At 36.1% G+C, this 72,089-nt stretch overlaps 4 protein-coding genes and 1 pseudogene across 4 annotated transcripts; 3 read left to right on the top strand and 2 right to left on the bottom strand.

Moving 5' to 3' along the window:
* The first annotated feature begins 12,399 nt into the window (after positions 1–12,399).
* Positions 12,400–14,077, top strand: LOC103558910 (olfactory receptor 10T2-like). Its single transcript, XM_070608241.1, is given in 3 exon segments — positions 12,400–12,404; positions 13,139–13,227; positions 13,230–14,077. Coding segments are annotated over 3 exon segments (942 nt in total).
* A 4,440-nt stretch (positions 14,078–18,517) lies between these two features.
* On the bottom strand, positions 18,518–19,461 carry LOC103558903 (olfactory receptor 10K1). Its single transcript, XM_008532129.2, is given in 2 exon segments — positions 18,518–19,333; positions 19,336–19,461. Coding segments are annotated over 2 exon segments (942 nt in total).
* A 12,409-nt stretch (positions 19,462–31,870) lies between these two features.
* On the top strand, positions 31,871–32,815 carry LOC103558911 (olfactory receptor 10R2-like). Its single transcript, XM_008532142.2, has one exon. It carries the CDS (start codon positions 31,874–31,876, stop codon positions 32,813–32,815), a length of 942 nt encoding a protein of 313 aa, XP_008530364.2. The 5' UTR covers positions 31,871–31,873.
* A 7,216-nt stretch (positions 32,816–40,031) lies between these two features.
* Positions 40,032–53,669, top strand: LOC103558912 (olfactory receptor 10R2-like; annotated as a pseudogene).
* Positions 53,670–59,686: 6,017 nt separating this feature from the next.
* On the bottom strand, positions 59,687–66,786 carry LOC103558913 (olfactory receptor 6Y1). The gene is made up of 2 exons (XM_070608239.1): positions 66,736–66,786; positions 59,687–60,670 (listed from the first exon to the last, which is right to left on the bottom strand). The coding sequence occupies exons 1-2, from the start codon at positions 66,784–66,786 to the stop codon at positions 59,687–59,689; spliced, it is 1,035 nt and encodes a 344-aa protein (XP_070464340.1).
* Positions 66,787–72,089: the final 5,303 nt, after the last annotated feature.

The following is a 72,089-nucleotide window of genomic DNA, read 5'->3' as shown; positions in this document are numbered from 1 at the left end:
TGTTCTCCTACTACATAGTTTAACTTTTCATTTTATTAATCATACATTTTTATAACAGTTTTAATGAAATATAATGTACATTCCATAAAATTTGCACTTTTAAAGTGTACAGTTCAGTGGTTTTTAGTATATTCACAAAGTCGTGCAACCATCAACATTATCTAATTTTAGAATAGCAGAAGTTTTTAATTTAGATGTAGTTCAATTTATCACTTTTTATTTTTATAACTCAAGCTCTCTCCTGTCTAGTAAACATTTATCTACTCCAAGTTGCAAATTTTCTATGTTTTCTTCTGAAATTTGTGTAGTTCTGACATTTTTTAGTTAAATGTGTATGAAATGAGGTAAGGGTCAAGGTGTATACTTTTAGTTCCTTTTTTTTTTTTCCTTAGGGAGATTGGCCCTGAGCTAACATCTGCGCCCATCTGCTTCTATTTTACATGTGGGAAACCTGCCACAGCACGGTTTGATAAGCGGTGTGTAGATCTGAACTCAGGATCCAAACCTGAAAACCCCAGGCAGCTGAAGCAGAGTGCACAAACTTAACTGCTATGCCACCAGGCTGGCCCCCCAAAGTGTACTTTTTAATGTATATATCCAATATTTTCATCACAGTATGTTGAAAAGACTATCCTTTTCTCACTGAAATACCTTGGCAACTTTGTTGAAAATCATTTGGCCATATATGCATGGTACTATTTCCATATTGTACATTTTGTTGCATTGATTCGTGTGTCTATTCTTATGCCAATATTACTTGGTCAGTGTTACTGTATAGTCGGTCTTGAAATCTGGTTCATCTATTTCTAAATTATGACCATTTACTTTAAATCTTTTCATCTATTTCTAAAATGTTTTGCTAATCTGTGTCCTTTCCATTTCTATATAAATTTTAGAATCAACCTAACAATTTCCAGAGAAAACACACTGGGATTTGTATTTTGTGCTTAGCTATAGATCAGATTGTGGGTAATTGCCAAGTTAACAATTTTGAGGCTTTCAATCCGTGAATATCTCTACATTTATTTAGATCTTCATTGGTTTTTCTCAATACTTTTTTAGTTTTAGTGTACTTTAATAATGCACGGTTTTTATAGCTTTTTATATTAACTTTTGTAATTTCATTTTTCACCTTCTCACTGATATTGTAAAGAAATACAGTTCAGTTTTTTAATCAACTTATGACCTTTTATTCTTTGTATATCTTATGCCCTTGTTAAAGTCATTGGCCAGCTTGTTTTTTACTGAAAATATCTTATCAGATTTTTCTTGATTACTTAGGATTTTTCATATAAACAACCACATTTTCTGTGAAAAACACAGTTTAACTTCTTTTTCAATATGATTGTCTTTAAATATTTATTTTCCTTGCTGTATTGCATGGGTTAGGACTCTCAGCACAATACTGAATTGAAGTGGTGAAAATAGACATTCTTAATTTGTTCTGGGTCCAAAAATTACTTAACATATGCATTTAATGACCCAGGAAGTGGTTTACCTTTGCAAAGATCCTATGCACACTTGATAAAAAATGGTTTTCTGCTATTGTTGTATGTAGTGTTTTATAATTATCAGTTATGTCAAGTTTTTTGATATTATGTCATATAATTCTTACTAATTTTTTCTATTTATTTTATAAATTATAGAAAGAGAACTGTTGAAATCTGCATCTATAATTTTGAAATTGCCTGCTTCTTTTTTCTGCCTGTCACTTTTTTCTCCATGGATTTTGAATCTTTCTTATGAAATGCATATTTGTTTTTGTCCATTAGAAATTTGTATTGAATTTTATTTTTTATCATTAAAAATGTTTGCCTTTACTTCTGTTAACGTTCCGTATGCTGAAGTCCATTTTGTCTGATGTTGACATAGTCACTCTGAGTTTCTAACAAATAGAGATTTTGTGCTTTTATTCTATGCTCTTACTGTTTCCTGAAACTTTGTAGTTAAAATAGATCTCGTACAGAAAACACATAATTGGATTTTACTTTTTCTATCCCAGTCTGATAATCTCCACCCTTTAGTTGATGGGTTTACACAATTTATGGTTGAGCTATTTTAAGTCTTCCATCGTTCTGTCTGACATCTCTGTTCCATCTGTTCTTTGTTCCTGTTCTCCCTTTTCTTGACTTTCATTGGGTTAATTGAGTATTTTTTATTATTCTGTTTTATCTCTTCTGTTGTTTTATCATCAGTGCCTTTGTTTAATTTTTATGTTTTTTTCTGTGTTTAAAATATGCGTCTTTAACTTATCACAGTCAATCTTCAAAAAATATCGTAACACTTTATTTCTAAAATGACTTTTACAACAGTATACTTTCATTTCCCCTATTGAGTTTTATGCTATTTTTCAAATATTCTACTTCTAAATGCTATAAATCCATATTACATTGTTATTTTGTGTTTGCTTTTATTCTTTATATATCTGGCTACCTTTAAAAACATTATAATTGAAAAAACTATTTTATTTTTACTGAAACATTCACCATTCCCACAATTCTACATTACTTCAAGGAGATCCAAATTTTTGCATGAAATCATTTCATTTGAATTTAAAGAACTTCCTTCAAGATTTCTTTTGGAGAATTCTGATGACTAAAACTTCTTTAAGCTTTTGTTTTTCTGACAAAGTCTTTGTTGTATCTTTATGTTTTGTCCCTCTTTTTTTTTTTTATTAAGATTATGATAGATTACAACCTTTTGAGATTTCAGTTGTACATTATTGTTAGTCATATTCTGGGTACACCACTTCACCCTTTGTGCCCTCCCCCGACCCCACCTTTATCCTGGTAACCACCAATCAGTTCTCCTTGTCTATATGTTAACTTCCATCTATAAGTGGAGTCATATAGAGTACATCTTTCTCTGTCTGGCTTATTTCGCTTAACATAATACCCTCAAGGTCCATCCATGTTGATGCGAATGGAACAATTTTGTCCTTTTTTATCGCTGAGTAGTATTCCATTGTGTATATATACCGTATCTTCTTTATCCAATCATCAGTTTCTGAGCATTTAGGTTGGTTCCACGTCTTGGCTATTGTAAATAATGATGCGATGAACATAGGGGTGCATGGGACTCTTGGGATTGCTGATTTCAGGTTCTTAGGATAGATAGCCAGTAGTGGGATGGCTGGGTCATAAGGTATTTCTATTTTTAACTTTTTGGGAAATCTCTATACTGTTTTCCATAGTGGCTGCACTGTTTGCATTCCCACCAACAGTGTATGAGGGTCCCGTTTTCTCCACAACCTCTCCAACATTTGTCACTCTTGGTTTTGGATATTTTTGCCAATCTAACGAGTGTAAGGTGATATCTTCGTGTAGTTTTGATTTGCATTTCCCTGATGACTAGCGATGATGAACATCTTTTCATGTGTCTATTGGCTATACTTATATCTTCTTTGGAGAAATGTCTGTTCATGTCCTCTGCACATTTTTTGATTGGGTTGTTTGTTTTTTTGTTGTTAAGCTGTGTGAGTTCTTTGTATATTATGGAGATTAACCCTTTGTCAGATAAGTAGCTTGTAAATATTTTTTCCCAATTAGTGGGCTGTTTTTTTGTTTCAATCTTGTTTTCTCTTGCCTTGAAGAAGCTCTTTAGTCTGATGAAGTCCCATTTGTTTATTCTTTCTATTGTTTCCCTCCTCTGAGGAGTTATAGTGTCCAAAAAGATTCTTTTGAAACTGATTTCAAAGAGTGTACTGCCTATATTCTCTTCTAGAAGACTTATTGTTTCAGGCCTAATCTTTAGGTCTTTGATCCATTTTGAGTTTATTTTTGTGAATGGTGAAAAAGAATGGTCAATTTTCATTCTTTTACATGTGGCTGTCCAGTTTTCCCAGCACCATTTGTTGAAGAGACTTTCTTTTCTCCATTGTAGGCCCTCAGCTCTGTTGTCAAAGATTAGCTGTCCATAGATATGTGGTTTTATCTCTGGGCTTTCAATTCTGTTCCATTGATCTGTGGACCTGTTTTGTACCAGTACCATGCTGTTTTGATCACTGTAGCTTTGTAGTATGTTTTGAAATCGGGGATTGTGATTCCACCGGCTTTGGTTTTCTTGCTCAGGATTGCTTTATCAATTCGCAGTCTTTTGTTGCCCCATATGAATTTTAGGATTCTTTGTTCAATTTCTGTAAAGAATGTCCTTGGGATTCTGATTGGGATAGCATTGAATCTGTATATTGCTTTAGGTAGTATGGACATTTTAACTATGTTTATTCTTCCAATCCATGTGCATGTAATGTCTTTACATCTCTTTATGTCATCGTCAATTTCTTTCAAAAAAGTCTTGTAGTTCTCATTCTATAAATCTTTCACTTCCTTGGTTAAATTTATCCCAAGGTATTTTATTCTTATCCTTGCGATTGTGAATGGGATTGAGTTCTTTAGTTCATTTTCTGTTAGTTCATTGTTAGTGTAAAGAAATGCTACTGATTTATGTATGTTGATTTTATACCCTGCAACTTTGCTGTAGCTGTTGATTGTTTCTAATAGTTTTCCTATGGATTCTTTGGGGTTTTCTATATACAGGATCATGTCGTCTGCAAACAGCGAGAGTTTTACTTCTTCATTGCCTATTTGGATTCCTTTTATTTCTTTTTCCTGCCGAATTGCTCTGGCCAACACCTTCAGTACAATGTTGAATAGGAGTGGTGAAAGTGGGCACCCTTGTCTTGTTCCTGTCCTCAGAGGGATGGCTTTCAGTTTTTGTCCATTGAGTATGATGTTGGATGTGGGTTTGTCATATATGGCCTTTATTATGTTGAGGTACTTTCCTTCTATACCCATTTTATTGAGGGTTTTTATCATAAATGGATGCTGGATCTTGTCGAATGCTTTCTCTGCATCTATTGAGATGATCATGTGGTTTTTGTTTCTCATTTTGTTAATGTAGTTTATCACGTTGATTGACTTATGGATGTTGAACCATCCCTGTGTCCCTGGTATAAATCCCACTTGATCATGGTGTATAATCGTTTTGATGTATTGCTGTATTCGGTTTGCCAGAATTTTGTTGAGGATTTTTGCATCTATGTTCATCAGTGATATCGGCCTGTAGTTCTCCTTCTTTGTGTTGTCCTTGTCAGGTTTGGGGATGAGAATGATGTTGGCTTCATAGAATGTGTTAGGGAGTACTCCATCTTCCTCAATTTTCTGGAATAGTTTGAGAAGGATAGGTATTAAATCTTCTTTGAATGTTTGGTAGACTTCTCCAGAGAAGCCATCTGGTCCTGGACTCTAATTTTTGGGGAGGTTTTTTATTACTGTTTCTATTTCTTCACTTGTGATTGGCCTGTTCAGATTCTCCATTTCTTCCTGATTCAGTTTGGGGAGGTTCTAAGAGTCTAGGAATTTGTCCATTTCTTCTACGTTGTTCAATTTGTTGGCATATAGTTTTTCATAGTATTCTCTTATGATCCCTTGTATTTCTTTGGTATCTGTTGTGATTTCTCCTCTCTCATTCCTAATTTTATTTATTTGAGATTTCTCTCTTCTTTTCTTGGTGAATCTGGCTAAGAGTTTGTCGATTTTGTTAATTTTTTCGAAGAACCAACCCTTTGTTTCATTTCTACTGTCTTTTTTGTTTCAATATCATTTATTTCTGCTCTTATTTTTATTATTTCCCTCCTTCTACTGACTCTGGGCTTTGTTTGTTCTTCTTTTTCTAATTCTGTTAGGTGTCGTTTGAGGTTGCTTATGTGAGCTTTTCCTTGTTTAGTGAGGTAAGCCTGTATTGCAATGAATTTCTCCCTTAGGACTGCTTTTGCTGCATCCCAGATGATTTGGTATGATGTGTTCTCATTTTCATTTGTCTCCAGATAATATTTGATTTCTTATTTAATTTCTTCAATAATCTGTTGTTTGTTCAGTAGTGTGTTGTTTAGTCTCCACATTTTTGCACCCTTCTCTGCTTTATTCTTGTAGTTGATTTCTAGTTTCATAGCATTATGATCGGAAAAGAGGCATGATATTTTTCAACTCTCTTGCATTTATTGATGCTTGCTTTGTTTCCCAAAATATGGTCTATCCTTGAGAATGTTCCATGCGCACTTGAGAAGAATGTGTAACCTGCTGTTTTTGGATGAAGTGTTCTATATATATCCATTAAGTCCATGTGGTCTAATTTTTCATTTAATTCTATAATTTCCTTGTTGATTTTCTGCCTGGATGTTCTATCCATTGGTGTTAATGGGGTGTTGAGGTCCCCTACTATTATTGTATTGTTGTTGATGTCTTTTAGTTCTGTTAAGAGTTGCTTTACAAATTTTGGTGCTCCTGTGTTGGGTGTGTATATATTTATAAATGTTATGTCTTCTTGGTGGAGAGTCCCTTTTATCATTATATACTGTCCCTCTTTGTCTTTCTTTATCTGTTTTGCTTTGAAGTCTACTTTGTCTGATAGTAGTATAGTGACACCTGCTTTCTTTTGTTAATTATTAGCTTGGAGTATTGTCTTCCATCCCTTCGCTCTGACTCTGTGTTTGTCTTTGGGGCTGAGGTGTGTTTCCTGGAGGCAGCATATTGTTGGGTCTTGTTCTTTGATCCATCCTGCCACTCTGTGTCTTTTGATTGGAGAGTTCAATCCATTTACATTTAGAGTGATTATTGAAATGTGGGGGCCTACCGCTGCCATTTTATGTCTTGTTTTCCAGTTCTCTTCCATTTCCTTTGTTTCTTGTCCCATGGTTTAATCTGTTCTGATGGAGAGCTGCTACTCTCTGTTGTTGTCCTTCTACTTATCGCCTTTGCTCTTGGTTTTGTAGCCCCTTTCCTTTTTTTGATTTTTCAGGAATGAGGGTTTTCCTGAGCATTTCTTGAAGAGGAGGTTTTGTGGCAATGAACTCCCTTAATTTTTGTTTATCTGGGAAAGTTTTTATTTCTCTAGGGTATTTGAAGGATATTTTCACTGGGTAGAGAATTCTTGGCTACAAGTTTTTGTCCTTCAGATTTTTGAATATATCATTCCACTCTCTTCTAGCCTGTAAAGTTTCTGCTGAGAAATCTGCTGATAGCCTTATGGGAGTTCCTTTGTAGGTTAATTTCTTCTGCCTGGCTGCCCTTAGTATTTTCTCCTTGTTGTTGATTTTTGCTAGCTTCACTACTATATGCCTTGGGGTTGGTCTTCTCGCATTGATAAAGTTTGGAGATCTATTGGCTTCTGTCACACGAAGTTCCATCTCTCTCCCCAGGTTTGGGAAGTTCTCAGCCATTATTTCTTTGAATAGGCTTTCAGCCCCCTTCTCCCTCTCTTCTCGTCAGATAAGCTCAGTTTCTTCATTTCTTTTTAGTCTTAGTTCTCTCTCCTCCTCTGCCTGCAGCATTTCTATATTCCTATCTTCCAAATTGCTAATTCTTTCCTCCATATTATTGGCCCTTCTGTTTAGTGCATCTAGATTTTTCTTAATCTCTTATATTGTGTTCTTTATTTCCAGTATTTCTGTTTGGTTCTTCTTTATAGTGTCGAACTCTTTTGTGACATAGCTCCTGAACTCATTAGGTTGTCTATCTGAATTCTCTTTTAACTCATTGAGGTTTTTAATGATGGCTGTTTTGAAGTCATCATCATTTAGGTTATATATTTCATTGTCTTTGGGATTGTTTTCTGTGTATTTGTCATTTTCCTTCTGTTCTGGAGATTTAATACATTTTTTCATATGGCTTGATGGTGTAAATTTGTGCCTCCGCATAGAGATAGAATTTAGTTACTGCTTCCACTTGTTTCTACTGGTGTGGTGGGGGAACAGCTGTTTATACTACACCAACCAGGAACCCTATCAGCTGTTGCTAACTGGGCCTGGACCCCTCCTCATAGTCACAGTGGTCCTGTGGCCTCCCTCTTCAGCTGTGGGGGTCATCACAAGGGGGCTTCAGGCTGCTGGTGCCTACTGTTGCAGACCACCTAGATGTTCTCCCTCCTTGGGGTCTGCAGCGGTGTTATGGGCTTTCCCAGCGGCCAGGGGCAGGATCACTTATATTTGCAGCTCTGTCACTGTCAGCGCCCACAAAATCTCACTTGTCCACTATGGGTCACAGCAGAGCTATGGGCATCTTCTGCAATCTGTGGTTAGCTTACTTAGCTATGCTACTTTTGTCCCAGGGTCTTCCCACCTTGTGGTTGCCGGGTGGGTGCTCTCTACTAGTGCTGTGCAGAGTCTTTCTCTGAGGCTACTGTGGGACTGTAGAGTTTCCCCCTGGGCCATGGAGCCGGGTCGCTGGAACTCCACCCAGCCCCAGTCCTGTCCCCCAGGATCTCGGGGAGCCCCTTGCCCTGTCTGGGGGATAGCCGGAGACCTTGATTTCAGTGGCAGCTGGCCGGCTGCTGCCCTGCCTGGGATTCTCCTCTTTGGGACCCTCCTGGTGTTGTGGATGCTGGGCAGGGCCTCTCTGCTATTTGCAGGTAGAGGCTGTGCCTGCTGCCAGGACGGAAGCCCAGAATTTCCCCCTGGGCCACGGCACCAGCTGCCAGAACTCCACCCAGCCCCAGGCCTCTCCAAGGAGATCTCCAGTAGCCCTGTGCCCCGACCGGGCGATAAGTGCAGTCAGTGGGGCCGGCGGCAGTGGCTGGCGGGCTGCCACCCCATTTGGGATTCTCTCCGGGAGCCTCCCAGCATTGTGGATGCTGGGCGGCGCCTCTCCGCTAATGGCAGGTAGAGACTTTGCCTGCTGCCCGGATGGAACTCTGGAGTTTCCTCCCTGGGCCGTGGAACCAGCTGCTGGAGCTCCACCCAGCCCCAGTCCTCTCCCAGGAGATCTCTGGTAGCCCCAAGCCCAGATCGGGTGAGAGCTGCAGTCCGTGAGACAGGTGGTGGCAGCTGGCGGGCTGCTGCCCCATTGGGATTCTCTCTGGGAGCCTCCCGGCATTGTGGATGCTGGGAAGGGCCTCTCTGCTAATGGCAGGTAGGGGATTACACCGCCTCCTCTGGTGTGTAACTCTGGAGCTTCCCTCTGGGCTTAGGTGTAATTGCTGGGGGCTTAGGTAGGGCACTGGTCACCTGTTTCCACCGTCGCTCCTCTGATGTACGCTCCCTCCTGCCCTTGGTGTGTGGCGATGTTCTGGGGGCGTCCGCTGGAAGAAAGCTGCTTTCAGGTACTAGGCTGTTTGGGGGTCAGGGTTGGAGAGTTTTCACCTATCTCCACCTCCTTGTGGAGGGAAGTCCGTCCGCTTTCCCATGTATAGCAGTGTGGGTCTCTCAGGCGTCCTGAGATGCTCTATGGATATCCTTTGTTAAGCGATGAATGTCCAATTAGTTGTAGATTTGAAGGGGGAGAGACAAAGGACTACTCACGCCGCCATCTTGGATCTCCTCCTGTCTATCCCTCTATTTTTGAGTGATAGTTTCATTGAATATCAAATGCTAGAGTTTTAAAAAGAATTATATATAGCTTTCACTTTTCTAAAATCTCTGTAGTGTTTGGTAGCTTTTTTCCCCCCACTGTCTATAAGATATATTTTATTCTCTGGATGCTTAAAAAATTTTCTCTTTATCACTTATTGTAGCAGTTAGATCATGACAATCTTTGGTATGGTTCTCGTATGTATACTGTTTTGGATTCTTTGAACTTCCTAACTTATGGGTTTACACTTTCATCAAATTTGGAAAGTTTCAGCAGTTATTTCTTTCAATAATTTTTCTGCCTCCTTTACTGACACTCCATATATATATGTTTTTAAATGTTTTCTTTTGTTCTACCAGTTACTTAGACCCTCTTTACTTTTTTAAGAATTTTTTCTCTTTGTGCTTCATTTTGGATATTTTCTATTGCTATATCTTCAAGTGCACTGAACCTTTTTTACAATGTCTAATCAATATATAATCAGACCTAGTGTTTTTTTTTTAATTTTTGATATTATTTATTTTATTTCTAAAAGTTCCATTTCGTTCTCTCGTATGTTTTTGTTATATACTTCTAACATTACAGTTTTATTATGGCAAGCAGTTATCTTACTTTGTAGGTAAGTTACTTCTTTCAGGGATTTATTTCTTAATTACTTTAATAGGATGTATTTTACCTAATAGGATGTGTTTTACCTACATTATATTGAACGTATTTAAAATGTCCAACTTGATGAGTTGTGATACATGTGGTATGTGTGAAACTATCACCACAATCAAAATAGTAAAGATATCTTTTCACATCATTGAACTTTTGCAAATCATCCCTCCCTCTATCTGCTCTCTGTCACTATAGTTTAGTTGGAAATTTTCTGGAATTCTATATAGATGAGATAATAAAAAATATTCATTTTGGTCTAACTTATTTCACTCATCATAATGATTTTGAATTTTACTCATGGTTTATTGTGCATGAGTACTTGTGTTCTTTTTTATTGCTCAATGAATCACATTGCCTAGGCACACCATATTTCGTTTCTCTTTTTTTTCACTGTTTATGAAATTTGGGCCACTACATGCAAAACTACTATAAATATTTGTGTATAAGTATTTGTGTGAACATGTGTTCCACTTGTCGTGGGTAGATAAATAGGCATAGAAAGGGCGGGTCACTTGGTAGGTGAATGTTTTGCTTTTTAAGAAACTACCAAAGTGTTCTGCAAAGTGGTTGAAATTTTATATTCCTACTAACAGTGTAAGAAGATTCCAGTTGCTCCACATTTTTTTTTAGTACTTAGTATTGTCTGTATTTTGAGTGACAGTCATTCTAAGAGGGATATAATGATATCTCATCATTGTTTTTATTTGTGTGTTACTGTATTGAGCTTGTCTATTCTGTGCTTATTGGCTGTGTGTGTGTGTATGTGTATATGAGAAAGAGAGAAAATCTGATTCAATATATTGTCCTTTTTTCTTTTGTTGGGCCATTGATCCTCTTATTATTGACCTGTAGAATTCTTTATATAATCTGGATACAAGAAGTCTTCTGTCTGATGTAAGTGTTGCAATATTCTCCCAATATGTGGTTTGCCTTTTCATTTTCTTAATGATGTCTTTCTAAAAGCAGAAGCTTTGAATTTTGATAAAATCTAATCTCTCTTATTTTCTGTTTTGGTTTGTGCTTCTCATTTTCTTTCTAGGAAACCATTGTCTACATTAACGTCACAGATATTTTCTCCTAGAGTTTCATTAATTTTATTTTTATATTTAAGTGTAAAATCCATCTTGAGTTAATTTATTATGTATTGTTTTATGGAAAGTTGGACATTTATTTATTTACAAGTATATCTAATTCTTCTCGCATTATTCATTGAAAAGACTTTTCTTTCCTCATTGAATTGCCTTACATCTTTGTTGAAAATCAATAGATCACATATAAGTAGATTGAGACTTACTTTTCACTTTTGTTAAAGCAGTTAGAGAGTAGCCTTTACTGATGTCTGGTTTATCCTTGTTACTAAGGTGTGAGTTTTTGAGTTATTTATTCCCTCTCTCAGATATTCTATGACATTTTTCCACTCTAGCTAGCTGGAACTCAAATGTCTCTCAAGGCCATTTGACTTCTAGGAATTGTATAACTTAGAGCCTTCCAGCAGGTCTTTGCTCAGTCTTGTAGAGTTTCATCTTATGCTTAAGCATCTTAGTATTCAGCTCATATGCAAAGATATCCATATGGATATTTCTGGAACACTTTCCATAAATTGACCCATCTCTTTAATATTTTGCTCCACACAGTATAGTTTCTTTAGACTCATCCAACTCAAATTGCACTCTTCTCAGTTCAGCAGGATTACTGTGCTCTCCTTAGGTTCCTTATGTAAAATGGGAATAATATTTTCAGACCTGATGAGGTTATCATGGAATTATGTGAGTTAGTGAATGGATAATGATGACTTCCTAACATATGTTCAAGAAGCTGCTATTAATATTAAAGTTGCAGTATGAAAAATGGATAGAAAGGAAGGCTTCCTGCTATAGTCTTTCAGCCCTTTTCTATCTAAAAGAACCTGTCAATTAAAATAATTTTTACTGCTAAATGTCTGTGTTTTCTCCTCTGAAGTCAGATTTCACTGGAATGCCAAATCTCTGGATTGTTATTAGTCGATATCACACATATAGTAATTTAAAATCTTTCAATTCTCAAAATTAAAAATTAAAACGCAAGAAATCTATGATTTCTTCCCTCTTAAAATAGCAGAAAGAGAAATATTGTTGGAAGGGAGAGATATTTAAGGAGAATTTGAGGATTTTGAAACCCACTGTTCTTGATACTGAATGTGAGAACTGCTCTCCCTTGTAGCAATGCTGCAGAACCCTATGCTATGCAGAATTGAGCGCTGATCAAGAAGATTCCTGAGCTTTGTTCTAATATAAAGATTGTCTGATTGTCTAAAGCTGCTATGAAGGTTTTAACATTATGTGATCTCCAAATCAAACCATAGATCTTCCTACTAATGATGGTGAGAGTTGTTCTGAAAACATCATGGAGGCAATAGAGAATGAGGTAGAGGCCAAAAAAGTGGAGGTCTCAGCCCACACTTCATCATTCTCTGAGCATAATTTGAGCTTTAATTAGATTCTTATTTCCAAATTCCCATGCACGCATGACAAAGGAAATCCCAATATGGAATCATTCTAAGCCCATCTCAAAGGCTTCATAATTGATCATGGGTAAATAAATCTCAACACTTTCAAATAAATGAAAATACTTCATTACATCTAAGCAAGCAGTATTTGAGTCACGTATGCGAAGGACTGGATAGGTCACTTTTCATTTGCTTTTGTTTTTTCCCATCAGATTTTCATAAGATGACTTTGAAGATAATGGTTTCTAAGGACTGTAGCTCTCATTTGGGTTAAGCAAATGGTTTAATGCTTTTGAGCCTCAGTTTCTCCTTCCATAAAATGATGGGATTAAATGAACTCTAAATCACTGTTTGATTTAACCCAAGTATGAAGCTTCTATACACATAAGAACACAAATAATGGAAACAACTTACACAAGTAAGTTTCTCCAGGTATGTTTGAACTGGGATATTATTTATGTCACTACTCCTCATGCCTCCTGCTTTTACCCCAACCCCTGATCAGTGTACTTAATTTATTTGTTACTCCTTTTTTCAGACAGATATTATCAGCTTTGTACAGAAACACAAATACGGTTTCTTTGAGTGCATTTTACTTTTGTCAAATTATTTCTCACTTTTGAAAGAATCTGAATACCCACTGACCCACGAGGAGACAGAACCAGAGCATGATCATGGAGTTTATCCTCAAAGGCTTCTCAAACCTAAGAGGTCTGCAGATGCTTCTCTTCTTTATCTTCCTGTGGTCTACCTGACCACTCTGATGGCCAATGCTACAATCATGACTGTCAGTCGTCTGGCCCGGGCTTTGCACACCCCTATGTACTTCTTTCTGTTTGTCCTCTCCTGCTCTGAAACCTGCTACACCTTGGCCATTGTACCAAAAATGCTGACCAAGCTGATTTCTCCAAGTCCGACTATTTCTTTCTCTGGATGTGCTGCCCAGCTCTATTGCTTTGTGCGCTTGGCTTGTACCAACTGTTTTCTAATTGCTGTAATGGGCTATGACCGCTATGTTGCCATCTGCAACCCTCTCAACTACACACTCATTGTCAGCAGAGCCACCTGCATGCAGTTGGTTCTAGCCTCCAGCTTCTGTGGTTTCCTGATCTCTGTGGTTGTCAATGTCCTGGTGTTTAGTGTACCCTTCTGTGCCTCCAATCAGATCAACCACTTTTTCTGTGACATTTTCCCTGTCATAAAACTGGGCTGCACAGACACTAACCTGAAAGAAATGATCATCTTCCTCCTCAGCATTCTGGTTTTGCTGGTTCCCTTAGTGTTGATCTTCATCTCCTACATCTTCATTGTTTCCACCATCCTCAAGATCTCCTCAGTGGAGGGACAGTGGAGGGCCTTCTCCACCTGTGCCTCCCACCTCACCGTGGTCATTATCCACTGTGGCTGTGCTTCCTTTATCTACTTGAGGCCCACATCCCTGTACTCCTCAGATAAGGACCGGCTTGTGGCAGTCACCTATACTGTGATCACCCCACTACTCAACCCCCTTGTCTACACACTGAGAAATAAAGAAGTGAAGGTGGCTCTGAGAAAGGTTCTCAGTAGATACTCATTTCCAAAAACTGTATGAGTGAGTTGATAACTCAAGTAATTTATATTCATGAAACTGTCTTGGATAGAATTTCAATTTGATAAACGGACCTATCCTGTTTTTGTCAAAAAAAAAAAAGTAATAAGTACTTCAAGTTACGTTCATTCTTTTTATTGTAAAGTCCTTCTCCATGTTTAGTCTATATTAGCCATAGAGGTTATACCATTTTGTCTCCAGAAAGTTATATGAGGGGCTATGAGAAGGATCTGAATTTGAGATATGTATGCTGTTGTGAGAGAATATGGAAAAGAAATATGTATTAGACTGTAGAGGTTAATAAAACCTTCTTGGAGGAGGTTATGCTAGTGTGAATTTTTTAAATCTGAGTAGTGGGTAGGTAAATAATGAAAAAGAATAAATTTCAGGAAAATATGGAATAATGTACGTAAAGGTAAGTAGGCATGAAACAGAGCACCATTTGGAAAGCTAGTTCTTTGTTAGGAATTTTAACTTGAGTTAAAATCTACCTTCTAATCTGTTAGCATCTATTGAAGGACTTATAATCTGGGACATTAGCTGATAAGATTTTCATTTTAGAAAGATGGTGATGATGACATTGATGATGATAATAATCAACATTTGAACAGCGCTTACTAAATGTCAGATGCCGTCCTGAATGTTGAACATATTTTATATAATTTATTCCTCACAACAGCCCAAGATAATGCCTGAAGTCAGTGTGAACAATGCATTGGGGTCGACCAGACTTGAAATTCCTGCAGTGATCCAAAGGAAACAGAGTTGTTGTTACTACGGAAATGGAGAAGTAACATAATTGAGGAACTTTAGGCCGTTAGAATCTATATGACTTAGTGATTGATTTAATGTGTGGTGTGTGAGGGGAAACAAATGGTGAAGATGACGTCCATGAGCATGGCTTTGTTGCCTGGATGGACAGAGTTAACATTGACCAAGATACAGTATGAAGATAGCAGGGTAAATTTGGGGGTAGAAAATGGTGAATTTAATTTAGAAATTCTCACAACAATTATTAGAGCTGTCTTCTCAGAAAGTAGTGCCGGATAGCCAAAATGGGCCTGGTGAGGGACGGCAAGCTAGTTTAAAGCAAAGGATATAGAATCAGGTCAGTCCATGGTTTGAGAAACAGTTCTATCCCTTGCACTTGTGTGATTTGGACAAGAAACAACTTCTCCAGTTCGCAATTACATCATCTGAAAAATGAGACTGACAATAGCTTTTACAGGAAAGTCATCTAAAATTTAAACAAAATATTCTATTAAAAATGTTTGTAAAACATAAGATAATATAAACATGTAAGTAATTTATTTATTTATTTTTAAAGATTGGCACCTTAGCTAACATCTGTTGCTAATCTTTTTTTTCTTCTTCTACTTCCTAAAGCTCCCCTGTACATAGTTGTATATTCTAGTTGTAGGTCTTTCTGGTTCTGCTATGTGAGATCCCACCTTAGCATGGCCTGATGAGCAGTGCTAGTTCCGCACCCAAATCCAAAGTGGCGAAACCCTGGGTAGCTGAAGTGGAGATTGAAAACTTAACCACTCAGCCATGGAGCCAGCCCTAAACATGTAAGTTATTATTATAGCTATGGAAAATGAATTCCAGACAGAGTACACTACTTGCACAAGGACATTCAGCTGTCAGGACAGGACAACAAATTAGATTTTCAGACTTCCCTTTCAGTGTTATCTGAAATAGAAATTGTGTGTCTCTTCCTTTGCAGGAATCCAAATGGACAGTTTATTATTTGAGGTCTGTTATTAGTATGAAGATTGGATTTATGCAGATGTCTTCATGCTATTTCACGTCCTCCCTTTGTGAACAAAGGCAAAATTTGGTGAAATGACTGAACAGATTTGGATAAGCAGACTGGAGCTGTTGAAGAGAGCAAAGCTAAATTACTGCCATGGAAATAAAACAGGAATTGGGAGTCTGGCTGGCTCTGTCTTCCAACCCTTTTCCTGAAGGAAAAAATTCATTTAGATCTCAGAACAGTTTCAGTGAAAGAATAGATGAGAAAACCAAAGTCCATTCTACTGACAAGAGTCCTAGGCACTGACATTCTGATCACACCAGTGAAGCCTCCAAGCCAGCATTAGTCCCTAGGATTGACACTAGAGTCATCTATTTTTTTTTCCTTTTTGTGAGGAAGATTGGTCCTGACCTAACATCTGTTGCCAATCCTCCTCTTTTTCCTTGAGGAAGATTGTTGCTGAGCTAACATTTGTATCAAGCTTCCTCTGTTTTATGTGGGATGCTGCCACAGTGTGGCTTGATAAGCAGTGCTAGGTCTGCACCTGGGATCCAGGCTTGCAAACTCCGGTCTTCCAAACCACTATGCCCCTGGCCAGCCCCTAGAATCATCTTATCAAATGTTGTCTAGAAAGCCTCTTGAAACACTGATCTTCCACCACATTTAGAGAGCTGTATTTCAAGGGAGACCAAGAGCAAGGGGTGACAGCATGGCAAGGTAGGAGGAGAACCAGACTAAGAATAATGAGAGATCTGGAGAGAAGGGACATGACTGAAAAACCTATAAGCCAGTAGATTCTATAGGACTTACTGGCTGATTCAATATGCGGTGTAAGAAATAAAAGAAAAGAGCGACAAAAGTGACTTTCAGGTGCGTGGCCTGGGTAGCTGAGAGAACAGAGCTGGCATTCACTATAAAAGGGCATGAAGATGGCTAAGCAAGCTTTGGGGCAGAAAATGGCAGAATAGGCAAGACTATTCATAATATCAAGATCCCTTTTATTCCAGGCACTATAGAAGAAACAGGATCAACAAGGCTGTGTTTAATATAAAGTCTGTGTCTTCAGGAAATTCAGATTTGTTCTAGGGAGAGACCAAAAAGTGGGTATGTTGGCCTTTGCTTGCCTCCAACTCATCCAGCTCTTGCTTCCTTCAGGGATTTTGTACATGTTGTTCCTTCTGTCTAAAAAGATCTCTCCAAATAATTCCCTTTACCTAGTGACTCCTACTTACCCTTCAGCTTATAGATTATGCATCAAGTCTCTAGGGTGTCCAGCCCCACACTCAATCTAAATTAGGTTTCTTTTAGTACTCTCTCCCCTAGCTCCTGCATTTACGTTTTCTTCAGAGAATAGACTTCAGTTTTTGGTAAATTGCTTTTACCTGAATTTATGTTTACTGGGAATCTTTCAAACCAGACCTCGGGTCCATGAGGACAGAGAGCACACACATTTTGTTCATCATCAGTTTCCAGTAGCTAAAAGCAGTACCTGGTACATATTAAGAAATGAGTAAATATTTGTTGAAATAATAAGAGATATGATAAAAATACATCCTGGGTGCTATGAGAACACAAAGAAGGCAGAGCTTAACACTATTAGCAGAGCGTGACAGTGAGACAAGAAGGCTTTAGAGAGAAAGTGAGAGAATATCTCAGGTTGTCCTAAATTATGAGATAAAATATGAAAATTAATTAAAAGAAAGGAGCAACTTCAAAGAGAAGAAGCAGCATATGAGAAAACATGGCAGAATACAGAATCATGTCACTTTGAAGACCAGATTAGCTTCAGAATGAGTAATTAAGCACAAATGAGAAATAATAATAATTTTAAAAACAATAATGCCAGAGAGGTAGAACAGAGACTAGATAATAAATTATTGATAACATGGGGCTCTTGGCTTCATCATTTATGGGAAGGGGAGTCACTGAAGGATTTTTCCACGGATTTGCTGGCCCTTAGAGAACTTTAGCACACCACCCTATTAACGTTACCTAAATGCCTTTGCTAGATTACTTGAGATATTTCAGCAATTATTCATTGTTGGTAGCTGCCTTGAAGAGAATAAATATGTATGATTTTCAGGGAATGCATATAAGAGCTAAGGCAGGATAGTATGGGAAAGATTTACATATATATAGGAAGGAGACTCCATAATGAGGTCTCAAACAAAGGAAGGACACAAGAATCCCAAGTAAAGACAAAGACATTTCAATAGCTAGATTGAAGGGGGTGAATCAGGACTGAAAATGGTAGATAAGGTTTGCTGCAGATTAGAGGGATCCAAAGTTGCCTGTTATCTTCAGCAAAAGCAGAACTGATAGCAGCAAGGTAGGAATAGATAGTAGGATTTTCTTCTTCTGTTCCTTGTAACTAAACAATTTGGATGTTTCTTTGCCTCATCAGTTGACATTTTTGTTTCTGAACCATCAAGCTATTGAGCAGTGAATTATGATTAAATTTGTTCTAAAAATGAGTAATCCCTTCCCACATCTGCATGGCCTTCTTAGAGTGTCATTGATAGTAGAATTTGGGAATGTCTTACCTTCTTAAAGCCTCATTCATCTCATTTGTAAAATGTAAAATGTTCTTATGTTACAGTATGTCCTACATTTAAAGGAGAAAATTGTGAAAGCACACATTTTACATAAAAACCATACAATTAACTGAATAGTTATAACACGAATCTTTAATTAACAGGACATGAAGTCTGGCCCATTAGTCTTCGAAGTGCTGTTTTGAATTCCTTATTTCTCAGACTATAAATCATTGGATTGAACAATGGAGTGAGGATGGTATATGACACAGACATTAGGATGTCTTGACTTGAAGAATAATTGGACTTGGGCCTTAAATAGATGAAAGAGGCACAACCATAATGAACAGTTATCACAATGAGATGGGAGGCACAGGTAGAAAAGGTCTTGTATCTTTCAACAGAGGATGGAATTTTTAGAATGGCAGAAATGATGCGTATATAGGAGACCAGGATAAGTAACAGTGGAATAACCAAGGCAAACAAGGCAAGCATGAATAAGACCAACTGACTGAGGTGAGAGTGATGAGATGCCAACTTGAGGACGGGAGAAGTGTCACAGAAGAAGTGATGGAGCTGGTTGGAGGAGTGGAAGGGCAGGTTAAATATCAAGGAGGTGGTGACCAACGAGACAGTAAAGCCACAGGCACAGGCAGCAGCCACTAGTCCCACACACACTCCATGTCCCATGAGCACCATGTAGTTCAGAGGGTTGCAGATGGCCATGTAGCGATCATAACCCATGACTGCCAGCAGGAAGGAGTGAGAACAGCCAAGGAAGAGGAAGGAAAACATCTGAATGGTACAGCCCAGGAAAGAGATGGTCTTCTTCTTGGCCAGCAAGTCAGTCAGCATCTTGGGTACAATGACGAAGGTGTAGCAAGTCTCAGAGCAGGAGAGGACAGCGAGGAAGAAGTACATGGGAGTATGAAGTGCTCTGTCCAGTACAATGGTGGAAATGATCATGGTATATTGGTGCCCAAAGTGAACAAGTAGAGAAGCAGAAAGACAACGAAGAGCAGCAGCTGCAGCCTGGCCAGAGATGAGAAGCCAAGGAAGACAAACTCTCTCATCAAAGTCTCATTGACCTGCTCCATGGACAGCACCTCTATACAGGAGAGTCAGGAACAGAGACAGAGACCACGATCCAGGGTGGAGAGTAGAAATGTATGGGAAACTCAGCACAAGGTCTGTAGGTGGTAGGCATTTTCAGACGTTTGATGGAACCCCTTCTCAAAAATGTCTGCTAAAATAATTATTAAGGCTAAATATGCAGCAGGATAACTGACAATCAGTTAGGAGGCTTTTTCTAAGACTAAGATCACGTCATTTGTCTAGCCAAGGAGTAAGGAATTATCGAATAGTTTTCCCTTTTATCTTATATATGTATTATTGTATGTTTCTTGCTTACTTCAAGCCCATGAAAAATAGCTCTCCAAAAGTGAAAAAATATGGTTAACTTCAGCTATCCAAACTTGATCAGTACGTGGTATGAAAGAATGAGTAGTGTTCAGACACAAACATGTGAACCTCAGCTTATCCAACCATAAGATAAGAAGGGAGAGGAAGAATTAGATGATCTCTTAGCAAAAGTGTGTGGGTTTTTGTGTTTATTAATGACTTATTATATCATAAGATATGTAGTATGCATATCATATACCTCATGTCAATTACTCATTACAATAATCTTATGTCAATACCGAAAACAATAAGGAGAAAGGAAACCCTTTAGTATTATTTCTGACAGACTATCAAGAGATCAATTAGAAACATTACTGGAGGTTCTGCAAACTAGAGCACTGAGCTAAAAGTGGAACAGAAGATAACATTAGTTTAAAGAAAAATTACTCCTTTTTCAGGAAATGAAGAGTCACTAGGGTGGTAGAAAAGGGTAATTAACTTTATGGCATTTTGCAACACACTTCACTTTTCCCATTCTAAGTGCCTCCGAGAAACTCACTGAAATAGTTTTGCAAAAATGTGTCTGAGCTCATCACAGAGAGTTAGAGACAATGGGAAATTCAAAATTCTTCTGATTGCAATCCCCTGATATAAATCATAAGTTGTATAACTTTTATATATTTTTATGTCAATAAGATTTTTTTTTTAATATTCCATTACTAAACGCAGTTTTCAAACTGCTAGAAGGAATAATTTCAAAAGTCGTTTTTAGGACTTATATCAGAAAATTTTTTCAGAGTATGTTTTCCAACTGCCCAAGCCTAAGAAGTAAAGAAAGTAATTCTTCGGATGCAAAATCATCTAGCGTTTTTTATTGTATCCAGTCTTTGTTTATAGTTTTCAGTATATTTATATACTTTTACATCATTTTGTGTTGAGGAATCATTTGCATCTGCTACCAAAATTTTCTGGTTTTTCATTTTTCTAGTCAATAGCAAATCTTAACTTCCTGGACTCTAAGTTAAATGATGGGAAATTTATGATACTCATTGTATCTACCCCTAGAATTGGGAGATTATATATTTTTTTTCCTTCTTACTTACTAGAAACTGGTCCTAAGCATAGTAGTTGTAATTATTCATTTATTTGAATTTAGTATTAGGATACTCACATATGCAGATTTTAAAGCTCTTTAACGCAAATAGGAAGTTTTCATTCTGTAATTATAAAGATTTTTGTTTTAAATATAAATGTAAAGGATGTATATATTATGCATATCCCCATTATATACATATATGTGTGTATACTAGTTATGTGTTTTCTGTATCAAGGAACAAGAGAGGGAAACCAATGAGACAGTTTCCCTACATAATACCTCCACCTGGACAAATGGATTTCTGTCTCTTTCAAGACACTGAGGGAAATCTAAATTTCTGGTCATGGCTTACCCTTGTATTATCACTTTCCCAAGATTTTTCTGGGTCTCTTTTCAACTAATTCTTGTCTAATTCCCATTATATCTTCACTCCACTGAGAATGATGTATAGAGTAGACCACAGAAGCTGAAATTCTCTGATTTTGAATGAGTGCCTGTATCTACTCAATACTCAAAAAAATCGTTTCAGTTTTTTTTTTCAATTAGACACATGAAGACAGCCAATCTCAGTTAAGTGGATTTTTTTTTGACACACTATTAATATAATCCCACAATCTAAATGAATTGCGTGATTGATATCAATTTGCCCTTCTCATTGTGTATGGAGAACTGGTGGCACAGTTCATCTGAGAAAGCAGCCCCCATATGCTCAAGAAGACAACAGAGACCACAGCAGTGTGGTATATCACTACCATGGATAGAAAGATAAAAGAATAAAAAAATTAAAAATGATCTTCCAGCCAAATATCCACAGGCTATAAAATTAAGTCAAAAGATCCTTCAATTTGGATTGAAAAGATCTATATTTTAGGTCTAGTTTTGTGTAAATTTCAGAAGGACACTTAACATGGATATTCAGTCTCCAAATTTTAAAATTAAAAGGGATAGGGCAAGTAATAACTGTAATAAACTGTTAGGATGCATTGAAAATATTTAAGCAGAGGCTCCTTGAATAACATCTTGCAGGAGGAATTTTGACTTTCGTTAAGAGTTGAATACTACCCCTTAAGAGCATTTTCCACTCAGGGAGTCCAAGCTTCTCTAGTTAAATGATCCCTAAGGTACTCTTATGATACTCTAGAATCTATGGATGGTATTCAAGTTATGATCCTTGTAGACAATGCTTCTGCATGTTTTTTTCTAACTCCTTAGATGCTCCATGGGGATTTTATGTAATCTGGATTTAAGCAATGACCCAGTACTTGAGGATACTGGGTATGTCAAATAGGGAGCAAACGTACATATTTTTCAGATGCAAAACTTTTGGTATATTCAAATAGTTATATTAAGGAAAGCATCAATCAATTAACAGAGAAATTATGTAGATAGCTTCAGAGAGTAAAGAAGTGGAATTTTTATCTTCTTAGATACACATGGAAATCCTGAATTTGCCTTATTAAAATGGAGTTTAAGTATCATATTTCAATTCTAGCCCAAAACATACATCCATTATAACACAGTAGAGAGAGAAGTAGAGATTTGGTAAACATCTGTTTCATTTAATCCACAAGTCAACCAATTGAAAAGAAAAAAGAAGAAAAGGAAATCTAGTTGGGAGCAAAAATGATCCATCCTGATCATAAAGAACAATTCAGAGGACTATATGGACCTTGCCCAATCATTCTTAGTACCTTGAGTTAAAAGTGGCCCCTGATTCTCCTTCTTATCCCTACCACTTACTGGAAACTGCCGTGACTGATCTCCATGGGGGATTGAGAGGAATGTATCCTCAAGTACTACCCGTCACTTAGGTCCAGGCCCCACAAAGCCCCAAACTAGATCAATATTCTCCCTGCTCAGTAAGCACCTACATTGCTCTCCTCCTTTCAATTCAGACTGAAGCAGTCATTCAGTAAATGGCATCCCTTGACAAGTAGATTCTAAGCCAAAGATCAGAACCTGAGGAGATAACAGTAGAAGAGAATGAATCTGCCTTGAGATCGAAGCTTTCATCTGCATTAACAGAAGAAGCCTCCCAGTCCATCAAGACTCTCAGCTTCTCCAGCCAAAGTCACTGTCTTTAGAAGTTCTGCTTACCAACATGGGGTGTGGCTATTAGAAGCACGCACTGTGATTGTTGGACTCCTGAGGCTAGATCTACTGCCCTGGAGACATTATCTTGGGTTATTTAGAAGTCAAGTTTATTTCCAAAAAATATTGTCACCAGTTTCTCAAAGGTAACATGGTTGAAGAACCTGGGGAGCAGGAGCCATTAGTATAATTAGGCCATGTCCACATTGGATGTCAAGTTCATCTGTGATGGATTCTGAAGGAGAAATCACCACAATTAATACCGTAATGCAGATACCAAGTGGGAAATTTTTCTTGAATTTTAAGTCAGAAAACTGGTGTATTTGTCCAGTGATTCTCAACTTTAGTTTTTATAAGAGTCGAAGAGGGTTTAAGTACAAATTCATGTTCTCAGGTTCTTGTTCATAAAAATTCTAATTAGGGACATTGAGATGTTCTGCAAAAACCTAAACTTTTAACAAGTATCTTAAATCTCGTTGAGCTCTATCATTAAATTGCTTGTTATATTGCAAATATTTTTTGCTAGAAAGACAAAATATAAAGTTGTCAATTTCATCCAAGCTAATCCAAAATCAATATAATTCCAATCCAAATCCCAGCATGAATTGTGAAGCCAACCTGACCATCACATTTCTAAAGTTTACATGGAAGAATATAATAATTTTGAAAAAGGGCAAGTAATATAGGGACTCAATCTTCTCAGTAGTAAGGTGCCTTAGTAAAAAAAAAGCATGCTCCTGAAACACGAAGAGATAAATAGCACAAAGGTACAGAAAAGAGAGTTCAGAAACTGATCTAGGTATATTTGGGAGCTAGGTCTCTGGCAGAAGTGACTTCATAAGTTAGTAAGAAAAGTATGATTATTTAGTAAATAATACTGGGAAAACTGACTTCGTGTATGTGCTTCATCACTCAGAATGATGTGTCCTGGTAAAACAAAGAAATGGCTTACTGAAGGCTCAATTTTAGCACTAACTGTGTGACAACACCTGATGGAGCCCATATGTTTACTCAAGGCAGTATATACCCTGAACTAGCAAACAATGTATTGTATCCATTCGTCACTAACAAGAATATCTAAGTCTGGGAATCAGTGTGAGGGGAGATGGATATGATTCCTTCCATTATGACCCTTAATGACTAACTCACATAAGTTTGAGCTTTGTAGTTTAGATGTGTTTCCTAACCCCCTTCCAAAAAAAGATGTGTTTTTCCTTATTTCCCAAAGAAGTGTTGCTTCTATCAGGAAACTCAAACACAGAAATTAAGTCTTGCCCTTGGTCACTTCAGTCTGATTTGTTCTATCATACAAGTAAGGGACAAAGGGGCTTATTACACTTAGCTAGTGTAATTCATTCTATTTTTTTTATGATTGCTTGAGAATGGATTTTATTTTTCTAAAAATGTTTTGCGCAATATAGGAATTTAAACAACTTATAGACCTGTAAGCTATAGATAGATTGATCATTTTTATGAGTATCACTTAGAATAAGGAATATAGCTAAGTATTTTGATGAATACATAGACTTTTGCCAGTACACTTATTCTAAGTTTTTCGGTCTTTACTTGCAGATGATACACATCATTTGTTTTCCATCAAAATGTACTGACTTGCTTGATGGCAGAGCCAATAATGTTTTTTTCGTTTCTTTAAGAAATTTTAATAAATTTAATTTTGTTTTGAAAATTTTTTCTATCTTCATATAAATAAAAATGTGTATATTTAAGGTATATAACATGATGTTTTGATATACGTATATATTGTGAAATGATTAACTTAGAGTTTCAAACAGCATGGAATTGGGTTCAAAGGATAATGTCCTAAGACCCAGGAAGTGGATGCTCCTAGTCTTTTAAGGTGTAATACCATTATAATGTATTTCACTGGTCTAAGCAGTCATAATAGGACTACCCATATTTCAGGTAAAGGGAAATAGAACACACATATCTCATTGGGAAGATACTCAAAGTATTGGTGGTTATCTTTAGTTTCTATAATCTTCCCTCTCTTCACAAATTATTTACATTCTTATCAGTTGCAATACATATATACCTTCCCCCAAGACCCCACAAAATCTCATCCAATCACAGAATTTGGCTGGCTCTGGCTCAAGGTCCAGGATCTTGTAATCTAAATCAGGTTCATGTACATATGGTGTAGTTTCTTTCAATTTGAAGATCTGTGAACTAAAGACGCAGATCATCTGCTCCTGATATATTCAAAATATAATAATGAGATAAGCTTGGGATAACTGCAATAGACTCCCCCTCTTGAAATGAGGCACATAGTAGTCAGTGGTCCATAAAAATTCTGAAATCCAGCTGGGCACATGTTGCCAGTCTTATAATTAGGACACAATCCTATTTCCTGGGAATGATTCTTCATGTCTTTTGGCTCTAACCTGTGAAGTCTTTTCCCAACTCTCTGATAATTCTTCCTTATCCATAGCCGATATTTATAGATGAGTAGTTTTTTTTTTTCTGATTCCTCAATGTAAAAAGTTGAGAGACTTAAAATCTTTTCATTTTTATTGTCTCTGTCTCCTTCAGCACATGGTATAAATTCTTTTAAAAATTTTGTGTGTTTATTATGTATCAATGAAAAAAATTAATTCCATTAGACAAAAGTCACACCCACATTTCTTTCTTTATCATGGGTTAGTTGTGAAGCTGCTGTATGACAATTCCTTTAAGGTTATCAAAAAGAGCTATTGTTTAACTTAGAGGATTTATGCCATTAGGATAGTTAGAAACCTTACTCGGTATAGATTTAAGTATTTCTGAGTTCTAATCAAGAGTCTTAGAATCTTAGAACCACATTCTTGAGATCTTTATCCCGAGGCAATGGCTTCCTGATAGCACCTTGGATTTAATCTTGTCCCTGAAGTCATTTTTACTTTGAGAATCTGTTGGGAAAGCTTGGGGAAGTGATGAGAAATAACTTTATTTTCAAACCCAGCAAGTTCTGGTTTTATATTTCTTCTAAATTTTTCTCAAAAACTTAACAGCATCTTCTTTTGTTCCTACCATTCTTCTCATATTTTATCATTGATTGACACTTTTTATAATTTTTCTAGAAATTTTTCCAGAAAGTTCTTGAGTTCACTAACTTCCTTTTCTGTTTTCCAGGCTATAGTTTTACCAAACTATAATAACATTTTTCTCCCTATTCTTCAAATGCTTACCAACAGTTGCCTCCAGGTTCTTCCACCTTTCAATAATAGAATCCTTAAGCTTTTATAGATTTTTCCTACCATCAATTCCAAAATCAATGCCATATGCTTTAAGTTTTAATTACAACAGTACTCTGATTTTAGATACCAAATTCTATTGTAGTTATTTATCGTTGCATAACAAAATACTCAAAACTTTAGTTGTTAAAATAACAACGATTATTTATTTTGCACACAAATCTATACTTTTGGCAGGGCTTCATGGAGACAGCTACTACCTACATTTTGTGAGGTCAGCTTGTTTGGCTCAGTTGAGGCTGAAGGATTGATCCATTTCCAAGATTGTTCACTTATACGGCTGGATAGTTCTCATTAACTGTTTGGCTGTGTGCCTATATGGAACTGCAAGCTAGGAGCCTTGGTTTCTCACTACATGGGTTCTCCAAGGGTCGTATGGGCTTCATCAAAACATGGTGGTTAGGGTGTAAAAATGGATGTTCAAAAAGACAGAAAGTAGATGACAGATTTTAGAGCCCAGGGTTTATAAATGGATACAGCATCACTTTTGCTACAATCAAGTGGTCAACATAGTCACTCAGCCTACCTAGATTCAAGGGAAGGAGGCATATACATCAACTTTCCAAGTGAGAAGTCTAAAAACTATGTGGATATATTTAATCTTCTGTACATCTATAGGAAGAGAAAATCTGTGGATGAATCTTCTTAGCAAAGTATTTCCTAAACATCTAGCCATGGTCTTAATCTCTGACATAACAAGGAGGGAGAAACTGCCAACTCCTGTTCATCAAGATTTTACTAATAACTTGGCTTTTCTCCTGCTGTCCCATCCCTGTAGCATGTCTGACATAACTCGTACAAGAGCAGTTCTTATGAGCCCCTCATAGAGACATCCACTAGTGTCTAGCATTTGACCTATTTCTAGCCCAAATGTCAAACTCACTGACAGAGGACAGGTTGACATATTTATATATGCAACCTGAAATTAGGAGGAAGTCCTACTAAGGAGAAAGTCTCAGCTAAAACCTATACCAGGCCACTGTCACATTTTTCTTCATAACTCAAATTTTCATTAATTTTTATTGAGCAAATGTTTATCACATTTACATTATATTCCAGGAACTCATATGTTTCCCTGTGTCTGAAGATTTATTCTGCCTCTTCCATTCTGATATTCTGCCCTCTATTTTTTGTATCTTTCTCCCCCCTTCCTGGCTTTCAGAAGTGAGAATGTGAAATGGATCTTTTTCTCCAACACGAGAATAAAAATTTAGAGTTTTTATGTAAGGACACTCAAAGGAAGAAGTTCCACTGATGTCTGTTTTAACAAATGATGTCCAGAGAAACCTCACTTCTCTAATGAGCACCCAGAGAATTTCTGAGAGGAAATCAACTAATCCACGTGGTGTATTGGAAAGGGCCTTCTTTTTTGGTCAGCTAATTCTCATAATGCCTTACCGAGGTTCTACTTTCTAATTAGGGGCAAGTAGTGGGCACAATGTGGTAATTAGCTCCCTATGGAGATAGAGGGCTCAGTTACCAACTGGGGCATTGAGGCTGTGGCTAATGTAAAAAGAAAAGACCATTAGTGATACTCACTGAGGCAATGACTAACCTGCCCATGGAGAAAGGCACAGGTAATATTTTTCTGTGGTGTAATGTAGGTAGAGTTCTTATATTGGTCCAGAGACTTCATGTAAAATAGAACAACCCTGAGGCATTATAACAGGGAAGATAATTTTGGCAAATTTCACCCAGAAACCTTCAAAAAATTTTCTAGGAAGTGTCTGAGAATGAAGTCACCTGAATGTCACTAAAACTTCAATTTGAAGGAATGCGAAATGTAGTTTTTACTTTGGAATTTTGATTTCCTTATTAAGAAATGCAGTGACTATCCAGTCACTTATTTGTATGTCATATTTAAAAATTGTTGAGTTTTCCCATGAGTCAATGATTGGTTTACCTCTAGTTATTAGCAGTAGAAAGTAAGAAACATGATCAAATGATAGAAAGGAGAGTTGTATGGTGAAGAGTGTAAGAATAAAGATGGACACCAAGGTCAAAAAAGAAAGCAAGGCCACAGGATAAGGTTTTCTTTTCTTCATAGGGAGGATATAGTATTTCATAGGGAGGATACAGGATACAAACTTGAAAGAAAGAAAGAAAGAAAGAAAGAAAGAAAGAAAGAAAGAAAGAAAGAAAGAAAGAAAAAAAATTTATAGAGAGCATGGAATGTACAGGGAACATAGACATTGTTTTTAGGAGGCACAAGATGCAAAGGGGACCAATGTGGTATAAATTTCAACTAATTGAAATAATTATTAACTCATTGATGGACTATTTCATGAACTTATTCATTAAGTGCTTTTATCTCATATATTTAAATATTTGGGTACATTCTGAGGATACAAAGGGAAAAAAAGTATGGTCTTTATCATTGAGCGTCTCAAGTCTACTGGGGAAACAAACAGAGAAAATAATTTTTCATATAATATGTTAAGCATTTTGATAAAGACATATGAAATAAGCTTTAAATGTACTAAGCCTTAAATATACTGGGAACTTCAAACTCTCCCTAGACAGGTTAGAGAAAGTTTAATTGGTGTCTTTAAAAAATGTAAAGAATGAGTGGGCCACAAAAGAAGGTGAGATATTGGAGCCTGAGATCTCTTTCTTTCTCTGTCTCAAGCATAGAGTCTTAAAACGCAAAGGCATATATAGGAAACTCTAAGTATTTCATTGCAATTCCTGTGTGATGAAGATTTAGAGGATGAAGTTGTAAATATAGGTTGGGATGAGAAATAGCTGTCTTGTTAACCAGCTTAAAGAAATTGTCTTTACCCTACAGGAGGTGAAGAGTTATTGAGCAGGATAATGAAAGTCGATTCACTATTTTCATTTGCTAAGAAGTCAATTTAATTGCCAAATCTTTCCTTTTCTTTTTCTTTGTTGTTTTTCTGAAGCTTTACTCTGAATCTATAATACCCTCCTTTCAAAGCACGGGATGCTATCTCCTATTTACCAAATATTTTATTGAGTATCCTAGACTGGGATTAGTGGAGTCAAAGTTTTCCACATTGAGTTTTATTTTCAAACTTCAGTTTTCACATAGGTTCCATGGATCAGCTTGAAAAGTAGATGGCACATTGTGGGGTGGTGGGTGGGCTGGTAGGGAGGGTCATGGAATAACAATTGAGTAATGTGAACTTTCTTTCCTTTCAGAAATTCCAACTTTCTTTGCATAACTAGTTGGTATTCTTTCTCGAGATGATCCTATAAAAGAGAAAATACCCAAAGAAAGGAGACCAGGAAATTGGAAGATGATATCTCAACAATAATGCTAGTGGGGCTTTTGTTCCAGTCAAATGTATGGTATTTGTCATTTATAACATTTATAGATAAGGCAATTCAAGGATATCAAAATAAGAGTTCAAGCTCTTGACTCTTGTCCCATTTTAACATTTTGTTAAACCTTTGTCTAAGCAAAAGAGAAACAGTAATGTAAATTTTGTCATTTGCCAGGGACTTCAAGAGCAAGAATAAAGTGTTTTTAAAATTAAAAAGTTTAGCTAAAGAGATAATGGAGGAGACCAGTTGATAATCAAAAATGAAAATGAGATAGAAGCAATTTTTAATGGATCTTTTCTCTCTGCATTTAAAGATTAATGTTAGATTTCTCATTGCAAAATGTTGAAGCAGAAGGTTAATATTGAATGCTAGATTAATATTAACGGCATAAGTTTGGAAAATCTCTGGAATCAAATACCATCTACCTGAGAGTTTTGAAATAACTTAGAAGAGAAAGTGAGATCATTGCTCATTCAGTTTTTCAAAAAGATTTCAATCACTTAGCATATATTCGACACTATTGAATGCATTGAGATGCAATTTCTTGTCTCTAGTAAGTTATAATTTGTGGAGTCAAAGACAAACTCATAACACTAGCGGCAAAAGAAGTAAGAATTCTAGTGATTGTGCAGGAAACCCAGAGAAAGTGATAAAGTGCAAATAAGAAGCTGTGGAAAGGATTAAATGAGTACATATATTTTTAAACTGAGAATTTAAAGAAGTTTTCAAAATTAAAAGAAGAAGAAGAAAAACAAACAAACAAAGCATGGACTATTTCCCAGATATAAAGATAGTATGAAAAAAGACATCATTGTTCAAAATTTCTCAATACTGAAGTGGGTGTGAAGGAATCTCTAATGGCAGTTATAAGTAGAAAGGTACATTTGGGAAAATGTTGGAGGAGGTCATCAAAGGATGTGACTGTCTGTTGACCTCTGAGCTGGACCCAGGCAATTGGAGGTCCCTCACTTCCTCCCCTGTCCTTGGAATAAAAGTTCTGCCCTTGATTCCCACAGTGGAATGTGTTCCAAGTACATAGCCTTGAGAGAATAAGGTGTTGTTGAGACCATCTGGACAACACACATGACTGAAACCCATTAAGGGCTCTCTATAAACTTTTAAGATTCTCATGGGTCAGTGTGGATATCTACTCATCTTTTAGCCATTTAAGACAAATCTGACATGTAAGTTCCCTTCTTTATTAAAATTACCATCTGCCAATCAGAAGTGGTCTTCTTTTTCTTTGGTCTCTACCTGGCCCAGGTCTACCAGGTCAGTTTGCAAATCAACAGAAACGTAGGAAAGATCTAGAATATAGTTGTTTTAGCTTTATAGATAATTTGGGGTCATTTAGTCCTGTTAATAGATAGGATTTGTCTTATAGAAAGACAATTTTGCTGCTATTGTGGCAGAGAGCTTAGAGTGGCAAGAGATAGAATCCAGGGACTCTGCTTATAGTGCTCTTGTAATAGTCTGGGCAGGAGCTAATGTCTTGCAGAAAGGAAGAAATGGATCCTAGAAGTATTGCAGAACAGAAATAGATTGGATGTTGAGGATGAACAAAATCACATGCCTAAACATGTCTCAGAAATGTACACTTTGGATGACTAACAAGATTTTGAAACTTATTTTTGAGAAACAGAACCCAGGTGAAAGAATAGATTTGGGCAGGAAGTGGAAGAGGATAAGAATGGTTGGATTATAATATATATAGTCAAGAACCAGTATCAATAACTGTGTCAGAGGCCTTAGGAAAAGTCTTTGAGCCTTCCTACTCAGGAATTCAGGGTTGGATCCTTGGAACAGCTGTCTTTTGGGTCTCCAAGCCAGTTATATCAAGGGTAAGACATATAACCAGATGGGCAACCAGGAAATGCTGAAGCAAAACTGAATTATTCTAGCTATGCCTTTTCTGCAAGGGGAAATCAGGCCTCATGTCCAATAAGGGTTTGTAAAAGAATCGTACAACGAGTTCTAAGACAGTAGCAGTAGTTCTAAACCAAGTTAATTTTAATAAATGACTGCATGGGAATGGGATATACAATTAGTAATGAAAAAGAACTGTGTTCTTTAAGGGCAAGTAACACAAAGACAGATCAAGGGATGTTTCCCTAGATGAGCAAATATCTGTACATTTCACGTGGACCTTGTCCTCAAATTCATTGCTAAAATCATGAGCAGAAAAATAGCACTGTGGGTGCATATTAATTTAGGATAATTTTTAGTTAATTTCAATCTTTTTTTCCTCTCCCATGCCTGTCATTCCTCATTCATATCAGACTGGTGCTAGCTACTTTATTAAGAGTAAGTCTCCCTGACTTCTCAGCTCCAATGGCTTCTGGATCTGACCATATTGGCATTATTCTATGGGATCAGCTCTCCATGGCCAATTCCTCCTGTGTTACTGAGTTCCTACTGCTAGGTTTCTCCAGCTTTGGGGAATTGCAGCTTGTCCTCTTTGTGGTCTTTCTCTGCCTCTACTTGATCATCCTGAGTGGAAACATCACCATCATCTCCGTTATCTACTTGGATCACAGCCTCCACACACCCATGTACTTCTTTCTATGTGTCCTCTCTACCTCTGAGATCTTCTACACAATTGTCATCCTGCCCAAGATGCTTATCAATCTGCTTTCTATACTCAGGACACTCTCCTTCATGAGTTGTGCCACCCAGATGTTTTTCTTCCTTGGTTTTGCTGTCACCAATTGCCTGCTCCTGGGAGTGATGGGTTATGATCGTTATGCTGCCATCTGCCAGCCTTTGTACTACCCCATTCTTATGAGCTGGAAGGTATGTGGTCAACTGGCAGCAACTTGTATTGTTAGTGGCTTCCTATTATCTCTAATGGGAACAACTTTGGTGTTTAGCCTCCCCTTCTGTGGCTCCAACAAGATCAACCACTACTTTTGTGATATTTCACCAGTCATCCGTCTTGCCTATGGTGAAACCTACATCAATGAACTGGTTATCTTCATCTTTGGGGTTATTGTGCTTATAGTGCCCTCGATCTTCATCTGCATCTCTTATGGCTTAATTGTCCATACCATCCTTAAGATCCCATCAGCTGAAGGCAAGCAAAAAGCTTTCTCCACCTGTGCCTCTCATCTCGTTGTGGTCATTGTCCATTACGGCTGTGCTTCCTTTGTCTACCTGCGACCCTCGGCCAAATATACATCAGGCAAAGACAGGCTGGTGACAGTGACCTATACCATCATCACCCCACTGTTGAACCCTATGGTATACAGCCTCAGGAACAAAGATGTACAGCTGGCCATTCGGAAAATGATTGGGAAGACTGGGTTTCCTCTTAAGAATTTATAATTCGATCATTTTTCAACAGTACACAGTCATTTGGGCAAAATGTATCACTAATTATTTAAACCATAACAATTTCTAGTCTATTTATCTGTAAAACTGTGTGGCCTTGGATGAGTTGTTTGACCTTGTGGGAACATAATATTCTCTACATAAAGGGGGCATAGTAATATGTTCATCTCAAAGTTGTTGTAAAGATTAAGGGAGATAGTAAAATAAGTCACTAGAGAATAAACCCCCCTCCTTTCTCCAGGTTTATCATTCTCAAAAGGCTCTTAACCATTATCTCTTGCCCTATGTTTGAATGTCTGCCCAAAATGTCACATAGTATTTTTTGTTTAAGATTATGTCCAACCTGAGATGTGGTTCTCAGACCTGAATGTTGCTTAGATCTAGGAGAATGACATAAATGGGGGAAAAGTTAACATACTAGTAATTATAAGAATTGAGCTTGACGTTGGTTAGGTCATCACTTTAACAAAGCTACTATTGTTCTCTGAATCTAAATTTTAAAATACAGAAAACGGGGATAATATAAATTTCCTTTTTTTACTTCACAGGGTTTTTGTTTGTATGTACTAGATAATATGAAAGTATACACAAAATATAATTCTGCATAGAATGTATATCTCTTATTGTATTAATCAAGTCTTTGCAGATTTCTGCAAGGACATTTTATTTCTTTGATTCTCCCAAAATAATATTTCTGGATGCCTTTTCTGACCACTGCTTTGAACTACACGTTATATGACATAGAAGATATGCTACATAAATTAATAAAATATCACAACCATCTAGTCCCACATCATGCTGAAGATGTCCGCATGGCCTTCCACACTGAATTTGTTAAGAAGAGGGAGCTACCCAGTTTCAGTTTATCATCAGACTATAGAATATTAGAGAGAGAATTACTTTGTGGTCATCTCATCCTACCTCTCACCTGTACAGAAATTCCTTCATCAGTAGCTCCAAAGGAAATCAGCCTGCATTGACTGGATATCAATGACTTCACAAAATGTGCATTCCTATGTTTTCAGCTCCCATTATTATTTCCTCTCATTTTAGCTGATATTTCTCGCTGTGATTTTCATACTTTCTGTCTCGTGTCATACTGTAAGTCTAATCTTGGTTCACAGATGTTTGGGACAGTTACAATAATAATCCGAACCTTTCCCATTACTCATGTGACCTGAATTTCAGACGCCTCATCTTTTTGTGTGCAGTCCTCTGGATATGCTGCAGTCTATCAATTTTCTTTCTAAAGCTTAATGAGTAAAACTAAAGTTCACGTTTCATGTGTGACCTCCATTTCCAGGGTAAAATGTAACTGTTTTCTCCCTTGTTAATTTTATTTACATTTTCAAATTGGAGTGTATGAAATCATCAATGACACTCTCCTATTTTTAAATTATTACCTCTGTTCTTATTTTGTCTTCTATCTTTCTGTTTTTGGATTAAGCTCTTTTATATTATTTTCATTCTTACTAGTTAAATAATTAAGGCATTTACAGCACTATGTATCTCTTCAAGTACAGCACTGGCCATCTCCAATTTTGTTCTGCTTTTTTTTTTTACCCTAACAGGTTTGCAATTATCATTTATTTCTCACATTTACTTAAAGAATGAAACATTTATTATTATAAATGTTTCTTTGCTGATATTTAAATGAGTCATCACTTTTTATCATTTTTTGTGTGTTCATGAGTGAATGTGATTGGTGTAAGTTCTATTTTTAGAATTTACTGTGTTTTATTGCTGTTTTTTCCAAATTATTCCTGGAGAAGTATTTTCATTTAGATTAAAATAGCGTGCATATTATTAATGTGAATTTAATTTTGTTATTAAACTATTCTAGTATGCCACATCATTATTTGTTTTCTGTGTAGTGTGACCAGTAATGGTTTCATAGTGATGAATTAAAATACTTCACTGACTTTGTGTTTATTAGGTTTTCATTATTTTTCCTAGCAATATTGACTTATAAATTTTGTTATGGAATATATTTTTTTAATGCTTAATAAGCCTTTCGGGATTTAACATATATATTCTATCCCTAAACCCGCTAAAATGGTAGCAGGGGTATTAAAAACATAAAAACATTCATCGAGAAGGCAAACAGTAGAGGGCAGCACACAAGAGATATTAGAAATATTATAGAGGAAAAAAAGAAAAAAAAATAGTTCTAGGCAGAAGAAAGAAAGATGAAAGTCCACCTGCATAAGGTGGGAAGCCAACCAAAAGCAAATCAATTCACAGCACAGAACTGTATCTGGACATTCTCCTCACAACTGAGCCTCCCAGATGAGAGTGAAAAGAGTAAAATTGGTTTAATGTCTCAATAAGGAACACAGCCTCTGGATTAGTGCTTCTCAGATCATCTACAGTGTAGAACCTGGTTTCTTTTTCCATTCCTCAGAAGCCAATACTTCAGCAAAATACAATAAAAATGAACTATTAAAAAAATGAAGTGAAAAACACCTGAACTCTTCTATTCTCTGTTCCAAAAGAGTGTCCACTGATTGGATGTCTCAGTAGCATCAAATTCTATAAAAGTTGCTTAATACTTACATTCAACTTCTATACCTATCTCATCGCATGTTGATAACAAAGAGCTCGTAGACTAAGAATAGATGGCAGACTCTCATCTGAGTAGCATTGCTTTATATTTCTCCCATGCTAGGGTAAGATTGGAGGCCTTCTTTTATGGCAGTTAAACCAGAGGAGTTCTAGACTAGAGATACCAGGCAGAACTGAGGCAAGTGTGGGGAGCTGCACTTAAAAGAGAGGATTGCATGTGAGTGCTCCTATAGCATGGAGTAGCAGCAATCTGTTTCCCACACTCAGCCCTCCAAAAAGTTGACAGCCAGCCTTAAACAATTCCTTTAGGAAACAGGACGATTTCTTTGTGTGGGAGACGATTATAAGTTAGGAGCTACTTCAGCAAAATGAGTAACATTTCTCTGTCTGACTCTCCTACATAGGAGCCCACCAGTCCACAAGATACACCCATCTACAGAGTTTTCAACAAGCTTTTAAGTGCCATAGTTTGGAATGTATTTGAACATCCAAGACTTTCCAGACATTTGAAGAAGCTTTGAACATGAAACAGAGAGATCAAAACATAAGAGTGAAAAACACTCAGAGGAAATATTAAAAATTCAGAGAATACAAAAGAGTATAATTAATGTCTTCATATAAAATATACTGCATCCGTGAAAGAAGATTATACCACGTTCACTTTTTTAAGGAAACAAAACACACTGATAGAGAAGTGTACAAATCATTATTGGCACATCAATAAATTATCACAGTGAACAAAATTGGTCAGAATACAATTGTCTCTTGGTACGAGTGGGGGATTTGTTCCAGGACCCTCGTGGATGCCAAAATCCTCTGACGTTCAAGTCAGATAGTTGGCTCTCCCTATCCGCAGCTTCCGTATTTGCAGATTCAACCAACGAGGGATCTTCAACAAGCAGTACTGTAGTATGATCTATTTGATCCGCTGTTGGTTGAATCCCAGGACACGGATCCCGCAGATGCCTAAGGCTGAATGTGTTAGAAATACGTCATTACTCACTCCCTCTTCTCCAACAGAAACAACTCTTGTGGGTACTAATATCGTGTGTGAGTATTTACCTGGTTTCAAACTTTATAATGATGGAATTTTAGAGAGTGGGTTCTATAGACTTATTTTTATTCTTTCTCCAGGTTTTTCCTGTCTTCATGTCTGCTTTTTCTGTTATGGCCTTATCCATAATGTTTACTCAGTCTTATGTTCTTCTGAGTTTAGATTTCATTTATGAAATGGGTTTTTTTTTTTCATTTCTAACTGCTTCCTGATGTAGCTCCTCTTTTCAAAACTTCTCTTCCTCTAGTCACTCATAACTGAATTCTTTGAATTCTGATCTTTGCGATTATTTCACATATTTTGTCACCTCTTTAATTTCTTTTCTTTATTTTGAAATATTTAGTTAGAACTTTTATCTATTTTGTGAGCATATCCTCCAGGCTGGGAAGCACAATGTGAGATAGCTGGTCATGTAGGATGTTTGTTAATAAATGCATAGGATTAGCACCTGTGAAATGAGGGGAATGCTTTGGGCAAAGAGAGAAGTTAAGCTGAGTGTAATACTAATGACAGCCTCCACTGGCCCAATGGTGAGCTCTGTGGTAGAATGACCATTCAGAGGTGTTTTGAGTTAGGCCAAGATGGTCAATCAGAGTTTGGGTGTGGGTTGCTACAGGAAAATTTCTTACTTTGGGTGAGGTGTCTATGTTACTGACAAAATGGTTGAAGAGGCAAACAGCTGAAGCCTCTCTGCTCACAGCACTACCATCAGCTGGGGCAATAAGTTCTTGATTTGAAAGAGAATTTGGTTGGTGCATCTTGATTTTCACTACATAGGCAAACAGTTATTCCTATAGGGATGTTGTACTGCTGTGTGCTTTTTAAAAATATATAATAACTTCTTATGGAATCTGAGCATGCTTTTTTTCTGACTTCATGTTGATATGAGGCTAGTTTTCTGGTACTCTTAGAATCACAGGCTGTTCTATCTCAATATTCCTATTTTTATTGCAAAATCATTACCACAATAATGTTAGTTAAAACTTCCATAATCTCACACAATTACGTTTTTGTGTGTATGTGTGGTGAGAACATTTAAGATCTACTCTCTTAGCACCTTTCAAATATGTAATACAGTATTGTTAACTATAGTCACTGTGCTGTACATTAGATTCCCAGAACTTATGCGTCTTATAACTGGAGGTTTGAATCCTCTGACCAACATCTCCCCTTTTCCTCCACCCTCTAGCACCTGGCAACCACCATTCTACTCTGCATGTCTATGACTTCAGCTTTTTTAGATTCCAGATATAAGTGAGATCATACAATATTTGTCTTTCTCTGTCTGGCTTATTTTACTTAGCATAATGCCCTCAAGTTCCATCCATGTTCCAAAAGGCAGGATTTTCTTTTTTATCACTGAATAATATCTATACAAGTATTTCACAGCAGTATGTTCTTTTTATTGCTGTGTAGGATTCCTCTGTATGGATGTGCAAAAATATGTTTACTCATTTATCTTTTGATAGGCATTTGCTTTGTTGCCAATTATTGGCTATGATGAATAAACCTGTCATGAACATATTTTGCAAATGTCTTTTGTGGGCATTTGTTTTCATTCCTGTCTCTTATTTGTCTGGATAGATATATATTTAACTCTTTAAGATGCTACGCCCATATTTTCAAAAGCAGATGTGCCACATAACACCTCCACCCGTTGCTCATATTCTTTCCAACTTTTGGTACTGCTAGGATTATTTTGTTTTTTTAGTATATTAGTCATTCCAGCAGGATAAATAGTAATATCTCATTTAGTTTTATTTTCTGTTAACCTGATATCAAATAACGTAGAGCAATTGTTTTTCATTTTCTTTTTGGTTATCCATGCACGTTTTTTCATAAATTGTTCTAATCTTCTGCCTATTTTAATGACTGTTTTTTAATTATTGAATTCTAATAGTTATTTATAAATACTGGATTAAAGTTGTTTGTAAGATATGTATATATTGTGAATATACTCACCAAGTCTGTAGCTTACATTTCTATTTTCTTAAGGGTGTTTGCCTCTAGAAGATTTATAGCACTAGGTTTTATGTATGATGTGAGGATCATTTGTTTATATTTCATCCCTTAACCAAATATATTGGGACAAAATTTAAAGCAATAAAAGATACCCATTTTAAGTTTATAATCTGATGTGCTTTGACAAATATGTACACCCATATAAACACCACCATGATCAAGATAGGAAACATTTTCGTCACTCTAAAATTTTTCTTCCGACCCCCTCCCTATCAGTCCCTTATACCAACACCAATCTCCAAACAACAATGGTTCTGTCACTAAAGCCTTGTTTGACAATACCAGAGTTTCATGTGAATAGAATCACATGGTATGTACCTTTTGCTTTTTGGCTTCTTTCACTCAGCATATTTTTGAAATTTATCCATGCTGTGTGTGACTTAGTATTTCATTCTTTTGTTCTGTTGTATAAATATAAGACAATTTGTTTATCCAGGCACTTGAGGATGGACATTTAATTTTTTCCCAATTTTTAGCTTTTAGGAATAGAGCCGCACAAACATTTGTGTGCACACATTTACATAACTGTATGGAGATATTTTTTATTCTATTAAGCAGATATCTAGGTGTGAATTTGGTGAGTCATGTAGTAAATATGAAGTTTATAAAGTAAATAAACTTTATAAGAGAGTGCCAAACAATTAGGCAAAGTAGTTTTGCCATCTTATACTCTCAATAGCCATGTTATGAGAGTTATCAGCTGCTTGACATACTCAACAAAACTTTTCAGTCTTAATTTCATCCATCAAGTAGATGCATAATGGTATCCAATTGTGGTTGGAATTTGTGTTTCCTTGATGACTAAAGATACTGAATATCATTTGTGTGTCAATTGGCTACCTCTATATTTTCCTGAGTGCCTTCTCAAATCTTTTATCCATTTCTTAATTGGAATCTCTGCCTTTCCAATTTTTGGATTGGATCATTTGTCTTCTCATTGAATTGTAAGAGTTTTTGTATTTTCTAGGTATTTTTTGTCATGTATGTATCATGCAAATATCTTCACTACGTTGTTGTGGTTTGCTTTTTAATTTCTTATCAATGTCTTTTATAGAGCAGAAGTTTTCTTTAGTTTTGATAAAGTCCAACTTATTGATTGTGACTTTTATAATTTTTGTGTTTTGTGTCATATTTAAGAAGTGTTTGCTAAATCTAAGCTTACTGAGAGTTTATCCAAAGTCATTTTTTAGAAATTTTATAATATCAGCTCTTACAGTCAAGATATGATCCATTTTCATTAATTTTTTATATGATGTGAGAAAAGGGCAAGACTTTTTTTCTATCCAAATGCTGCATTGTTGAAAAGATTATCCTTTCACCATTGAATTGCCTAGGAAGCCTTGTAGAAAATTAATTGACTGCACAAATTTGGACCTATTTCTGGATACCCTATTTTGATCTGTTTGTCTACATTTATACTAATGCCAAACTGTCTTTTTAAACATAGCTTTATAAATGAGTCTTGGAATCAGTGTAATTCCCTCTCGATTTTACTCTTTCCATCCCTGGGGGAAGCCATCTATCAGGAGGTGCTATACCTCAGAACTTGCTGGGAAGCCCCCCTCTGGGATGCTGAAGGAAACCATCCATGGGAAAGGGCCTCAGTATGGAAATTTCATGGAAAATACCTGTAGGGATGGTACTTCTGAAACTGCCTTGGAGGGAGTGCCACTAGATGTTCCACATGCTGCTAGCCTCCTGGCAGAGGAGAGCACACCAGAACCAGGAAGAGAAGCTCCTTCTAACTCTGGTGTGCCTTTAGCATCTTTACTGACAAAGCTTAATATTGTGTCAGCTGGCAAGAGAGAAATATTCCAGTATCACAATCAGTACAATTAAAGGAAGGTTTAGAGCTGAAATAAAATTATATCCCTTACTTTTACAGTATATTGAGAGTTAATATTCAATGACTACACGTGAAATTTAGAAGCTTTGGAATTACAAAATTTCATTTACCTCTACCCTATCCTTTATGCTAAAGTATGTTACATCTCTATAGATTAAGAACCCATAGGAAATATTATAATTTTTGCTTTACTCTTAAGTATTCTAAAGAAATTAAGAAAAGATAATCTTTTATGTTTACTCATATTTATAGTTTTAATTCTCATCATTTCTTCTTGATGACAGATTTTTAAGATCTGTATTTATTCATATTATCCTGAAGGTAAGCATGAGGTTTTGGGAGCATGGATAGATTATTATTACTTACAGCAATAACTGAATAGTTTCCTTATTGACCTAATCCTTCTGGGGTTATGTGATGAGAACCAGATGTCACCCTACACATTTGGGGGTTTCTGCTTCAGAAGAGAAACTCAGAAATTAGGAATCTAGGACCTCATACAGGAGTGGAACAGCTGTTACCCTTCCTTACTGAGAGAGAAAGAGGAACATTTTTCCCCTTGTTAATTGCAGCCCTTCGGAATATAAACAACTGGTTCCATGGTTCTGGTTTTCATCCCCCTTTGAAATGTAAACACATTGGTCTGAGAAGGTAAATCTAACACTGATTGTTTAGCTATATTTTAGGTTTCAAGGCTAACCCTTTAAGCTAGGTTCCAGGTTTCTTTACTCAGAAAGCCCTAGCTATGAGGGAAAATTAAAATATTCACTTTTTAACATCTAACTATTTCAGTTTCTGTCCGGTATAATTTCCTTTAGAACTACTATACAGACCAATACAAAGATATAGAATAAAACAACAACAAAAAAGAAGGATAAGAGATCTCTTCCAGAAGATTCAAGAAATAAAAGGTAATTTAAACCTAAATTAGAAACATTAGTCCATGTTTTATAGACTATAGTAAAGCCTTTGACTCTGTGAATCATGAAAACCTATGGGCTGCTCTGAAAGAAATGGACATGCCTCAGCACTTGGTTGACCTGATGCGTAACTTGTATAGTAGACAAGAAGCCACTGTCAGGACAGAATATGGATGGAGAGAATGGTTTCCTATAGGTGAAGGTGTCAGGTAATGGTGCATTTTATTCCTGTATCTGTTTAATCTGTATGCAGAACATATCAAACAAAAAGCTGGGCTAGACTCTGAGGAAGGAGGAGTAAAAATTGGTGGAAGAAATATCAATAAGATAAAAGACACAGATGACACCATCTTACTGGCAGAAAGCAGCAGTGACTTGAAATGACTTCTGACAAAACTGAAAGAAGAAAGTGCCAAAGCAGGACTGCATTTGAACCTTAAGAAGACAAAAATCATGACTACAGAAGAACTACATAGCTTTAATGTAGACAATGAAAATATTGAAATTGTTAAAGATTTTGTTTATCTTGGTTCTGTTGTCAATTTAAATGTAGACTGCAGTCAAGAAATCAAGAGAAGACTCAGACTTGGAAAGGCAGTAGTAAAAGAAAGATCATCAAGTATAAGGAAGTGTGATTAGAGACTAAGGCCGAGATAACTGACACCTCTGTATTCCCAATTACTATGTATGAGTGTGAAAGATGGACAGTGAAGAAGACTGACAGGAATGAAATGGATTAATTTGAAATCTGATGTTGCAGTAGAGCTCTCTGGATACCCTGGACTTCCAGAAAGATGAGCAAGTGGGTCCCAGAGCAAATTAAGTCTGAACTATCACTGGAGGCAAAAATGATAAAACTGAGGCTGTCTTATTTTGGGCACATCATGAGAAGGCAGGGTTCTTTGGAAAAGATAATAATGCTGGGAAAAGTAAAAATAGAAAAGTAGAAAAAGGAGGAAGACTAAATATGAGATGGATTGACTCCATAAAGGAAGCCATAGGCATAAGTTTACAGAAGTTTAGTAGGGCTGTTGAGGACAAGACATTGTAGACATTACTTCTTCACAGGGTTGCCAGGAGTTACAGCTGACTGGACTCTATTAACAGTAATAATTTCCCTTTACCTTTAAAAACTTCCTTTGTATTTCAGGTAGTGTAATTCAACTGGTGATAAATTCTCTTAGTTTTCTATTATATAAACACGTCTTTATTTTACCTTCAACTTTGAAAAATATTTTCAGTGAAAATATAATCCTGAATTGGTAGTTTTATTATTATTTTTTTTCCCTTTCATCCTTCATGTTTAGGATTGTGTTCCAGTTTTCTGGCCCCCATACTTTCTGGTGAGGAGTTGACAGTGATTTTACTCTTTGTATGACACTTTTTGTTTGTTTTCAGGATGTTCTTTATATGTTTTATTTTTAGCAGTTTGACTCTGTTGTGCTTAGGCATGGTTTTCTTCATATGTATCTTTCTTGAGATTTATTGGGATTCTTGAATCTATAAATTCTGTCTTTAAGAAAATTTGTGAAATTTTTGGCCATTATTTTCAAATATTTTTTCTACCTTATTCTCTAGATAATTTCTTTCTAGAACCCCAATTACACATGTGTTAGACCATTTATATAGTTCCCAAGGTGTTTGAGGTTCTGTTTTTTTTTTTAATTGTTTTTCCATCTTCTTCACATTGGATTATTTCTATTAATCTATCTTCTCATTAACTATTTCTTTCCTCTGTTATATCCATTCTAGTGCTAATCTCATCCATTAAAGTTTATTTCAGATAATATATTTTTTAGTTCTAGCTTTTATCTATTGTTTCTTTTTTAGTAGTTTCTATTTCTTTTCTAATATTTCTTATATACTTATCTATTGTAAGCACATTTTCCTTTACATCATAGGACATAGTTATCATAGCTGTTTTAAAACCTTGGTCTACTAATTTCAGCGTTGAATTATATCTCACTAAATCTACATTGACTATCTTCTTTCTTGTGAATGGCCATCTTTTCCTTGTTCTTTTTATGGTAAATAATTTTGGATTTAAACTACAATCTGGTGAATATTATGTTGTGGAGACTGTGTTCTATTAATTTGAAAATTGTTGGTCTTTTTAGTTTTAGAAAGCAAGTAACTTGGTTGTAATAAAATTTAAAATTTGTTCTCTTGCATGGTAGTTCAAATCTCTGTTTAATTATTTTGTACTTCTGGGTTTTTTTGAGTCTTTCCCACATATATGTGCTTCAGAGGTCAGCCAGAAATTTGGATAGAATGTGTACATGGAATTTGAAGCTCTCTCTCTCTCTAGTTTTCTCATTTCCAGGATTCTTTTCTTACCTTCCAGCAGTTCTGGTTACCCCAAACTCTATCCTCTGATTTTTCATGCAAGAAATTCTGTTGGTTTTCTTTTTGAGTGTTTTGGTTTTCTTTTCCAACAGAGTGCTGACTGTGGCTTTCATTTAAACAAAAAGCTGTATCAAAGAGAAACTCATTTTGTGTACTCACCTTCTTTCAAATGTTGACTACATTCTAGATCTGCCTAGTTTTAGCCTATCTCCAGTACCTTCAGATAATTGTCCTTTGTGTTTTTTTTCCAGAGTTTGTAGTAGTTATCTTCAGGAGAGTTGATCCTCTAGGGACTTACTCAATGAGACTAGAAGCAGAATTCCCGCTATCCTTCTCTTTTATGAAATGTTTAACTCCATAATTTTAATAAAATATTTTATGCAATTAATTTTTTCCCAGTTACTACTTAATCATTGATTCAGTTGGAAATTAATGCAGGACATATAAAATTATGTAAGTTTTTTAAGAAGAAAGTTTAATTCGAGAAATTATGTGCCTACAAATTATTGGAAAGTTTGAAAGAGTCAAGAGTCTGGAATTATTGAACTAGAATATGTAACAATAGCTGAAAACCATAGATTAACGAAACACTGCTGTTGCTGTTGCTAGAGTCACCATTTTTCTCACTTTCTCTCAATACTCACAAAACTTAGGAGCAGAAATTGAATCTAATTCCTACAACATACTCTCAACAGTCAGATTCTTATTATTTTGCTTATCTGGATAAGCAAGAATTGCCTTCAATTTTTACCACTGTGAGGAAAACCAAGCAGAGGATGAAACTGAAATAGAAAAGAAAGGGGAGCTAAGAAAACAGATAAATTGAGCATCTGATGATATCATAGTCACTGAATCACAGTTTTCCTGCAACTCAGCATTTAGTGTTCTGATGTATGTTCAGATATAGGAGTGATGGATTCCTTTTCCTTTTTATGTACTGAATCCAATGTAACTTGAGGTTTTTTTCCACTTTTTACAGTACAATAAGCCATAATATATCCAGGAACCATTTCAAGTGTTTCAGTTGAGGGACAAACCCTACCTTCTCCATCCCTTGCCGTAGAGTTGAGTAAAAAGGCTTGTGAAATCAACCACACATTGCTCCAACTTATATTCTGCCTAGAAAGAATCTTGATTCAATTCTATATATAGATATGTGAGACTGGGGATCTCTCAGCCCTTTGAATTGCATTGTTAAGAATGGAAGCATAGGGGCTGGCCTGGTGGTGCAGCGGTTAAGTTAGCACATTCTGCTTTGGCAGCCCAGGGTTCACTGGTTCGGATCCCAGGTGTGGATATGGCACTGCTTGGCAAGCCATGATGTGGTAGGCCTCCCACATATAAAGTAGAAGAAGATGGGCACGAATGTTAGCTCAGGGCCAGTCTTCCTCAATAAAAAGAGGAAGATTGGCAGCAGATGTTAGCTCAGGGCTGATCTTCCTCAAAAAAAAAAAAAAAAAAAGAATGGAAGCATAAAACTTTCATCTCCATTTTGCCTGTTATTTGGATAAAATCAGCTTATAGAAAAAGAAATCTAGCACGAAGAGTGAAGCAAAGTGAAGTGAAAGAGAGAAAGAAAAAAATTTATTCATTCATTCAACAAATATTTATTGAATGTCTATTGTGTGTCAGGCAATATCTTAGAGATAGGGCTAAAATATTTAACAAACAGGAAAAAACTCTACATAGAGATGGAATATAGAGATGTATAAAGAAAAAATAATCATAAATGCACATAAAATTGTGATAAATGTTAAAGAGAAAAGGTAAATTATAGATGAGTACATTTTTCAGAGGGTGACCTCTGAGTCAAGACTCAGCATAATGATGTAATATAAGTGCATGAATTGAACCATATCTGATTATATTTGGCTTGGACTTCCTAGTTATTTAAGCTAATAGATTCTCTTTCCTTATGCTAGATTGTATTGTGTTTCTTTCACTTGAAAACCAAAAGTACTGAGTGACATATTACAGTCTTGTTTTTATAATTTAGTTCTTCCAATCTCTTCCTTGTTGCTTTCCATTTCCATTTCTATCTATCATTTATGTGCAGAGTACGTTTTGTGTATTGTTCTGGGTTCTCCAAAGAAACAGAAACAAAAGACTATATATATATATATACAGCCTATTTATATATATATATATATAGTCTATTTTATGTATATATAATAGTCTATTTTATGTATATAAATAGAAATATATTATAAATATATATATTTAGACTAAATATATATTTACTATATAAATATATATTATTTTTATAAATATAAATATATACTAAATATATACATATATATTATATAAGAAATTGGCTCACGTGATTATGGAGGCTGAGAAGTCCCATGATCTTCAGTTGGTAAGCTGGAGAACCAGGAGAGCCAATAATTCTAGTACATACCCAAAGATCTGATAACCAGGAGAGTTGATAGTCTAAGTTCCAGTCTACTTCCGAATTCTAATGCAGGAGAAGACTAATGTTCCAGCTCAAAGAAAGTCAGGCAGAGAGAAACTTCTCTCACTCAGCCTTTTTGTTCTATTCAGATTTTCAACAGATTGGATGAGGCCCACTACATTGGGGAGGGCATTCCAGTTTTTTCAGTCTGTTGATTCAAATGTTAATCTCATCTAGAAACACCCTCATAGACACCTCCAGAATAACAAATAACCAAATATCTGGACACCCCATGGCTCAGTCAAATTTACACATAAAATTAACCATCATATTTTGTTACTTTTTATATTATACAGTAATTTTGAAGTTTAAGTGTCCTAAAACAGTTGCTTTCATTATATCAAATACATAAATTTCTTTTTCAAATTCGAAATGTGTTCTAATGTTATGTATTAGAAATTTTTTGTTTAAATTTTTCTTCTTTGAGGTCCTGTATTTTTAAAAGATTTTTAACTCTACCTTTGAAATATATCATTTTCTTTTTCTTCACCTAATGTCATTTTTTCTTCAATACAGTGAAACATATTTTCTTCTCTTCCTCACTCTTTGGGGTAGAGAAAGGAGCAATGGAAATGAAAATTCTTGAGAGCCTTAATCTCATAGAATCCTAAAGAATGTAAATATAGAAGTTAGAATTGATTTACCACAGCAATTCCTGGAAAATATAACTGAAATCTATGCTTCATATAGTTCATATGGCAGACTTGGGAGTGGTGCCTGATTACACTGGGAAAAAAACAAGAAAACCACTTTTAGAGTAGTGTGGACCTGGATGTTTGAGATGAAGTGAATAAGGGTAGTACTTATAGACACTTATAGACAAAATGTTTCTGGGGAAAAAGAGTCTCAATTTCAGTCTAGTTTCATATTTTTCTGTGAATATGGAATTTAAAAAATATCTAGAGGTATTTTTTGTTTTCATGCTTGAACCATATTGAAATATTTGAAATGAAATATGTTTCATACTAAGATTATTGAAAACTTGAGTTTAAAATCTAACAAAGAAGAATGACTATATTTAACTTCCTGGACAAGTGTCTTCAGGTGCATGAGAATGAGAAGAGGAGCAGCTCCTAAGTTCACAACAATTGTGTCAAGAAGTAATTCTAAAAATGTAACTAACTGCAGTATTTTTCAGATTTATTCCTGCTCCAAAACTTCAGAGGTCTTTGAACAGCTTTCTTTAAAGAGTTACACAGAACCAAGCTGGAGGACTTGGCCAGCACCCTGTGGAGAAATGTTAATTCAGAAAGATGTACTGAACAGCCCAGATGTCCAAGAAACCCAAGAATTCAGCAGTTCTTAGGAGGGACAGATGCTCACATTTGAAAATTGCTGGAAGAAGCAGTAGCTGCTGTGAGATCTCTGTCTTTAGCCTCTGAAAATGTTGTAACTGGAAGGAAAAATATTCTGAGTCAGAAAGCATCTCCTTTGGGAGTTTCTGCTGCCCTGAGGGAAATTGCTGGGGACTGCCACCCGGAACATCTCTGCTGGGAGTCACTGACAGGATCTGCAGCAAGTAGAGTGGGTGGGAGAATACTTTGTTGTTAAGTGCCTGCAGTCCTCTCTGTGATCCCCTTGTGAGTCACTCATGACTCATGAGGGAGAGTAGAGAGGGTGGATTTTTCGGTATTATTTCACACGAGGAAGAATATCAATTTCCAGGAAACTTTAAGGTCTAGAAACTGTGTTGGCTGAGTCTAGCAATAGAGAGCTTGATTTTTAACCTCATTTCGAATACAGGAGAGGAAAACAGTGGCACACAAATTTGGAACAGTCACTTAATCATTTTCTCTACAACCCGAAAGCCCCTCTCATCCGTCTTGGGTCAGACTATGAGAGAACTCAGGGCAGAATGAGGGTAATGGAGGGACTAGCTGAGCACTCTAAGATGTTATCCATAGAGTTTTAATCCTGTTCCCTACCCTTGAGGCAGACACTTGATTGGAGATCTTTCCATCTCTAAGAAGCTAGGCAAAAGCAGATTATCACCTCTGTAACCTGCAGCTAAACACTCCACAACTTCCTTCAGTCCTCAAATCTGCTCTTTGCTGGTGTTCTTCGAGGTCTTAGTTTTGCCAGATAAGACATCACTCTTTTCCTCATCCCCCACACTGTGCTTCTATGACCCTCTCCTGGGTGCAGAAACTGAATTTATGATGTTTAGATGAACATAGCCTAAAAGGGAGAATGCTGTTTCTTCTTTTGCAATAATAAAACGAGGCTTTATTTGCCCTGGTGAAGCCCAAGGAAGAAAAGGGCTTCTCCTTCACATAAAAGACCTCAAAAAAAAAAAAAAAAAAAAAAAAAAGACAGCGCTTCTTCACCTTCTGTAGCATGGGTTTTCCACATTCACTTCTCTTTGCTTAATTTGCAACAGCCTTCGGCTCCTAATGAGCTATCAGGCAACCTGGGAGTAATTGCCAATTAATTGTCATTGTTAGTTTTTTCCTGTTCTCTTTTTATCCTATTGGACCTGTGAGATTTGTGGTACCTTGTATTTTCTGCATCCTTTTTACTCGTTGAAAGGATTGGAACTATGCCAAAAGTAATGTTGCAATAATGGCTCCCTGGAGGTTTGGAAAGTATAAATATATATTAGCATGTTGGTGCCACAACTAATGAGACAAAAGTTCTTTGATGGTGCTTTGGGGGATACGTCTCAGAATTCTCAGCAGAGGAAGTGCAATACACGGTTTTGGGCATTGAGATGTCAGTACTAGAAAGGAAGAGAATAAAGCCATTTCAGAATAGAAATGATTATAGTAGTACTAATTTTTGAGTCTTATTTGATTAAAAGATTTCTGGGTTTCGCTGGATTCTAATAGCTATGTGCTAGGGAACGTAGAGAAATGGCCCCTGTTGGGTTATTTTCTGTGGGAAATTGAGTGAAGATATTGTTTGGGTTCCTGGTAGAGAAGTGCCAGTCACCAATGATAATTTTAGAAATGTTCTAATTATCCCATGAGCTTTAGTCTGTCTATTTAGTTAGTGATGGTCAAAGAAGAGCATGTGAGCAGAGCAAGGCACAAATATATATGGTAGCTTGAAAAAATGGAAGACGATATAGGGCTTTGGGGAGATAAAATAAAATAGGGCATCGCCAACTGAGCTTAATAGGCACAGGGATGGCTTCAAACAAATGCCATAAAATATAACCTTGGACACCACAGAATTTACTCCCTTTCTGTCAACCACCTCGGAAAGACTGACTCCTGGATCTTCCTGGATCTCTGAAACACTAACTCTTTCAGAAATCCTCCTTGGATAATTGAAAAAGAAAGGGCAGATACTTATAACTTCCTGTCATGAATGACCTTTCAACATTTAGTTCATTCAACTTTCGTTCTTGAATCTCACATGAAACTATTCTCTGGTGACAATGGTATATTAGAAAAGCCTAATAAGTAATGAGAGAGTTAAAAAAAGTGAGTATATAACTGAGATGTCTTTCTCTACAGACCTCTTGCTGGTAGTCTTTAGATTTCACTACCCTAACATTCTGTGGACAAATAATCTACTGCATAAGCCTCAGAGATGGGAGCTGAGGAGGTAAATAAATTACATTCCTCAGGGAAGAGCCTGGTGGTTTTTGTTTTGTTAGCCATCAATTGATGCAAAAGTACTGTGAAGAGCCAGAGTAATAAAGTTAGCAACAGACAGTAATGCTAGGGGCACTCAGGAGGACTGGGGTCTGGTTTATGTTCTAAAACTTCTTGGCTGTGTGATAGATTAATACGTGTTTAATACAATTATAACTATGCAGAGTGATCTGGCAGGTTGTGGGCTGAATCTCTGTTCTCACATATCTCCTTCCAAGGCTTAAAATTCCACCATCCCTTTCATGAGCTTAAATAATACCTTTAAAGATGCAATTTAAAAAAATCAAATATTTAATCATCAATTCATTAAACAATGTCTTAAAGCAGCAATTTTTTAATACATTATGGGGAATACAGAACTACCACCAAGGCATTTACATTCTTGTATATGAGAAAGTAGAGGCTGCTATCTTCCGTGATACATTCCTGTATGCAATAGAAAGTTGCTAAACAATTTAAGAGGACGGTAAGTTCCTATCACTTTTATCATTGGAGACCAGGGTAGTCAGAAGATACAGCGTCCATTTGAGTGATCAAGAATGGATGGAAAATGGATAAAGATTTTCCAGGTGAAGGGGAAACGTTGAGCAAAAACACAGAGGTAGGACGCTTCAGGATGAGGAAAGATGGTCTTGGTGTGGAAAAACTACCTTTTTTTATTTGTGCATTTGGGGTGAGGTGAGAGGAATTGGTGAAAAAGGCAAGGTGATTTAGCATCATTTCTGCTAAGAATGGTACTTTGCTTACTTAACCTAAGAAAATTATGCAATATAGACAATAAACATTTATTAGGTGTGAATATTTATTAATTTAATTCATCAATAAATTAACACATTAATGAATGAATATATTAGTGGAAATGATGACTTGTCTACTCAGAGAACTTGTCAAATCTACCCACTAGCCTCTTGTCTGTATCCTCCACTAGATGGAAAAATGAAACTGATACTTCTGTTTCAAGCCCTGTTTTGAAAGTGAAAGAATCCAAAGAGAAAATGCTCAGAGATGGTATGCATGTGAGAATTATACCTCAAACCTGTAGGATCAGCAGTCGGTTGGTCTCTTGAATCGAGCTCCTTTAGCTAAAGAATTTTCATTTTTAGTCTGCTTTTGTGCTTTTATTTTCTTCAATTATTTGATTGGTTTTGATGTTTCTTTTTCTTTTTTCATTTGTTTATTTTTGGATGTACATCATAATATATTTCAAATTTTGTGTAGATTACATCATGTTCACCACCCGAAAACTAATTATAGTCCATCCCCTCACATGTGAGCTTAATCACCCCTTTTGCCCTGCCTCCTCCCCCTTCCCCTATGGTAACCACCAATCCAGTCTCCAATGCTATATGCTTGTTTGTCGTTGTTTTTATCTTCTACTTATGAGTGAGATCATACGGTATTTGACTTTCTCCCTCTGACTTATTTCACTCAGCATAATACCCTCAAGGTCCATCCGTATTGTCACATATGGCCGGATTTCGTCATTTCCTATGGTTGAGTAGTAGTCCATCATGTATAAATACCACATCTTCTTTATCCATTCGTCCCTTGATGGGCACCTACTTTGCTTCCAAGTCTTGGCTATTGTGTATAATGCTGCAATGAACATAGGGGTGCATGTATCTTTATGCATTCATGTTTTCATGTTCTCTGGATAAATACCCAGCAGTGAAATAGCTGGATCATGTGGTAGATCTATCCTTAATTTTCTGAGGATACTCCATACTGCTTTCCGTAGTGGTGGCACCAGTTTGCACTCCCACCAGCAGTGAACAAGGGTTCTTTTCTCTCCACATCCTCTCCAACACTTGTTGTTTACTGTCTTGTTAATTATAGCCATTCTGACCAGAGTGAGGTGATACCTCATTGTAGTTTTGATTTGCATTTCCCTGATAGCTAATGATGTTGAGCATCTTTTCATATGCCTGTTGGCCATCCATATATCTTCTTTGGAGAAAGCTCTGTTCAGATCTTTTGCCCATTTTCTAATTGGATTGTTGGTTTCTTTGTTATTGAGCTGTATTAGTTCTTTGTATATTTTGGATATTAACCCCTTATCTGATACATGGTTTGCAAATATCTTCTTCCAATTGTTAGGTTGTCTTTTCGTTTTGTTGACGGTTTCCTTTGCTGTGCAGAAGCTTTTTAGTTTGATGTAGTCCCATTTGTTCATTTTTCTTTTATTTCCCTTGCCCGGTCAGACATGGGACTTGAAAATATGCTGCTCAGACCGAGGTCAAAGAGCGTACTGCCTATGTTTTCTTCTAGAAGTTTGATGGTTTCGGGTCTTACATTCAAGTCTTTGAGAGCCCAGAAGTAAATCCACACATTTATGGACAGCTAATATTCGACAAGGGAGCCAAGAGCATATGATGGAGAAAGGAGAGTCTCTTCAATAAATGGTGTTGGGAAAACTGGACAGCCACATGCAAGACAATGAAAGTAGACCATTCCCTTACACCATGCACAAAAATCAACTCAAAATGGATTAAAGACTTGAATGTAAGACCCAAAACCATGATGTTTCTTTGATTACTTTATTAAATTCAAACTTGATTTTAGTTGAATTAATGGGAAAAGAATTTTCCCATCCTTTAGCAAGGAGAAATTGGAGGAGCTGAAACTCCTCAAGGTCAGGTGTGTCCAAAGCAATGGTGAGTTCTGTTGGAAATCTAGGGAAAATGTGAAGAGAGGTAATGGCTCATATTGAATAAAGTTCTGATGGGTGGGTTTATTTCTTTACAAAGTTTGAAACTACAATTACAGCAGAATTCTAAATCAGGTCTATCTTCTTGGCAGAATGGTAGTGAGTTAGTAAGATCAATGACCAGCCTGATTGTGAGAACTTTATATTTCTCTAGAGCTTCTTAAATGCACTAAAGTCCCTTCCAACTCCCTTCTAACAAATGGGTCAAATAGGTAGTGTGTTTAGGGGAGAGGATGGACTAAAGTCATCCTAGCATTAGTTCAAAGGATGAACTACTAGCACTAGTCTTTCCCCCTTTTCCTATTTATTGTTCTTCAATCCATAGTGTAACTAACTATCTGCATCTTTCAGGGTAAACAGTCTCTTCCTTCATTCCTGTTTTCTGTAGGTCAATCTCCAGGACCAAGTCAACCAAACTAATTTCTCCTCTGTCACAGAGTTCCTGTTGCTGGGATTCTCCAACCTTGGAGAAATCCAGCTCATCCTCTTTGCTGTTTTTCTATGGTGGGAGCATCACCATTGTCACTGTCGTCTGCATAACTATGTACTTCTACATACGTATGTACTTCTTCTTAGGGATCCTCTCCATCTCTGAGACATGCTACACCTTTGTCATCCTGCCCAAGATGCTCATAAATCTTTTGTCTCTGCTCAGAACAATCTCATTTATTAACTATGCCACTCAAATGTTTTTCTCCTTGTATTTTCCTGTCATTAATTTCATGCTGCTGGGGGTCATGGGTTACTACTGCTATGCTGCCAGCTGTCATCTACTTTGGTACCCTATCCTTATGAGCTGGCAGGTATGTGGACAGCTGGCAGCCACTTGTGCTGTGATTGTTTTTTGTTCTCACTGATAGGGTCCCTCTTAGTCTTTGAACTCCTTTCTGTGGGCCCAACAAGATCAACCTCTTCTTCTGTGACATCACACCAGTTATCCGGCTTATCTGTACTGATACCTACATCAATGAACTAGTCATCTTCATTGGTGGAGTTCCAGCACTCATGGGTCCCCTGACTTTCATTTGCATCTTTTATGGCTTCATTGTTCATACTATCCTGAGGATCGCATCAGCTGAAGGCAAGTGGAAAGCCTTCTCCACTTGTGCCCCCCATCTCACTGTAGTCATTGTCCACTATGGCTGTGCCTCCTTAGTCTACCTGTGACCATCAACCTAGTACTCATCCAGCAAGGATAGGCTTTGACAGTGATATACACAGTTGTTACTCCATTGTTGAACCCCGTGGTGTATAGCTTCAGACACAAGGATATCCAGGTGGCCATTCAGAAAGTGATTGGCAGAGGAGGGTTTTATCCTAAAGATCTATAATGGGAATATTTCACATCTATGAAAACATCCTTTCTGAGGACATAGCAATAATCACAAGGTTGATGATACTATTGTCTTTCATTTATATACCACTTTGTAGCCTTATAGTGCAAGCTTCTTTGTGATATTATTTTGATATGTTTTGTGGAGTGCAGTCTTAGACTTGTGTTAATTGTTAAACAGATACAACTCTCAAATACTCCTAACTTGCAGAAGTATTTTTGACTTTTTATAATACTTAATTAAGAATTATTTTATTCTCTTCCAGAAAGGAGAAGTAACATATTATGAATGGTAATTCAGTATAGGAGGTTTAGCCATCACAACTTCTCAATGGTTTAGGAAAATCTTAGTAGAGCCCTTCATGGAGGAAGTGGAATAAATCTAATTGAAAAGTATTAATATAATCATGAGCTATTAATGTTGGGAAGGACCCAAGGCTATCACTTCCAATTGTTCTGCCATTGAAGGATTCTTACCTGCAGTATTCCAGCCTCTAAAGTTGACTGCTAAATGGAAGTCATACCACTGTAAAATATCTCTTAGTGTTATAAAGTTCTACCTTCATAAATCTTCCTCCTTTTGGTCCTAGTTATTATCTCTGGAGATACATATCTTGTATTTAATATTTAATTTACACAGCAGTGATTCAAATATTTGAAGGTGGATAATATATTTCCCTTAAATACCTTTAACCTAACTGATGACTCCTTTGATCTTCATGATATATCAGAGTTCACAGACCCCTCAAAATCCTGGTCATCTTTCTCTGGATTATTCTCAAGATATTTTCCATTGTGTTAACAGCATTCTTCAAAAGAGTCACCAGGAAATGGGTGCAACACTCCAGGTGACTTAGGAAAATTATCATCCTTGTTCTGGAAGTCAATTCTCTGTTAACACAGCCTAAGTTTCTTCCCTAACATTTCCCTGTCAGCTCATCCCTGACCCTTTATGTCTTTTAGACCAAAGGATTTTATATTATATACCCACAGTCCTATCATTATGAAGCCTATTTTGACTAGTTTAGTTTAGTTGTATTGCTGTTTAAGGCAATCTCATAGTTGGTATTTGTTTCCTTAAATCTCTACCTTTGACTTTAGGCCAGAATAGCAGCTTTCTTTGTACCTCATTTATAGTATCCAGCCCACTGATCATTTCTCTTATGACCCCATTCTGTTTCATCTTTTAGGCTCAAGTGGTAACGTATTTGTATTGTATGAAAACACAATTCACAGTGGCTGCATGAATTCCAATACTTATTTATGCTCAATGGCAAAGAGTACTACGATTAAACAGAAATGCCCGCCAAGGGCCTGTTGTGTGAGTGATGCCAATTTGGTCAGAAGTTTTCCATCTTTGTCTTAGATTCTCTACAAAATAAAATCACTTTGTCAATCTCCAGAAGTCCCATTTTAGAAATTCTCACACTTGATTTCAGCTTCATTGCATCATAGGAATCATAGAATATATGCTCTTCTCCAACATCTGTGAGTTCTAAAATTAATAACCCATCCCTTCACAAAGTGCATTCATGGAAAGAATGTTAGATAGGTGTGTAAAGTAGAACAGATTAATTTGTGATGCCATAGGAATTCTTTGACTGCAATAGGACTTAGACAATTTTACGGTAATCGGAAGGATGGAAGCAGGAGTCTGTGGGAAAATTGGACATGACTTTAATGCTTATGTTCTATGTTCCACTGTTCAAGACTTCTCTTTTTTCTTCATTTTAACAAAGACCCAGTATGATGAAATTAAGTGAACAGGAAAAGATACAGAGGGTGATATTTCCCAGATCCAAGGATCTTCTGAAGATAGTCTGTTCCCTACAACAGCCATCTCCTCATCTCTCACCTATCAACTGTTTTTCCTGATTCTACAGTCAGAAATTCAAATCTTCTCACCTGATTGCTACTCTCAGAGTTTCATTAAAGACATTTGTCCTTTTAAAATGTTAATTTATGTAATAAAAGAGGAGATGAATGTTGTATGGCAAAACCCCAACCTTTAAAAAGCCAGTAATTAAAAGAAGGCTTGAAAGAATTCAACTGATTTTACATGAAACAATGTCACACCAGAACAACGTACAATCAGACTTAAAATAATACAACAAAATACAGCAGCAAAAAATGTAAAATCTACAATTTCTGACATCTAATTAAAAGATACTAGACATTCAAAGATGGAAGAGAAATATAAACCATAAACAGGAGAAAAATTATTCAATTGAAACAGATCCATAAATGACAGAGATGAGAGAATTAGTAGAAAAGGACACTGAAATGATCATTATAAATATATTCCATATGGTCCAGAAGGTAGAGGAGAATATGAGCAAGATGAGGAGATATATGGAAATTGTAAAAGAGACCCAAGTATAACTTATACAGATGAAAACATATACTAACTGAAGTGAAAAATACACTGATTTTTGTGTCCTTTTGATGAATTGAATACTTTACCAGAATGAACAGCAAACACTGCAGTAGAAAAAATCAGTTAACTTGAACACAAAGAAATATTCAATTAATTTAACAAGGCAGTCAAAATGGGACAAAAATTTAAGATTAGAGATTATGAGACAAAAAATGAAGATCTACTAATATACAGTCTCTAAGGTACCTATTTTAATTATCAACCACAGGTAGGTCAAAGGTGAAAGGAAAAAAAATATATATATACCATGAAGATACAAATGAAAGAAAAGCTGTAATGAATTTATTAAAATCAGATATAGTTAATTTTAGAACAAGGAGCATTCCTTGAGATAAAGGGTGATGTTTCAGAATAGTAAAATGTACAATTCATCAAAAGGACATAAAAATCCCAAATGTATATCCACATAATTACAAAGATTGAAAATTCATTAAGTAAAACACTGATGAAAATGAATGAGAAATAGATGACTCCACAATTGTTCAACATCTCAGTCTCAGGAACTCATAGAACAAGTATACCTAAAATAAATAAGGCTATAGAAGATTTTAGCAATACTGTTAACCAATATGACCTAATTAATATTTATAGAATGGTCCACCTGAAAACAACAGAATACATATTCTTTTCAAGTGTTCTGGGAATGTTTACCAAAACAGCCATATGTATGGCCATAAATGAGTCTCAACTACTTTGGAAAATTTAATTAATATAAAGTATATTCTCTGATTAAAATTAAGTTAAACTAGAAAACAATAACAGAAAGATGTATAGAAAATATCAGATAAACAACACTTGAATCACACACTTCTGAATAACTCATAGGTCAAAGGGAAAAACATCACAAAGGAAATTAGAATTATTTCAAACTGAATAAAATGAAAATATGACATATCAAAATTATTTGGGGCATACAGCTAGAGCAGTGTTTATAGGGAAATTTATAGCATTAAATGCTTATAATACAAAACAAGAGACCTAAATCTATAGGCTAAACTTATGTCTTAAGAAATGAGAAAAAGAACAAATTACAGTACCTCAAAAGTAAGCAGAAGAAAGGATATACATATCTCCTTCAAAGAATGAAATAGTAAAGAGAAAATTAACATAAAACCAATAAAATCAAAAGCAATTTTATTGAAAAAATCAATAAAGTTGATAAATCTTTAGTGAAATTGAAGAATGTAAAATAGAGAAGACAGATCATCAATATTAGGCAATAAAGAGGAACTATCTTTACATATAGTGTAGACATTTAAGGAAATATTATGAACAATTTTATGCTAATAAATTTGACAAATTAAAGGAGCGTATTATTTGAATGGCATACTTTCAAAGCTCACTCAAGAATAAATCAATAACTTCAATATTCCTATATCTATTAAAAACATAGACTTTGTAGTTAAAAAATTTTTACAAATGAATCTCGTAGTCTAGATTAGTTCACTGGTGAATTTTACGAAACATTTAAGGGGAAAATAATATTAAGTCTACATACTGTTTCTGATGAACTGAATATTTGTGTCCCCTCAAAATTCATATGTTGAAGCTTCAACCTCCAATGTGACTGTATTTGGAGATATGGCCTTTATTGCAAGTAACTGAGGTTAAATGTAGCTGTGCTCTCTCTCCTCACCATGAGAGAACACGGGGAGAAGTTGCCTATCTATAAGCCAGGAAGAGAGTGCTCACCAGGAACTAAATTGGTTGAGACCTTGATCTGGGACTTCTAGCCTCCAAAACTAGGAGAAAACAAATTGCTCTTCAAAAGATTCTTTTAAGAAAGTGAAAGGCAAGCCACTAAGTGGGAGAACATGTTAACAAAATTTATATCTGACAAATAATTGCATCAGAGTATAAGAAGAATTCTTAAAGCTCAATAAATAAGATTAAGGCGAAAAAACCTAACTTAAAAATTGGGTAAAATGTTTGATTAGATACTTCCACAAAGAAATTTTACAAATTGCAAATAAATAAATGGAGAGATGCTTATCATTAGGGCAATGCAAATTAAAACCAATGAGATGCCTTTATATACTCTCTAAAATGACCACATCAAAATTCTAACATTTCCTAACCATTGACAAAGTTGTAAGTCAATTGGAATTCTCATACATTGCTTGTAAGGATGTAAAATGGTTCAGCTACTTTGGAAAATTTGGCAACTTTTTCACAAACTTAAGCAAAATTTTATCATACTACGCAGTAAGGATGCCATAACAACCCTCATCTCCTGAAAAGAAATTTAAGTCTATATTAACAACAAAACTTATCTTAAACATTCATAGAAGCTTTATTAATAATAGCTCCAAACTAGAAACATCCTAAATGTCCATCAACTGGTGAACAGAAAAACAAATTGCATTCTATCCATACAATAGAATAGCACTCAGCAATCCCCTGTAACTGATACATGTAACAATATGGAAGAATCTTAAAGGCATTATGGTAAGTGAAAGTAGCCTGGCACAAAAGACTACGTATTTTCTGATACCATTTACATCAATTTCTAGAAAAGGCAAGCTAAAGTGACAAAAAGCATATCAGTTGCCAGTGGCCAGGTCTAGGGGTTTGGGTAAGATTTAAGAAAAACGCATACAAGGAAACTTTTTGGAATGATGGGCATGTTCTTTATAGTGATTGCTGTCATTCTACAGCTATTTACTTTTCCAAAATTCATCAAACAGTGCACTTAAAAAAGTGAAATTTATTGAATGGAATTATACTTTACAAAGCTGATTTTTAAAAAGATAACTGTAATATACGGAGTGAACAGTAGTGGGTAATAAAATCTATGGTAGAGGAATACAGAAAAGCTTTACTTTTACTGCTTAAAATTTTGAAAAAAACAATAACACGCTTTCTAAATTTTTACTTGGGTTTTCACAAATCTTGGGCCACTCATTGGCTTTGAGCTTTTTTACCTACAAATGTGTCAATTAAGATGAAGTGGTGACTATATTTAAATGAACACACATCAGTGTCTCTGGAAAAATAGAGGGATGAGAGAAAGTGAGGAGGGAGGGAGAGAGAAAGAGAGAGAGAGAACAAAAAGACTGAGAGAAGGGAAGAAAAAAGATAGGTGACAATGACAAGGTAGAACAAAAACAGTCAGATGGGACAGAGGAGGGGTGCACTGGGAGGGCCAAAAAGTAAAAAATTCACAATTTCCATCATCTTCTGTGTTCAAACACATTTATTCAATTATCCTTTGAACAAATATTTTCATTAAGCACCTAGTATGTGTCAGACTCAGTTGAATGTACAGATGATACATTAGTAAACTACACAGACAAAAATCTCTCCACTTGTGGAGTTTGTATTTTAGTGTGAGAAAAAGAATTTTTCTTCATTTCAAATAATTTTTGGAAAATGTTTAAAACTTGTCTGCTGATCTAGAGGTAGACACTACTTCTTTGGGATATGGTTCTCTAGCCATGTTTGTGTATGCGCACACACCACACACACACACACAGTATCGTTAAAATACTGGAGATAGATAACCAAAAGCAAGAATATGGGTAGAACAATGTAGTTATCATCTCCTGATTCTGGCCTGATGGGACTCTATAAGTTTCTTAATTACTCAAAGCTGCATCTTCCCTGGGTCCACTTCCTGTGCAAAGTATGGTCTTCTTGAGAGCTGCCTTTACTTCACGATTCCTCAGACAGTAAATGATGGGGTTGAGGAGTGGGACCATGACAGTGTAGATCACAGATACCACTTTGTTGGAATTGTAGGCATACATAAGCTTAGGGCGGACATAGGTGAAAAGAGTTGTGGAATAGAAGAGAATTACAACTGTCAGGTGAGAGGCACAGGTGGAAAATGCCTTTTGGCGGCCCTGAGCAGAAGGGATCCTGAGGATGGTCATGAGAATAGTGACATAAGATGCCACCACTACACAAAAGGGGACAGCAATGACAATGAGGGCCAGGAAGAAGTCCACTAGCTCAGCCTGTGAAGAATCTTCACAGGAGACATTGAGGAGTGGAGAAATATCACAAAAGTAGTGATTAATGTGAGGTGTGCCACAGTAGTGGAGTTGAGCTATGAAAATCATCTTAATCATGGCAGTCACAAGCCCACAGAACCAGCATCCCCCAGCCAGTGTACCGCAAAGCTGGTTGGTCATGATAACTGTGTAGCGTAGTGGATTACAAATGGCTACATAGCGGTCAAAGGCCATAACAGCAAGGAGGATGTATTCAGTGCAGACAAAGGTCACAAAGAAGTAAAGTTGAGTCATGCAGCTGTTGAAGGAAATGGTTTTGTCATGGCTGAGGAAGTCTATTAGCATCTTGGGGCTGATGACTGTGACATACCACATTTCCAGGAAAGAGAGGTTGCTCAGAAAGAAGTACATGGGCTTATGCAAGTGTCCATCACTGCGAATTGCTAGGATGATAAGAAAGTTCTCTATCAGTGTCAGCTGGTAGGTTACCAGAAAAACAAAGAACAGGAGCAGCTGGAAGGCTGGCCGTGTTGGAAATCCCAGAAGAATGAAATGTGTTGTCGCTGTCTGGTTGTCTATCTTCAGAATCTTAGTGATCGGAGCTGGCTGTGGGCACAGACAAAATCAATTCCTTCCACATCCCAAGTACTAGCTTATGGTTATTGACACTGAAAACACCCTGCATCAGCAAACTCATCACAATAGACACTCTCCTGCCTTAATATCTTTGCTTCCTTCTAAGTTATGATTGGAATCAAAACTTTTGAGCAAAAAATGTACTTTAAGGAGCTTGTATTTTAATTTTTTAAAATTAAACCAAGAGAGAGAACTTATCCAAGATTACGCAGAAGTGAAATTGGAACCTTCTGATTCCCAGTTCTATGCTTTTCCAATATATCACTGTTGGGCATAAAAGGATGACCTTTATACCACCCTTTCACTATAGGCAATACATTCCCATCTACTTCATGTGGAAAAGAAGCCGTATACTCAGTTGCCCTTCTCAAGTATAATTTGTATGACTCTGGATAAGTTGCATGATCACGCTTATCTGTAAAATGAAGAGATTTCTCCTATTTTTTGACCTATTTAACAAGGTTATAGAGCTTGAACGAAGCAATATTTGAGCAGACACACAAGATTCATAGCAAATTTAATATAACTATTCATTAGCTTCTCAGAGAACAAAATCAAATGGGTAATTTAAAGGATAAACATTTTCTTTTATCTAATCCATTGTATAGAGTGCTTGATTAGGAGTTTGAAAAAAGTATATTCAAATTCCACTTTTGTCCAACTCTAGCTAAGTGAACATACTGCATAAGCTTTCAGAATATTAGTTCTTTTATTTCTAAGGTGGATGTAGTATAATTACATCACATTTTGTCAGCAGCTAATGAACTTTAGAGTTTAAGTTCCTATGGATAATTGCTGCTACCCTTCCAGGACACACTACTAATACCCGCAATGTCCTGTCAAAAAAAATCAACAAAGATCTAAATGGTGGAAAAAACAGCCATTGTTAATGAGAAAGGGGGAGGCGACCTTTCCAAGGGTATTAGATTAAAGAACCCATAACTTGTTTGTAAGTAATGCTAGAAAAAATGGAGAACGAAGATGCCTTCTGCAGTTGGTGACCTTTCTACATTCCTGTCCAGTAATTCAGCAAAATGTATGGCCTCCTTCTAGGTTGGGCTGAGAATCATTGCAAAGCCTACTGGACGCTAAACACTGTACCATTTTTAATCCTTCTCTGTGTCCTACTGCTTGATTTCTCTCTTCTGTTCTTCTCCAGAGCCAGTCACTCTTATTTTCTGTTTATCATCAACCTTGTTTTGTGGCATAAATATGTGAGACAATTGGAAAGGCTATTTTTTTTTCCCTGAGGAAATGGTCATGGGGTGAAAGAGCTGGAACACTGCTGCCTGTCTCACCCATTTCCCTCTTTCTACCTAGATGTTGGCTTTAGGATCCTAAAGAAAGGCATAATAGTCAACTCTTAATTATCCACATTTAGAAAGGAAAACAGATACAGATAACCAAAAAAGGAAAACAATTTATCATAGTTTAAATTCAACAAACGGTTGTATTCTTGTTGGACTTCAGCCCCTTAACAAACACACACACACACACTCAACACAAAATTTGGCCTTGCTCACCACAATCTAGGATTTACTAGGCAGTGGGACAGTGGAGCTTATAAACAAGGCAGGGTCTATGAATCCTCCCCAGGTTTCCTTCAACATGCTTTCTTTTAATCCCTTAGTCTAAGAGCCTAACCAACTTGAAACCTATTTATGAATAGTTTATGCCCATTCTCCATTCTTCCTTTTTCTCACCATATCTCCATCCTTTTAAATGGACAGGTGGAATTAACATATTTCTAGCTACTGAGGGGCAGTATGGGAGGCATGTTCTTGTTCACAGTAATAGGATACCAGTCTTCAGAGGTGTGTCTTTGGGCTTATTCCCTGGATGCATCATTTTATTCCAAAATGTATAGGCAGGACATTATACCTGAAAGTCTTTTCTCCTTGTAACCCTTTCCAGTGGCCCCTACAAGAATTCTAGCCTAACTAAATTGTTCTAAGAATGACTCTAGTAAATAAGAGAATGCAATATATTTTCAGAACTTTAGCAATAGATATAGTTATTCTCAGAGTAGATGTCTTAGAATTAAAGCTGGGAATAAAAACAGCATATATAATTTTAAGACTAAGGATTAGTAAATAAAGTGGGGGACCTTGTCACAGAAGCTATGCATTCTCTTATTCTTCCTCTACTTTCAACAGAAGTATAAATGTCCAGATACAGTACCACAAGATGATTGAGTACAAGATAAAGATAAAAAGAAATAAAGGGAAAAGAAAGGAGTATATGGTTTTATATCAAGAACATCTGAGTGAGCAGTTTTATCATCTAAACATGGAACTTAGTTTTGAGATTTCTAGTAGTCAAATAAAAGAGGAAAACAATTGGAAGTACAGTATGATCAATTGGAAGTACATTTTATCCTTACAAGTCTCCATATTTAATATACATGTATATACATATTATATATGTAATATATATATACATAATGTGTATATATTATAGACATAATTGTTATATTTTGATAAATGGGAAATTAATGCACAAGGAGGTTGTATGCTTTGCCAAAAGTGACATGCAATGTAAACGTAGTAAGGGATCTAGGTTCCAAATCTCCAGGGCTAGATTATCTTAATCACATCCAGCAGCTTCCAAATCTGTTTATACAGTCCATATGGCAGTCATATGAGGAAGAGAGCAAGGCTCTCATAGTTAACAACCTTTCCTCCAACAGATGTTCTACAGCAAATGGATCCCTGAGGAGGATGTGCTGAATATATGGCAGCATTTTCACAGCCAGATGATGCCTCACATTTGCATATCACTTTATAATATCTGAAAGCACATTATTTCATTTAATCCTTATAATCATGGAGTTAGCTAGGACAAATGTCATAGTGCCTGCTTTACCCAGAGATATTAAATATCTAGCTCAAGGTCACACAGTTAATTGTTTAATGACAGAATTGAAAAAAAATACCCAAATTTCTTTTTCCTCCCCACTACTTTTTCTGTATGAGTTGGCAGAGGATGCTCTTTGAGTTGGGTAATTTTTTTTTTCTTCTTCTGAGCATTAAATTGCACCTTTGAAAACAGTTTTAAAAGCACTCTGTCTGAGGAATGAAAGCTTAAGGAGTGAAGAATCAAATTGCCAGGATGAGAACCAAAAGCCAGATATGTATTTCAGTACTCTGGATATCAAAAACATTATTTTCATCAGCTTTAAACCATCTCTCTGTTCCTTGTAGCCAACTTGCAGCTCTCCATTGTGGACTTACTTCATAGAATAATAGTATTTTAAACCAGTGAGATTTTAGTTCAGTTTTTTATTTTCAGGTAAGGGAAGTGAACCCAAGAGTGCTTAAGGGATTTTCCCAATGTCAAACAACTATATAGTGGCAGGGTAGCAATTTATTGATAACGTTTCAGTCCTTGGCAAGCTTTAATACCTGGCTATGTTACAAACTCCATTAAATTTAATTTCTTCTATGGACTAATAATGTAAGTGCAAGAAGGAAAAATCGTCTTAAATTTTAGCTTGATTTGAACAGAATTCTAAAAGTTAGTATGAGACTTCCAAGCATGTTTTTTAAAAAGGCTATGTTACAAGCTTTCACAATTAATAGTCTATTGTATTATCTACACACACACGCACACACACACACACTACTAAAGAAGTAGAAGGGGTACATTCAGCTCTAGAACCACAGGATTTTAGCGCTGCAAGGAACCTGAAAGGCCATACAATTTAACTCCTTGCCAATTTTGTGAATATCCAATACATATATCCAAGTATTCACCTAACCTCTGCTTGATCCTCTTCAGGAGCAGAAAATTATGTCTACAAATATAGCCATACTTAAAAATAAGAAATCTCTGACTGGGAGATGCAGGGCTTTCTCCTATGGAACGTAACCTCGCCGCATTCATGGGTTCTGGTTCTGTTTTCTGGAGATGCAAAGAATAAGTCTTACTACTTTCTCAAAGGATAGCCTTTCACTCTCTGAAAAGAGCTGTCAGGTCCATTCACTCTCCAATCTCCACCACCAATCTATCACCCCTGCCTCATATCCTCATGTCTTTCCTTCTTTAGATTGAACCATGCTATATTTCTCTCTCATATATGTGTATGTGTATTCATGAGTGTGTGTGTGTAACCAAGTTGTTAGTTCTCCTGAAGTTTGTGGTCATCCTTATTGGATAATCTCAGTTTAATTGGAGCATTTAATGGTAAGCAATGTCAGAAGGTTGTGGAAAATAGACTTGGGATTTAAGCCTTAATTTTATTCTGAAAAACAGGAAACAGGAATAGCTTCATCCCTTTGTGCCTTCCAACAAAGAGGAGCAGGGAGCTCTGCTTGTGATTTCCCAGGGAGAGAAAGACAAAGGAGAAAACTTATGTGGTCAAAGCACTCCCAATAATGGAGGCATTTTAAAAATTGTCATGCCAGGTCTGTGAAGATTGGTCTGGCCAAACCGAATTCCCAGAAATCTCCAAAGTGAGACACAGAGACTAGAAATGCAACAGGATAATCATTTATGCTCAATCTACCAACTCCTGCAGGGAGATTAGAAAAAGATGTAAGTAGGTCAGAAGTGTACTTATCAGTCTTGGACCCTCAATGGCAAGACATTTTCTAAAAAGGATAAACACATTTTTTACTCCTTTAAATCAGTTTTAAAAAGATATAATTCGGGGCCGGCCCCATGGCCAAGTGGTTAAGTTCGCGTGCTATGCTGCTGGTGTCCCAGTGTTTCGTTGGTTCGAATCTTGGGCGCGGACATGGCACTGCTCATCAAATCACGCTGAGGCAGCATCCCACATGCCACAACTAGAAGGACCCACAAAGAAGAGTATACAACTATGTACTGGGGGGCTTTGGGGAGAAAAAGGAAAAAAATGAAAAATAAAATCTTTAAAAAAAATAAAAAGATATAATTTAGTCCATCTCCCTCTTCCCAGTACCTCTTAGAAATAAATATGTTTCAGGGCTATATGCATTGCAGTTCCCAAGTTTACAGCAGTGCAGAATAATTAACTGTCATGTAGTGACCCTCTTTTCAGCTCTCAGTTTCTTCTACAAGCTGGTTTTGAAGACGTTAGGGGAAAAAATCCATATTTCATATCACTGGTCCCCTATACCTTTTATAACTCTCTAAAATCATGGCTTATGTTTCAAAATAATTTTTTTTTTCATCTAAGTAGTTTTAGGAAAGTGGTTTAATTTCTCTGAGTCTCATTTTGAACATGATTAATCTTTGCAGTTTATCTAAGGATTTCAAATTGAGGATAAATGTGACCACATGATGCATTTTTTGAATAAACAGCATAAAGGGAAAGGAATCTTACTTTCCTCCCCTTATAGTACTATGAAGAGAAGTGAAATTTTCTTTGGTCTTCTAAGGAGTTATAAGTCATCAAAACTGCAGCCATCAGCACCTTGGCCAACCCCTGCCCTTACTTAACATAAAAACACAAATGCATACTCAGGTACCTACCTTCCACCACCACTCCTTACATACACATATTCATTTGTGTACTCTCACTCATTAATTCTAGTTTCTCTGCCACTTTCTGTTTTGCTGTCTGTTAAGTCATAGTACATCTGGACTCTGCACTGTACAAGGCTTAGAGCTGAGCTGATGCATTAAATTGAGGAATCTTCAGGAAAGTAGACCACTGGGCAATTTTGGAGACCCAAGCCTATTTCTTCTACAGTGAGTGCTTATAAGAAAGTCTTAAAATGACACAATAATCTATATTACACATATCTCTGAATCTCTAACATTTTTCATATGGCTTAATATGCATGGGTGCTAAAGAAATATTTGTTGAACTGAAATTAATCTCTATATGTATTAAATTCACTCCCCCACTATGCACTGCTGCTATACTACTCATCAAAGGCTCAAAGAAGACAAATTACTTTTAAAAATCAATAAAATGAAAACTCTGGAGAATCGATGATTTAAATAAAAATGATTTTCAATTACCCCCTCCTTAACTTCATAATAATAAATAATTAAAAGCTGGCCAAATTCTCCTTTTGAAAATATCTGAGAGTACTTTTTCAACTCACCATTTTCTCAGTGATACAAATTGTAACTGTTTTCCAAGTCTCGTCAGGCATGGCCAGCTTACGCTGAGAAAAGGAAAGAAATCGTATAGACTAGAAGGAGGAAGGGAATTCCCTAAGCCTAGAGAGTTCTTGGGAAAGTATGGTTGTGTCTCTGCTCACCTTGAAGAAGGCACAGAATGGAGCTATTTGTGCTTTTGCCTACCTTAAAGCTACTGGAGGAGCATAAGCCAACTCCTTCACACCCACAGGGGACCTCTCAACAGACACAGCCCTCAGGAAAGTATTTGGCCTTTTCAGGGCTCAAGGGGATGCTGGAGGAATTCTAAGAGAGGAGGTAGCAAGCTATGTGAAATCTCAAGGCACAAGAGAGATCTTAGAGTGATTTGAAACACAATGCTCTTGTTCCCACCAGACTCTGGAGAAGAGGAAGCTGAGGGAAAAGTGTGTGTATTTGTGTGTGCGTGTGTATCCTCTTCTCTTTCTGGAGAATGGTCATTCTTATTTGGAGACCCAAGTATATGAGCACACACAGAGGTACAAACTTCAAACACACTCAGATATAGTGCACACAAAGTAACAACTCTATACACCAGCATGACTCTCATGCATAAGTAACTCAGTAGATATATAAAAAAAAACACATTCAGACAATACTTGTATTTTCAAAAACGAATAAGAATATATGTATATTTACTTTTATTACCTGTAAAAGGTACACATTTAGAAGAATATAAAAGTATTTGGAGAAGGTAGGAAGTAGTCAGACTGTATAGAAAGTATACTGTCATGGAAAGTGGACAATTATCTCTTTAGATGTATAAGCCACACATGGGTTACAATACTTGCACACACAGGGATGGTTAGCCTGAGAACCACAGGGCATAAAATGAGCAGGATTTCTTGGGATATCATATGCCTTAAAAGGTAAGGATGCTGACCAGTGTAGGACCCTGTACTTTTCTGGAATTGGGAAAGATGAGGAATAGTCAAGATAAAATAGCCTTTCCAAGTATATAATTAAGTTCTGTGCCAAAATAACAGAATTCCCTTAAGGAAGAATAGGAAAATTCTCTGAATTACAAGGATCCTAGTTAATATTTCTAGGAATAATTGCAATTTAGTCTTCATTATTTTCCAATTCAATAAAAAAATACAAAAGCAAATTTCTTCAACAAAAAACTGAGAAAATACTTCATTTTCAGGGAGTATTCTAGCTCATTTGTGGTTCTTTGGTGATATTCTGTGTTCCCAATCTCTAGGAGCTTGATTATTCATTTATTCAATAAATATTTACTGCTGAGTATCTTCTAAGAGTCAGGAACTATTTTGGTCATGGGTCAGTTTCAAATAGTTTTACTGTAACAGTTTTACGCAGTCCTTAGGCATTTGCTGGTATACTTCAAGAACCAGAAGCTCCTCTCTCATCAAAACTTCAGTCAATAAGAGAGGGTTAATAGCATTCCCCTGATTTAGACGAAGAAAACGTGATATAGAAAATTAAAAATTCCTGTGAAATGCAACAGAAAGAGGACATGGTTTTCAATTAAGAAAAACATGACTTTGATTTGCACCTCACTCTCACTAGAATGCCTGTCATCAAGAAGACAGGAGACAACAGGTTCTGGTGAGGATGTGATGAAAAAGGAACCCTTGCACACTGCTGGTGGGGATGTAAATTAGTCCAACCACTATGGAAAACACTATGGTGATGTCTCAAAAAATTAAAAATAGAACTGCCATATGATCCAGCTGTTACACTTTTGGGTATTTATCCAAAGAGCACAAAAACATTAATTCAAAAAAATATTTGAACCTCTATGTTCATTGCAGCATTCACAATAGCCAAGACTTGGATGCAACCTATGTGCCCAACAGTGGAAGAATGGATAAAGAGGATGTGGTGTATATAAATAGATATACAATGGAATACTACTCAGCCATTAAAAAAGACAACATCTTGTCATTTGCTACAATATGAGTAGACCTTCAGGATATTAGGCCAGGCGAAATGTCAGACAGAGAAAGACAATAACAATATGACTTCACTCATATGTGGAGGAAAAGCAAACAAACAAACATAGGTACAGAGAACAGATTGGTTTATCAGAGGGGAAGAAAGTAGGGGGAGGGCAAATGGAGTAAAGGGACACGTATGTGCAGTGACAGATGGCAACTAGATTGTTGGTGATGAACACAATGCAGTTGATACAGAAGTCATAATATAATGATGTATACCTGAAGTTTATATAATGTTATAAACCAATGTGACCTCAAGAATAAAAAATAAAAGGTTACAAAAAAGTGTGGTATAAATACACAGTGGAGTATTATTCGGTCATAAGAAAGAAGGACATCCTTCCATTTGTAACAACATGGGTGTAACTTGAGCACATTATGCTAAATGAGATAAGTCAGACAAAGACATGTACTGTATGACATCATTTATATGTGGAATCTAAAAAAAAACTAAAAGCCACATTCGTAAAAAACAGAGAGTAAAATGGTGGTTACTAGGGAATGGGGGTGGTGAGCAAAGATAAGGGTGCAAACTTACAACAAGTAGTAAATAAGCCATAGTGAACTAATGCACAGTATAATGAGTATTATATTATAATTGTATAATGTCATAAATATAGCTACAAAGACAATCATATTGCAATATATAAATTAATCAAAGTAACATGTGCCTTTTAAATTTAGCAATGTTACACGTCAAATATATCCAATAATAAAAAAAGAAAAACATAGGTTTTCATTGCTCTTTGTTAGCTCTGTGATGTAAACAAATTCTCAAGCCTCTCCAAATATCACATTCTTCATCTTTAAAGATGAAACTAATGTTAAATCAAAAGTTAGTATTAAGTAGTTCAGAATATGGACTATGAAGCTAAAGTGCTTAGGTTTGAAACCTGGCTTTGCAATGTTCTAGTTATATGACCTTCGAAAAGTTAATCTATGTCTTAGTTTTTGTTTTATTTATTTTTTTCATAAAAGTGAGATAATGACAGTATGGATCTTACAATTATAGTGATCATTATATGGGTTAATACATGTAAGGTGCATAGAACAGTGCCTGCCACATGATAAATGGCAGATAAATTCGTCCTATTATTTGTATTTGTATCATGCCTTGCAAACTGAAAGTGTTAAAAAAATTACCCAATTTAATTTCCAATTTCCTTTGTAATATGCTTGCATGTGAACATAAGAACTTTTGAAATTTCCTAAATATTTGAAAGAAATAATGAAGCAGTTTCTAATTAAAAGACTCCTGAGTTGATTAGCATCTATAGAGATTGTCTCATATTTCCAGTCTTCAAACTAGAAATAGAATCCACTCTATGCTACTTCTTAAATAAAAATTCTGTTCATTAAATTGACAAAACTTGGTGGAGGATAGAAAGACAGTCTCTTTAAAAATCAGTTAAAAAATTCCTATACTGAGAGTTCTCAAGGTCAGAGACGCTGTCCATCTCAATGTTTTCTAGTATCGTGTCTGGTACTTAGTGGGCACCTAAAACTCTGTTGGGTGAGGGAATGAATGAATTGAACAGAGTCTCATTTTATTTATATCACCTCATAAATGTATAACTTCAATGCAAAGAAAGACAAGATGCCGGAGAAGGACCGGGTTGATTACACACCATCATGGGGAGTTTTATGGTTAAAACTACAATTACCCTCTTTGAATTTTTTTAAAAAAATTATCTTGCTAGCCACCATTGTGAATTTAGAAGTGATAAAAACAACATATAGTATTTTCTTGTTATAACTGTTTATAATCATTTCTTGGTACAAAAAATTGTGGTTAGAACTCTGAGTGCTCAAAGCAAAAAAGGAATTCTAAGTTCACTCTTTATTATATCCTGTCACAGAAGAAAAAAACAGTTAATTAGAGATAACATTGAAAATACAGATAGAGACTACAGCTTGTGAGAAAAAGCACAGAGTTTATATACTGTAATATGTCTGCCTTTGAAGAAATATTTAGGATGAATATGCAGTTAGCTTTGGAAGGGAGAAATAGAGTAATTTTTAAATGAATAAGTTAAAATTTACTGGGGAAACACAATGTTCCTCAAATTTTATAATTATTTCTGAAAGTTATATATTTCCTATTTCCTCTTCTAAGTCACAAAAATTTTGAGGCACCTAACCACATTTTGTGCTTTCTATGCAGTGTTTCATGAATAAAAATGACATAATTTGTTTTCTTTTTAAATACAAGAGCATTCTTAGTCAATTGTGATGAACAGTGCTGCCATTTTGGGGATTATTTCATTTAAAGAATAATAATTAAATTGATTATATGCCATTTCCTTGATCTCTTCCTGTTATCCATTCCTGGTGAAAAGTTGGCTGCAATGAATACACATTTATAACCTAAAAAATAAGTAAAATAAAAACAAAGTAAAATAGAGTATAGCAAAATAAAATAAAATAAAACTGACTTGGTAGTAGCGGTTGGAATAGCAGATGTAGCATCTGGGAAATAACCAGCCTTTCTCTGGCTAACCTGTGAATTATAAGTTTAAAGAGATAAGTGAATATCACACTTGATGGAATGACATAATATAAGATTTGGGGCGAGGAGTCATGATCTTTCTCTGGAAACATAGAAAAATGTATTCCATTTGAAAGTTTTTTTCAAAATCTAAAATGAAAAATTATTTGAAAACCTCAAGGCAAAATTTAAATAAATACATAACATCAGTTATATTAGGCTGAAAATGAAAGAAAGCACAAATTACAGTGACTTCAACAAATGGGAGTTAATTTTTCATCATTTAATTAAAAAACATACATGTAGATATTTCCTGGTGTTGGTTTAGCTTCTCAACCATACTATCAAAGACTCATGGTTTTCCTATATTTCTGCATCTCCAGCCTCAATATGCTGACCTTTCTTCCTTATGTTTGTTATCTCATAGATAGCTGGTGGAACTCTAGGCATCATATCCAAGTTCAGCAAAAGGGAAGAAGCAGCATTAGTATTAGCTACATTTTTCTCTTAAAATGAAAGCTTTTCCAGTAGAATTCCACTTACATTCTAATGGACAAAAAATGAGAAATATGACCACTCCTAGCTGCAAGAAAACCTGATAAATCAGACACATGGCAAAGAGATGCAGATTCATTGCCTGGGTTGGGCATGATTTCACCTTGAAAAAAATTTGGGTTATCATAGCAAAGAAGAATGAACTATCTACAGCAATTACACACTGTGGGAATCTCTCACACTGGAGGAAAAACAAATTGGGAGGGCTGTCATATGCCCCTGGGAAAGAATGAGACATAAGAGTCACACAATTAGAATTTGTACCAACTGAAATTTTGTAGCTCTTCCTCTTTTA

This window comes from Equus przewalskii, unplaced genomic scaffold (genome assembly GCF_037783145.1).
Source record: "Equus przewalskii isolate Varuska unplaced genomic scaffold, EquPr2 ChrUn-6, whole genome shotgun sequence".
Lineage (NCBI taxonomy): Eukaryota > Metazoa > Chordata > Mammalia > Perissodactyla > Equidae > Equus > Equus przewalskii.
Note: the sequence above shows the minus strand (reverse complement) of the source record. Positions and strands in the feature narration are given on the sequence as shown.

Excerpts from the sequence above, each read along its gene's own strand:
- LOC103558911 (XM_008532142.2), top strand. The coding sequence starts at position 31,874 with ATGGCCAATTCCTCCTGTGTTACTGAGTTCCTACTGCTAGGTTTCTCC.
- LOC103558913 (XM_070608239.1), bottom strand. The coding sequence starts at position 66,786 with ATGCCTGACGAGACTTGGAAAACAGTTACAATTTGTATCACTGAGAAA. Across the intron at positions 60,671-66,735 it reads TTTGTATCACTGAGAAAATG|CCAGCTCCGATCACTAAGAT; the intron begins GTGAGTTGAAAA and ends CTGTGCCCACAG.